This window comes from Pinus tabuliformis, chromosome Q (assembly GCF_031772625.1).
Source record: "Pinus tabuliformis cultivar Carrire ecotype Pingquan chromosome Q, CPIR1, whole genome shotgun sequence".
NCBI classification, from domain to species: Eukaryota; Viridiplantae; Streptophyta; class Pinopsida; order Pinales; family Pinaceae; genus Pinus; species Pinus tabuliformis.
The window spans coordinates 1,344,268,556-1,344,340,644 of record NC_142296.1 but is presented as its reverse complement, the minus strand read 5'-3'; positions in this window follow the sequence as shown (position 1 = coordinate 1,344,340,644).

Sequence of the window (72,089 nt, the reverse complement as noted above, 5' to 3'; positions counted from 1 at the left end):
TAACACCCTAAAACAATTGAAGTAATGTACACTCATAATAATATGCCCAAATAGATCATAGATGTTCCCGATGGACATAATAATAAAATATGGAAGATGTTCCTCGTTGATGTGTGGCTTTCAGTAAGATATATCTACCATCTAATTATATATGATCCATTACCAATTTATAAAAACAAACTCACTTCTATTTGGATTGCCGACATGCTTTCACACATAGTACGATATATTCATTTCATAAACCTTTTTCTTATCCCAATGACTATTGAAAAATAGTCTCTCGTAATGTATTTTAAATGAAAATCTTTTCTCTTCTTCGAAGGAATATTAAAATAGCAATATATTCTAGATTTCATTTATAACACATTGACATTTCTGCCTATCTTCGATTGGGAAGATTAACCTTCACCTTTTTGCCCGACATATAAGCACAACAAATGTCATTAAAACAAGGTCGCATAACTAGCATTGCCTACAGCTTAGTTTAATTATTGAAATTTGAAAGGTATAAACCAACTCCCACATTTAAACACAGACTACAGAAGCTATAGATGGCGTTTTTTGCAACTTAGTTTAATTATTTAACTTTGAAAGGTATGAACTAGCTCCCACAATTGAACAAGGGCTACAAACGTTATGGATGGTAAATATGGTCAATTCACTTTATAGAATATATGCTAACAAAGTTCAACCAGTCGATGACAACTATATTTGTCTAATTTAACTAATAAATGAAATGATAATTTTATGGCATCTTTTCCCACGTATTTTGTCAAAAATATTGAAGAAGAATTTAACAATTAAAATTTTAAGATATTTAATATGTAAAATAAAAAACTGAAGATATTTAAGATTTATCTCCAAATAGTTATGACAAATTTTCCCTTTTAATTTAATTAATTATATAAATGTCCTATGAAACGAGTTATAGGTTTCTTAAGCTTGTGGTATTGAAAATGTAGTTAAACACTTTTTTCCTTTTTTAATTAAATTGGTAAATTAAAAAAACATATATGATATGAACACGAGTTAAGGATTATGGAGCATGCATTATTAGAAAACCATGGTATTGTACCAAACTCTATATATAGGTTAGGAATCTTCATGCCTAGTGGGATTAATCTACATCATTAAATATCTCATTACATGTATGTTAAAATGTACATAGATAGGTTTAAATCATATATTAATCATTTTTAAAACCAATAATAATAGTACTAATAATAATGAAGTTATAATTGAGTTAAGTTATTTTTATTTTTATTTAAATTTGGCAATGTTAGATATATTATAAAATAAGTATTTTGATGTCTATATGTGTTTTCCAGCCATTTAATTTATATGGTTACTCCTAATAATCAAAGATAAAATGTTATGGCTAATGTTAATGAAGCCTCTCACCTGAAAAGTAGAACCCTTAATTTTCCTTCTCCCCAATTCCTTAATTATTTTTTAGAATAAATAAACCAAAGTGATGCATGCCACTAACTAACTAAGCCAAATAACATGTCAAATTGAAGTCAAGAGGATAAAAACTAAAGTTCATTATATCCTCTATACCACTGCACACTTCATATTTAATGGAGTGACCCTTTGAGTTTGGTTTTATTAAGGCCCTGGGTGTATATGGGATGATGTATTCTATCTTCATTCTAGGTGGTTGGTCTTTTATAGGCTTCTATTGGCTCAACATTTTATAAGAATCATGTCTCCTTACCTTTTGTCTAGTATTTACTTGGAGGCATCTCTAATTATCCTTGGAAACATATGATGTTAGTTTCTCCATTAATTATATAGTTACATCCTATTTCGTTGCATTTTTTGTATTAAGTTGGTGGTTGAATTATAGTGGCTATCAACATGAATAGAGGATTTTGGAAAGAGTATTGGAATTGATGGCTTTTGAATAATTCTCTTCAGATTTTGAAATGCATGGCAAATCACAATCATCTAGGGTATTTCCCCTTGTGTACGAAATTATACGCATTTGATGTGTAGTTAAAAGACAAGAGACATATATTGTAGATAATAAGACTTCCATTTTCTTTACAATAGGAATAGTTTATGCTCTAGAGGAAACTCATAACAATGGGCTAGTGGTGACAACAGACACTATGTTGCAACAAAATAGACAAATTAAAAATTTATAGCCTAAGTGCAACACATTGGGCATCAAGCTTAAGTTTGGTTAAGAGTCATTAGTAATCAAGCTCTAACTTTAGAATGTCTATTGACTCAAGCGTTTAAAAGAACAATGAGGAGACCCTTCCCCAAATACTCAACAATGTATACATAGGTATATCTAAATTATTATACAAAATAAATCAATGAAACGACACACAAAGTCAATCAAATCTAAAAAGAATTAACTATATCATGCATGTTTCAAAATACAAAAGAACCAACATACATACATAAGGTTAATTAATTAAAAGTGAAAACTTCTTCACTTTAAAAAAATGAATTATAACAATATACTACTAATATACACACCCCTTTCAAATTAATTATGTTGAGAGACACTATGGGGGAGATGTTGTAGTGATTGCAAATGAATATAAACATGGAGATGCCAACATAATATTGGAAAAATGTTATAGTATCATTAAAATGAAGTATTATAATAATAATAATAAAGCATGATGTTGACTTAACAAAAAATATTAATAAATTAATAAAAATAAGAAATCAAATTAATTCTATTTGCCATATTATAATTTTTTTTTTATTAATTAAATTAAAAACAAATTTTCAAATAAAAAATCATAACATAATATATTTATCACATTAAAATAAATTAAAATAATATATATATATACATTTCACTATTCAAATGTAAATAATGATTCATATTACTAGTGAGGCTTATAATATATGGTGATGGGGTGTATTGTTAAGTCATTCCATGATGTGAAGGTCACCAGTTCAAAAATCTGTGGGAAAAAATCTTGTCATGTTAAGGGCTAGCGTGGCTCATGTCAAGTGCATTCCTCAAGGGATTTTATTTTTTGATGGTTTAGATGCCCCTAGCTTATGGTTTCTTAAGCCAAAAGTTAAACATGTAGTCATGTGTAGAGGTCACAAACAACTTGACACAAAAAAAATGATTCATATTCATAAGTATCATATTTCGGGACCTTCAATTTAAATTTAATTAATAGACATATAAAAATTTAATATTTATAATTAACACACATATCACATTAAAAAAATAAATTAAAGAAATTATAAAACATCTAATTATATGTTATATATATATATATATATATATATATATATATATATGCATGTGAATTTTGTATAAATATAAATAATAGTATTAAGAATAATAATATGAATTTGTTGCGTAAGTTTGCTAAAAATTCGATATCTCTACATTTAATAAATTCGAAATTAAAATAAATCTATTTTGATTTTTAATATTAATCTATTTTTATTTTAATATTTGAAAATAAACATCAAATTAATGAAAACTAATTTTCAAATATACATACTAAAATTAATATAAATCTATTTTTATGAAATCAAAAGATAGTTAAATACAATTTCTTTTCAATAAAAATTCTTAAGGTGTCATCACAAAATTATTATTATTAGTATTTAAGGTCTCGACCAAGCCAGACACCATATTGGTGTATGAGTCCTCCTTGTTTGTGGGACAAGGGACCCACCTCACTGCTAAGTCTATGAAAACATACATACTTTACCCCCTTTGGTTTTGAACCTATGACTTCTTAGGAAAAAACCCGCTCTTAACCATTAAACCTACTCAAGTTGTATATATGATTAAATAACCAAAAAATTATTTCTAAAAAACCTTATTAGTAAATATATATTACCATTAACACAATATTTTCTACACATTAATATAATACCATTAACACTATAGTTTTTATATATTAAAATACATTTAATATAATAAATATTAAAATATTTATTATTATATTATAAATTTAAAACACTTTAAAAACACATAGAAAAATTAAGGAACGCATTCTTCTATAGCGTTTTTTTTAATGATATGTATTCATGGATTCCCAGAATCTCACGAGAAAATCCAAGATACTCTCGTGACCATTCACCAATTAAAACTCTAAAATCCAATAAATATATATATATATATATATATATATATATATATATTTATAATTATAATTATAATTATAATTATAATTATAATGATAACGATAACGATAACGATATGCATGTGAGTTTGGAATATATTTGAGGGTAATCATGCTTGGCTCACAATGGAGATGGATAAGGGGTACTTGTATTAGTATTATTAAAACGAGTTTTCAATTTAAAAAAAACCACACAAATTAGAATTCCAATTTTATGAATGAGAAATGTTTCTAACATGTTTCTTTTTATGATTTTTTCCTAATTTTAATACAACCCAAATTCTATGTTTTTTTTGAATGACTAAAAAATAGGATATTCAAGGAGATAATTCGAGTGACCCCTAACCTATGCCTCCATGGTATATTACTAAAAATATGTTATTAGTTGAACCCTTTTGTTACTTGTGGATTACTTGTTTCCCATTCATTATGGTTAGGAATGAATAATTCAAGATAATTTTTTTTTGAATATACTCCTTGATCTTATTACTCATAACTAGACATATAATGATATTGCTTATGATGATTGTTAGGAGATGGGGTATGCTACTCCTCATCCACTTGCATGGTCTTTAGTTTGCTATTTAATAGTAGTGGAACATATGTGTGAATTAATGGTTTATCCTTAATGTTTATGTTTACTTATTTGTGACGAATATTGATAATTGTTCGTTGATAATTAAAGCAGAATAAAATATTTTAGTTGGTGACTATGAATTAATGGAAGTATTTAATGATTAATTAGTGTCAATAGTCTCTAATAATATGGTTAATTATTCATATATATCTATATATAAATATATATCTTATTTTTATGTTTTTCTTTTAAAGATATGATTATTTTTAGATTATTAAATTATTGCTTAATGGTTAGAGAAGTGAGAATTGGAATTAATTAATATGTAATCAAATTTTATATGATAATTAAATGATTTCATTTCGGAAATAGTTTTTGTTATTTTAGAAAAAAATGTTAAGTGGTCAAGTTTATATAATGGATCTTCACAAATTTTCTCCTAAAAATCTTAAGAGAAAAATGAAAATTCAAAAAGAGCATAATGGGAGAGAGATTATGTTAAGAATTTAGTTAGAGAGAATTGATAAGTTGGGTGAAAATAATGTTGACACCTAATCCTTATGATTGGGTGAATTTATGTAAATAGATAAATAGGAAATATGAACAGTCATCGGGAGACGAACTGAACAGTCTCTCCCTCATGTATATAATGAAGACGTACTTGATGGAATAGAACAGTCGAATCACTTTTGCCTTATGGAGTTACTGCCTGGCTTGACATGGTATCAGAGCCAGCTCCTTTTTAGCTCTTATGTCCCTTGTAACTCCCTTGTCTGCTCTCCATATAGCTGAGCTGCTCCTCCATATAATTAGCTGCTCCTGACATGGTAGCTGCCCCCTCCACTATCGCTGCCAGGTCTAAACACTGCTTTACCAGCACTGTCCTGACTGTCCATAAACGTTTCACAAAAAAAGCTTTGTCCACCACTGTCCAGGGTTGTCCATACTGCCCCACTATCCAATGTTGTTCATGCTGTCCTGACATGGTTTCATAAATATTTCATAAACGAAGTGTTGTGCATTAATTTTTTTTTGAAAGGCCCACGAGCTGGTACCTGCGACTTATTCCTCCAACCAATGGTTTTTTTTCTCCATTTGCCTTGCTGTGGCGGTCTGCACTGATTCACATCGAGCATTTCAAAACCAATTCAGACCACAACCTTTCATTGCCTCTCAGTCCTATCTCCCAGTTGCCTCATCAATTCCGATTTTTGACAGCTCCATGCTGTAGAGAAAGTGTTGTTTTCTGTTGGGTATCTGTTAAATTTAGAATTTTGGAATAAAACCGTGCATTCAGAGCAGAGTTCTGTGAAAAGATCAGATCAATTGAGGTGCAGGAATGGAGCCGGTGAGCCGGTGAAAACATATGAAGCTCGGCCCCTCGCGTGACCGCCAAGGGCATTCGATCAGCGGCGATGGTCGATATTGAAGAAACCAGCCACTGAAAGCGGCCTTCTGCCATGGTGATGGTAACAGAGGTCGTATTTTTTTAACTCTGTCTAGTTCTGTATTAAGTAATGGTTCTGACAGCATTATACATTCGAAGCCCATATTGTTGTGCACCTAAGGAGCATGAGAAGTTTGAAAAAAAAACGTTAATAGACTAGTTTTAGCACAGTCAACAATTGAAAGTCGACTAGTAAAGTCTTATTTGAAAACCAACATTTTTTTGGTTAATTTTTGGTATAACCGCATGGATATGGACAAAGGGATGACTTCATATATTTCTAAGAGGGTTTGTAACTTGTGATATTGAGAGTCCAAATACGTCTGGACTACGTTCTTCGGCCTTTTAGTGGACGCAGTGCTTTATGCTGTTGAGGGTATTTTTTTGGACTTAGTATACTACCATATTCTACAATGTAATGTTGTGCAGATGAATGTGAATTGACATTTGAGTTTTCTATCCAGTTACATAAGAAGTATATTTTTTTCCATTAAGAGTAAAAGTTTTGCAATAGAAGTTTTTTTTTTTTTTTGCTACAGTATGCATTCAATCATATCCATGGTGGGAATAGTTCTCACTAGCAAGGAGAACTATCCTGAATGGTCCCGAATGATAAAACACACCCTCATTTTCAGTGAGCTGTGGAAAGGAGTGTGTGTCGGAGACGGAGACAATGAACTAGTTCAGCCTACCTCGACAAAGAGCTCGTCATTTGGGAAAACAAGAACAACAAAGCTTATGCATTAATCACAACATCTGTAAATGAAGAGGTGAGTCGCCATATTTCGTCATATTCGACTACCTTTGAAGCCTTCCAAAAGCTGAAAGAACTCTATCACTCACATTCTGCACTTGAAGTTGTTCAACTCATGATTAAACTCTTCACTCTTGAACTGCAAAATAACGATCCTCTTGCTCTTGCATCTGAAGTAAATTCTATAATGCATGATATAAAATCCACTAAGGTTGAATTGGATATTCCTCTTATCGCTTTTCTCAAGGCACTTTATCCTACTTACTCCAATTATCTTGAGTCATTGCAAGCAAATGGAAATCTCAAAGATATAACCTTTGACTCTCTTGTGAAAAATTTTGTTGAAAGAGAGAAAGATTTTGGAAAGAAGACAGCCCCTGAATCTTCTAAAGACGTTGTGTGCCTTGCTCATAAAGAAAAGCATCATGCTCAAGATTCTACAAGAGGAAGATGTGGTCGAAGAGGAAGAGGAAGATATTTCAGAGGCAGGGGGGGCAGACCTTCTCAAGGAGAAAAGGAAAATTTTCACTACATTCGCTGCAAAAGAAATGGATCACATGATGCCTCTACATGCAAGCTGCCATGGGACAAAATTGAGCAGAAAAGAAACCAACAGAAAGGTAAAACTGATGATACAGACAAAGGTAAAGCACCTGAATCCGCTCACTATGTTGTGGCACAATGTAACATTGGAGCAAATGAAGATTTATTTAATGCTTCACTTGCTTCTTGGAAAAATGATTGGTTGCTTGATTCAGGAGCAACCTGCCACATGACTCATAGAAAAGATTTTTTTGAAGATTTCACTGACAATGTTGATGGAGAAGTATACTTTGCAGATCAATAAAAAATCAAGCCATCAGGGCTTGGCACAATTAGGCTTAAACTGCTTGGTCTTCTAGACTTTCTTTTGCATCATGTTCTATATCTCCCACAGCTCAAGAGAAACTTGCTATCCTTGGTCCACATCCGCCAGCAAGGTCAATCCATTCATATTTTTGATGGCAAGATTGAGGTAAGAAAAGCATCCGACCACTCACTTGTCATGAGGGGAATAGAAGAAGAAAGGCTTATCAAGCTGCAAGGAACCTTTGCTCATGCACAACATTTTTCATACAATTATCATCATGAAGAAGGTACAGTTCCATCAAGTTTATTATGGTATGCTAGATTCGGACATTTAAACTATGACAGTCTCCGCTTGTTGAAGAAAAATGGTGTTGTTGGTTTACCTACAATTCCTAGGAGACTTAAGAAATGTGATGCTTGCATTCTAGGAAAGCACAACAAACAATCTTTTCATGATTCACATTCAAGAGCACATAGAAAACTTGAACTCATTCATTCAGATTTATGTGGTACAATGCCTATTCCTTCTGCAAATGGAAATAAATATATCATGACATTTATTGATGACTACACCAGAATGTGTTGGGTTTATTTATTGAAGAACAAATCTGATGCTTTTCAAACATTCAAGAATTTTCATAAATGGATTGAAAATGATGCACAATCTCATATTGGGTCTATTCGCACTGATAATGGAAAAGAATACACATTAAATGAATTTGAAAAATATATTCGCCAACATGGGATCCAACATCAAACAATTGTGCCTTATAATCCCCAACAGAATGGTGTAGCTGAAAGAATGAATAGGACAATCTTAAATATGGTATGATCCATGCTCTTCTTCAAAAATGTAAAGATAATGTTTTGGGTTGATGCTGTTCTATGTGCTGCATATATAAAGAATAGATGTCCATCTAATGCTATAAGAAACAAGACCCCATATGAAATGTGGTATGGACATGTTCCTTCGGTAAAGAACCTCAGGGTCTTTGGTTCCACCTGTTATGCCTTGATACCAACGGTACATAGAAACAAACTTGGTGCTATAAGTTGTAAGTTTATCTTTCTGGGATATTCAAACACCTCCAAAGCATACTGCCTCTATAATGAAGTACATAAGAAGTTTGTTGTATCTAGAGATGTAATTTTCCTTGAATCATCCAAAACTGACAATGTTGTTGAGCGGCAACTTGATCGCTTGGATAGATTCGCAAAGAAAAATCATTTCAAGAATTTGATAATCAGATTCCACATCTTGAAGGGGGGATTCCTATTCTAGATCAACATGTGGAATCTTCTTCTGAAGAACACTCTCCCCCACATGAAACTCCAACAACAAATGATGCTTTAAGTGATGTGATTGATAGAATTGGGAGACTCAATCTTGATTCAGTCCCAACTCAATCAACGGAGCAGCCTGGACCAAAAAAAGGTCCCCTAAAGTGGGTGACAAAGACACTTGAAAGTGTTCATCCTAATAAAGTTGGAAAGACAGGAAACAGAAATTCAAACCGGAAAAATGGAGGTGATGTAGATGACTCTAATTCACCTGTTGATATGGATGTTTCTTATGATTGTGAATTGAAATTGTCTACAGATTTTGAACCAAATTCCTTCAAAGAAGCTGCTTCTCATGATGAGTGGAAAGAATCGATGCAAAAGGAGTATGATTCCCTCATAAAGAATGACACTTGGAAGTTGGTTGATCCTCCATTAGGAACCAAACCAATTGGCTGCAAGTGGGTCTACAAGAACAAGTATAAAGCTGATGGCTCACTTGACAAGCACAAAGCTAGGCTTGTGGCAAAAGGTTTTTCATAGAAGGAAGGGGTTGATTATGAGGAGAATTTTTCCCCCACAGCAAAATGGGCTACCATTCGGACAGTCTTTGCATTAGCAGCTCAGAACTGTTGGAAAGTCCATTAAATGGATGTAAAAACGGCTTTCTTGAATGGAGATCTAAAAGAGAATGTTTTATGTCCAAACCTGAAGGATTTGCTGTGAAAGGACATGAACATAAAGTATGCAAACTTGTGAAGTCCTTGTATGGCCTCAAACAAGTGCCACGAGCCTGGTATGAAAAACTAACTGAGCATATTCTGAAACTCAATTTCAAACATTTTGATCTTGATGATGCAACTTTATTTGTCAAGAAAGTTGGCAAAACAGTTGTATATCTTGTGGTATATGTAGATGATCTTTTGATGACAGGGAACAATGAAAGCTACATTGCATCCATAAAGAAGGAATTGGGGAAAAGTTTTGAAATGACTGATTTGGGTTATGTTCATTACTATATTGGCATTGAAGTAACCCAACATCCAAAGTCCATATTTCTTTCTCACAAGGAATACATTGGAGATCTGTTGAACACGTTTTTCATGACAGAGTGAAATCCTCTTACTACTCCAATGGAACAAAACTTAAAGCTCATATATATTGAAGGAAAAGAATTTGAGGATGCAACAAATTATAGACAGCGTGTAACTACCTAACTACTACCAGACTAGACATTTCGTTTGTTGTTGGAATCTCTCCAGGTTTATGGAAAAGCCTTGTGAGGGACATTGGTCTGCTGCAAAAAGAGTTCTAAGGTACTTGAAGGGAACTCAAGACTTTGGAATCAAGTATACACAGGTGGACGGCTTCAATTTGATTGGATACTCTGATTTAGACTTCGATGGAGACAAAGAAACTGGGGTATCAACTTTAGGATATGCTATGAGTCTTGGATCAGGAGTTGTCTCCTGGAGATCACACAAACAGTCAGTTCTAGCAGATTCCACAATAGAAGCAGAATACGTGGCAGAAGCTGAAGCAACAAAAGAAATTGTGTGGCTCAGGAAAATTCTTGAAGATTTGCAGGTAAAACAAGTACAATCAACTCCACTCATGATTGACAACACCTCTGCAATAAAGTTGGCCAAGAACCCAAAGTTCCATAATCGAACGAAGTGCATCAATACTAAATATCATTTGATTTGACATCATGTTGAGGCCAAAACAATCCATCTCCGTCATTGTTCCACAAATGAGCAAATTGCAGACATCTTCACCAAGTGCTTAGAAGAGAAAAGCTTGAACGATTCAGAATGATGCTTGGACTCACCAACATCCCTTCAGATTAAGGGGGGGAACGTTGACACCTAATCCTTATGATTGGGTGAATTTATGTAAATAGATAAATAGGAAATATGAACAGTCATCGGGAGGCAAACTGAACAGTCTCTCCCTCATGTATATAATGAAGACTTTGATGGAATAGAACAATCGAATCATTTTTTCCTTATGGAGTTACTGCCTGGCCTGACAAATACAAAGGAAAACAAAGTGCTAGAGAAAGGCGTGCCTTAAAGGAAAAGGTCAGACTTTTTCCTATTTAACATAAAAATCATATATAATTAAAGGGTGCAGACCCTAAAAGCAAGTTGTTGCCAAGGAAAAAATTATTGGAGAGAATTATAAAAATACCACTAAGGAATACATAAGAAGTTTTTATTCCTAGAGGAAATAAAGCTGAGCTCCAGGGGAATTGTTGGTTTAAATTCATTGGTTGCGAGAATCATTTTCTCTACCTAAGTTTTCCCAGCTATTATTTACAGTCAAATGATTGAGATTTTCTTATTGTGTGTTGAGTTACATTTATGAATGTTATTTAATATTGTGAATTTCTGCGTTATATTTATTTATGTTAATCATTATTGTAGCATAAGTCTAGTTATAATTTATGGATTTATACTGGAATGGTAAACAATACATGAGCAAATTAGTTTGGGTATGTTTGGGTGTGTACAAGTAATATCTTATATATTTCAAATGTTTAATTATAGGATAGTTCCCTCGATTGTTATGATGTAAAGGGTATATATATATAAAGAACCAATTGATTAATTCTAAAGGTTAGAAGAGTAAAGTCTCACCTTTTATAATAAGGAATTAGAAATTAGTTCTTGTGGGGAGAATCAAAATAAATTAAATTGTAGAACTTTATCCTTGGACAAGAAATCAAGGGTAAAGTTAAAACACAATGGATATGCAGGAAGTATGAGATTAAACTTAAACTAGAAAACAATTAGGTAAGACCTCTTGCTATAATAAATTGGAACAAAATAGAATAAGAACTATAGTATGTTCTTGTAGCTAAACGTGGTCAAGAGAAATAATGCAAGAGAGAAAACATGGAATATGTAAAGTATGCCTAGAAACTATTAAATACTTAAATATTTTTGTGAGTCTCATTAAGGCCTATTTTTAAGTGGTGGAAAAGTATTTCCATTTTTCATATTAAGACTATTCCCATAGGATATGAAATCCCCTCTAGGTAGATTATACATTCACCAAAAGAGTTACTACTAAGATAGAGTTAGTGTGGGCTAATCTATGGATATAATCATGTGTATATATCCTTTATAGGACATGAAATCCCCTTTAGATAGATTATACATTCACCAAAAGAGTTACTAGGATAAAGTTAGTGTGGGCCAATCTATGGATATTGATATTATAGAGAAGATGTTCATATAAGTACAGTAAATTACAAGGATGATTTAAGTCTACTTATAAAGGAAAATTCAATTAAGTAAAGAGAATTGAAAGTAGACTACAGGGAATTAATTTTTTTTCAAGGGTGATAGATAGAAGTTAATAGTTTAACTAAGAAAAGTGAAATGACCCTGATAAGCGTATAAATTATTAACAATTTATGAAGGAAATTTGGTACAGGCTAATGTATAGTAACTATATAGTATAATGAACATGAACATAAAATTACACCATGATTATATAGTATACATGTCTCAAAAGAAAGAGAGTATAAGTATACATTATGAACAAAAAAAATAGATGGAATTTGTATATTAGTTCGAAAACAATATTGATACAATTAGAAGGCCTACAAGGACTTACTCAATTCAGAATTCTAATAAGTGAATGTGATCTCAACCTTACATATAGTCTGCATTAAAAAAAAAGACATATCGACCATAAATCCTAAAAAAAATTGAGGGTAGAACAATGCATTTTTCAAAATACATAACCCAGTCAAACATACACATTGTGTCTATGCTAAGTAACCATACATAAATACTTCTCAAGTAAAGACATGACAGTTAGTCATAAAGCGAGTGTGAGTGACCTGTGAGGAGAAAGAGTGATTTAGCCTCTGTCGACGAAGGTAATTTTCCAAAGATAAATGTAACAATTTGATTGCACTCCATTAAACAAAATACATGCAACATGGTTAAAACAAAAACAAAAAATCCTAGAGAAGGGTTATGGATTCGATTGTAAAATTATTAATTTACTCATGTATGAATAGAGGAATAAAATGTATGACTAAGAGCTGAAATAATTTCTTCCTGTGTCAGCCACCTAACAGTTACCATAAAAATTCACGATCAATATAAATCCATAAAAGGGTGAATACATTATAATGTAAGAATAAAAACAAAAAATCAACTAATAAATTCTGTAGAAGAGACTTTTGAGCCATAACAAGACTTTCTATGGGCAATTTGAATGCTAGAGAACAACAATAAAAGTGTTAGGGTTTAATGCTCAAAAGTATATGTGTGGAGGTGCCAAACCTTAAAGTATAAATGATAAATTAATTGCAAAAAGGAAAGGAGCTAAATTACCTGAACAAAAAAAAGGATTTAAATTAAAATGTATTTCAAGCCTAAATGTACGTAACCATAACCTTTACATATACCAGAGTATGGTGGAAAAAATCTTAGGGCTATAGTCGGAAAACCCTAGGTTGAAGTATGACTAAATATTGAAGGGAAAATGAAGAGATACATGTAAAATTAAAGGGAATGTAGTGATCCTACCAAAACAAAATGAATCCATATTAAAGGAACAATGTATTGAGAACATTTATGCATTAGGTCCATCTACATTACGAAGGATATGGGTTAATTAAAGACCCTAACTCATATATAAAAACCAATAAAATAAAAATATTGGAGAATATTACCTACGTTGAGGTGTGAATGATGGTAAATGGGGTTTGGGATGAGGTTTCATTGGGAAATTCCCGACCTCGTCCTAAGAGTTCCCTTCTCTAACCTACAATTTCCAACAAACAAACGAAAAATATACAGATGGAAATGCAAGCACAAAGCAAACTAAAATAATTACTCTTACCATTCGGTTATTAAATCAATAGGTGCCCCTCCTATCTTGGACAAGTGAATGCATGGAGAGAATTGGAATAACAAATATAATATTAGAAGCAATGTCGTGACACTAGTAGAAAATGAGAAATTAGTAACTAGGTGACTAAAAACGTTATTCACCACAACTTTTCCAAGTGAAATACTACCAAATATGAGAAATCTTAGGTGACCGAACTAAAAATGAACATAAATCACTAATTTAGTTGACGGTTAAAATATGTGACTAGCTAATAAGTAATACAAATAAAAATGACTAACGTGAATGACTAATTTAGTCTAAGAACAAAAATACAACTACCTAACAAGTACTACAATAATATGAATCGGTTTTTTATGTCAGTCATCTTAACTGTGTCAAGCAATCTAAACTTACAAGTGATAGGGGATTGAAAGGCTATTAAAGATTGGTTGAAAGGTTATCCTTCCTTAAACACTTCTTCATCCTCACACAGTGTATAGGTGAGACAACTTTGCATTATTTATCTCTAACAATTTGTAATTTTAAAAATATATTTTTAATAAAGAAAAATATTTACGTATTTTTAAAAAAATTGTTCATTGAATCTAATTGGATCTAATTCTAATTTGAAATAAATTTGAAGAGAATTTTTTATTTTTAAGACTATTATATGAAATGAATACTACTTTAATTTCATATTAACTGACCTATATCCATCTTAACCCCGAATCTATCAAGCGCCAAGACGGATCAAATCTCTCAAGGTCATTTTTTTTTTTCTAGTTCAAAACATGAGGAATGTTTGCACCTCGAGAGATTGGATCCCTCTCGGCACTTGATAGTCATAAGGTTAATATGGATCTAGGTTGCTTATATAATACTATATAATATCTATATTTATATTTGTGTCTCTTTTTTATTCCCTCTCCCTATCTCATCCCCCAAACATACACACTCTCTCTCTCCTTCTCTTCCCCTTCTCTGTCTATCTATCTCTTCCGCTTCTCTCCCTCTCTATCTATATCCTTCTCTCTATTCCCTCTAGCTCTCCTCTCTCCCTCACTCTCTCTCCATGACCCTTGTCACCCCCTCTCTCTCTCCATATTTCTCCCTCTATATTTGTCTTGTTCACTCCATCTCCTACCCCCTCCAATTCCATCTCTCTCTCCCCATCTCTCTCTCCCTTCCTCTCTATCACTTATCTCCCACCTCCCTCTATCTCTCCCCGTCTCTCTCTCTCTCTTATGTCCAACTCTATTACTATCTCCCCCCTTATCCTTGTCCATCTCTATGTCTTCATCTCTCTCCCTTCCCCTTCTCTCCCTATCTCTATCCTCTCCTCTTCTTTCTCTTCCCTCCTCTCCTCTCTCCCTCACTCTCTCTCCATCTCTCCCTTCTCACTCCTCTCTCTCCATATCTATCTCTCTATGTCTTTGTTCTTTCCTCCCTCTCTCTTCCACTTCAACTCTCTCTCTCTCTCTCTCTTCCTTCCTCTTGCTCCCTCTCTCCCACCTTACTCTCTCTGTCCTCCAACTTTTTCACTATCTCCCTCCCTCTCTCTGCCCCCACACCAACTCTCTCTTAAATTTGATCACATTGTATTGTGTTTAAGAAATGATCTAAATTCAAAAAAAATGTAATTGGTTGTAAAATATTAAAACTATATTTTGGATCAATCATGTCAAAGATAATAAAATAATGAAAAACTTTAAAAAATCATGCACTATATTTAATATATTATAATTATTCAATTTTCTTACTCTCATCCCTTGTATCCTTAGCTAAGATGGATCTTCTCTCTCTCTCTCTCTCTCTCTCTCTCTCTCTCTCTCTCTCTCTCTCTCTCGGGTTTAGATATATCTAAAATTGTAACATTTTCCCTTTTAGATTCAATTAAAAAAATGATGTAAAAATAAATTAAAATAAAATATTTTTAATATGAAAAAAATTATGTTTTCTTGGCATGTGGTATTGATCAGCCATGGTATTGGCCCATGGTATTGTAACAAAGTCATTTACAAGTTAATATCCATGGTAAAGTGACGGGTGAATATCCATGGTTAACAATCTTGTCATATTGTTATATAATATTTTGATTGTGAAATAATTTATGTTTTTTGGGCATGTGGTATTGATAATCCATTGTATTGACCCAAGGTATTGTAATAAATGTTATTTTTTTACAAGTTAATAATATCTACCATAATGTGGGGATGAATATTGTCGGTTAAGAATCTTGTCATATTGTTATAAAATATTTTGGTTGTGAAATAAGTTATGTTTTTCGACTTGTAGTATTGATAAGCCATGGTATTGGCCCATGGTATTGTAACAAAGCCTGTTCACAAGTTAATAAAAAACTAAAAAATATAACAAACTGAATTTGATTTTTTTATTAATTTAACTTTTTATTATTAATTGAGGCATATTTAAATATTTACATTCATCCCAATATCATTTTTAACTTCTTCTTCTTCTTCTTAATTTAGTGTCTTACTCAAAAATAACAAATTCTTATTAAAAATAAATCATTTAACCCAATTTCAATTTATATATTTTATTTTATATTATAAATATTTCTTTTATTTTTTCCATTATAAATATTTCTTTTCTTTTTCATTGCTGGGTTCAAATAAAATATTCACAGATTACAACATCACATTGTAGCACTACATTTTTCCTTGGCTTGTTGATATCTGCGTAGAAATACCAGAAGAAGGAAGACCATCAACGTGATCTATGGAGTTCATGGGATGTTGATATCTGCATGGAAATTCCAGAAGAAGGAAGACCATCAATGTGATCTATGGATTTCATGGGATTCAAAACTCAGATGGAGTTTCATGGGAAACACCTTAGGAGAGCATCAACTATTAGATGGAGGAAGGGAAAGGTCATTGGGCGTTGATATTTTGGCCATTTGTACATGGGTATGAATTTGGACTTGGGAGAGTTCTTCCTTTTTACAAAAGATTATTTGTGTTCTTATGGGTAAAAAAATTCGAGGGTTTATATGATCAAAGCATAAATTTCATCTAGAGTTGATCTTTTAATGATTCTGATAATGCATATCTTGATTGTGGCCAAAAATTCATCAAAAGACAATGCACAAGTAGCCATTTTTCATATCCTTATTGTAAAAAGGGTTTAATGGTTATGATAATGGAGATCTTGATTATGGCAAACAATTCATCAAAAGAAAATGGAAAATTAAGCATTTTTCATGTCCTTATTGTATAGATCAGTTCGCTTCACCCTAACTTTTCTAGGGTCATAATGCATGGAATTTTATTTTTTATTTTCACTTTATTTTTAGTGGTTGATTGTTTGTGTAATGGACTCTACCATGCCCAAATTAAAAGGGCTTGAGTGATGCAAGAAAATTTTCTGGTACGATGCAAATACTAGACCTTCCTTAAACATTGTTACATGAAATTAAAATTCCTTGTAATCATGAACATAAAATATTCTATGTTGCATCCTTAGATTCTGATATCAATGCCTACAATTTTAAACCATGTTACTATATTTTAAGTAGAATATACTTAGATCCATTAAACCTTACAACTCCCCAAAGCTTAGGTTAATTTCACCTAAAAAGAAGGAACTTGAATGGCTTTTTCATTTTAGAGTCAATGCTTACAGACAATGATTAAAAATGGAAGAACCCAAATGGTCTGATAACTTTTACCCACCTATCAATTTCAAAGACCTTTGCTATTATTCTGAACCTAAACAGAGAGAGTAGAAGAAGAAGAGGAGCCTGGATGAGGTGGACCCTGACCTGCTTGATACTTTTCAAAATTTGGGCATGCCCATGGCTAGAAGAAGAGATTGACTGACATTGTTGTAGATGTTGTTTTTTACAGTGTTTTCATTGCTACCATGCATAGGTAGACTCTATAGGCAGTTGAGGTTATCTTTTGTTCATTATAAGAGGTAATTCAGGAGTATCTTGATCTAGTTAGGAAGTAGCTTGGCAGGTTTGTTCCTCCTGCTGATAACTATTATGCTACATTGTATTTTTTTTAGTGATAGCTCCTTCTATTAAATCCCCAAGCACACTTTGTCACCCATGGAATATCCACCTACTTCACAATGAATGAGATGGAGACCAGGAATTTTGAGAGGAATCTTATTATTGTAGATGAGAAGAGCTATGTGAGGTGAGAGGAATTCTGTGACATATATTGAAGGATGCACTGCACCATTTTATGACACCAATCATCTCCATGCCACAGTAGTGGATCTCTATTGCACCGAGGGAGAAACGATAAAGTATTCCACTGTAAAGAATTGGTATGTCGGGGACGAGGAATGCAGACGTGGGATTTATAATTTTATTATGAAAAGAGGTTTGTGTGATGGAGACAAATCAAGGATTTCATGGACCTAAGTAGAGACTAGTTCAACAATCACCTAGAAATACTCAAGCATTGTTTTGAAAGGCAACGATGCAATTAGAGAGTTCTATTATGTTGCCTTGAAAAATAACTATCAATAGGGGGGACAAAGATGATCCATATAGGGAAGAATTGCAGGAGTAGGATTGTTTCTAAAATTATATATATATATATATATATATATATATATATATATATATATATATATATATATTCATATTCAAGTCAAGGAACTACTACAGAAGATTTGTGCCACTGCAACCAAATTCTCATAATGCAAGGAAATTTTCACACTGTGATTCGATGCTCATCGGTGACTAGGTAGCTGAAAATAATTATCATTATATTCAAGTACAATTTGAGTTGCATTCTAAAGTTTGTAATTTCATTTATTGATAGTCCTTCTTATGTCCTTGTGTCTCTTAATTTGATTGTGGTAGGATTGGAATGGGTTAAAAAATCAAGCATATCATTGAGTAAAATAGACACCCACATGTCACTACATGTCATTGTGCATACTCTTTTTTTTATACAATTAGAAGTGAGAAATATGATGTGTGCACAACTAAAAATCCTAGCAGGCATGATGAATCCAGTCTTAGCATGGAAATCGAAACCAAGAACCATAAAATATCAATAAATTTGTGACACGGAGTAAAAAGACACAATAAAATATTCAATGCAACATTTTCTATTTAGTGCAAGATACTACTAATATTTCATAATATTCAGAGATGGTGGATGTCATGAAGATTCCCTCAAGCAAATTTATTGGCATGAAGATAAGATGGTCGGTGCAATTATTTACTCTAAATAGGCTAAATTTAGGTAATTAAAACAAGTTTGAAAATCACTAGAAACACCACCCCTGTTTATTTTAAATAAGCTAAATTTAGGTAATTAAAACAAGTTTGAAAATCACTAGAAACACCACCCCCGCATCGTTTAATTTCTAGTTGTACAAAATAATATTGAATACAATTATGAGCACTTCCATTTAAATTGACTGTACATAAAATAACAAACAAACTTGATGCTTTTAAAATCTATATTCATCATTAAATATAATATATGACAAGGATGGCTCATAATTTTAAAGACTATAACCATCACCAACTAAAGATAAGAGTTTATGATATGATAAAATTTGTGTCTTGATATAACATGTAAATGTCATATTACTTATAACTCATGAATATTGTACCTTATTGTGCATATGTTAATTGTATAACTTCAATCTCAGTAATTTTTTACATTTAAATTGTCAAATATGTTGAAGTTACATTACACTAGCTTAAATCCACACAAAAATAAAATATCAGAAATATGGCAGGGGAATGAGTAAGAACTTTCACACTGGTTTCAAATTTCCCCTGGGTTAGTGAATAAATATTTAGTGCTATTTTTGGTGGACTATTAAGTTAATAACCGAAGACAAAAAAAAAATGTTAGTCTCTTAAATCACTGAAAAGGGATATTTAGAATGTTATATATAAGTTACATTTCACATAGCTATATCTACCCTGGCGTAACTATAATATTCCAACTCCATTTTCTTATATAGAAGTTACATTTCATGTAGCTATAGAAGTTACATTTACATGTTTCTACCGTGACGTAACTATAATATTCCAACTCCATTTCTTTATATAGAAGTTACATTTCATGTACCTATAGAAGTTACATTTGCGTGTTTTAGATAGAAGATACAGTTTACATAGCTATATATACCATGACATAAATATAATATTCCAATTCCATTTTTTTTATACTTTTCAACATTTTAAATATTTGTCTATTTTAGTTTGATTATGCAATTAAATAGTTGATATCGTTTAAGATATCTCCTATTTGCAACATTTTGAATTATTTAGTGGGATCTTGGGTAGGTTTTTGTTACTACCATATATCATGTTTTAAGTAGATGGTGTTTTATAATTCACCCAAGACAATTGATGAGAAACCTTGAATTGCATGCATGTTTCCATTATAAATCTATTATTTGAAACCTTTTCCACATGAAGATCCCAATAGCAAGGAAGTACCTCAAAAATTCGAGAATATTAGTTATTATATTTCCAGAGGGGAATAGATCCAGAGAAGGAAACGACAACTATCATAAATGCCTTTTGTCGGATTGTATTTAATGAAATCCCACTAGAATTTGCTACTAAAGTAAATCAATTGATGAATTTGAAGCTTGAAGGTAGTTTTGAATAGTTGTTGCAACGTATCTCTATAACACTATCTATCTACATGATTCTAATTCCATGAGATGGTGTCTCAATAACACTATTTTCCAATGATAGGTGCTATATGTAGATAGCTTTCTCGTGTCCTACAGGTAAATCATATCATTATATTTCTATGAAATCTCAGAATGTGTTCAAAGTTTGTCTCAAATAAGGAAATATGTATGTACTCTTGAATTTATCTATGTTGTAATAAGATCAAGAATAAAGTTGTCATTGCAAATAATTGGGATCTACCATGTATGTTTACTTTACTACATGAAATTCTTGATTTTTTAGATCCCAACTAGTTAGGGTTGAATTTATTTTTGTTGTAATGAGATTAAGAATAAATTTGTCATTTTAATCACTGAAATCTACCATGTAATATTTATTCACTACATGAAATTGTTTATTTTTTAGATCCCAACTTATTAAGATAATGAAGAGTCCTCTTTCATGAGAATATATGAATGCTCTATTCTTTCTCAAAGAATTATATATTAGAGAAAGGTGGAAAATAAATTAGATGTAGTTGAATCGTTTCTGTTTTAAAATGTGCAGAGGGAGTATAAAATCATTTTTAGTGGTGTTCAAATATTTTGGATCACCCACAAAAGTGCTTCATTTTCCTCCTAGTTAATTCCATTTCTACTATCCTGATGCTTCTATAAGTCGTTCTCCAAAGTGATCCCTTAACTATCTTGGAGGGAAATTGATTACTTGATTGGAACCCATGGATTACAATTTGATTAGGAGCAAAATATCAAAAAACTTCATATTCTTCAATATATTCCGCAAGTTAATCTTGAGCATATCGAACAATTGCCTTTCTATTTAATTGATACAACAATCACTAGAGCATTTGTTAGGATTTTGAGACCTTTTTCAATGATTTTTTTTCTCTGAAAGTTATGTTCTTAATTAAAGAAATGAAATAAAAGGTGAAAATGATGCAATGGAAGGATTTTCTATTTTAGTGCCTAAGAATGCCTTGCTAATGTGAAGGGCTTGGTATTTTCTTGATTCAAGATTAGTCACATTTTACTTCCTAACATTTATTTTAATTTCATTTTTGTTGCGTTTATATTGCTATCCTTGAATTTGGTGATCTACTGTGTGTGTAATAGGAAGTATTAACTACTAAGCACTCTCAAAGGTGATATTGATGGATGACTGACTTTAAATGTCCCTACATGAAACTTTAGTATTACATGATCATGCAAAGAAATTATTAATCAATATTAAAGGGAATATGATTAACGTGCAGTGTTTCTTGACTTGTCATATAATTACTGCATTTTGGCCCCCAATAATATATTTCAGGCTAATTTTTTGTTGTTACTTATGGAGCTTCCCTTTGGCTCATAAAAACATCGAGGAAAAATGTCCATTGCATTGGCATTGGACATCATCAAAAAGGAATTCACCGAAAGCAGTAGAGGAAATGGGAGTAATTGGTACAATGAGCAGATAACCACTAGAGAAACACCAAGACATCATAATTTCTTGTGTATTTAGATTCACTGAAATTAACTAGTCACAAAAAGTACTTTTTTTTTTCTTTTCCTTTTCATGTATACAGAAATACTAAAAACACAATTTGAGACTAATTATTCAAACTAATAATTATCTGATAGTCATAATTTATAATTAAATAGTATAATATGATTAATATTATAGGACACAACTATAGGGCCTAATTGTGAGGGGCATTGTGACAATATATGTACACTTCTTATTGTATTAAACAATCATGTCTCATAGTGTGATATCCATCCAAAGAAATGTACTCCTAGAGGCCATTATGGGATTGAAATTTTTTGTTTTAGTGGAAAAGTGGTGATATGTTTTCTTAGGCCTTAGTGTTCTGCCTCCCTAAGGTTTTGACACTACTCACAACTAACACATTCATTCAACCAAGTGAGGTGCTCATCTTGGAAAGTTGAATCATTTTGTCTCCACAATCCAATATGACGTTGGATCAATTTCATGATCCTAAAAACATAGGTCGTAATAGCGAGGAATTTTTACTATGGGAAAAATAACATCCAAATTTAAGGAACATTATTCTTTTAGAACAAGCAATAAGGATATTTTTTACATTGATCTTTTTCTTTCCATTTGTTTTCACAGGCTATCTATTGCCTGATATTTTTAACATGTAACTTAATTGGTATGATTGTGCCTATGTTTTTTTCAAGGTTGAATACTAAGTTCCTAAGGTGTTATTTTCTATGGTGATGTTTTATTTGCTTTATTTATACATGTCATCTAGCCGCATAGTGGCCACTATCGAATGTTGAGGTATATGTCACATAAATATTTTATAGTATACTTTATTTTATATTCAAGTATTTGTCGTCTTTCATGTCTTATACTCTGCATTCTATGTTCTTTCATTTTCAGGAGAGGAACTCAATATTGATGGTAAGAAGCAACAATTGAAGAAAGAGGAGAACAATAACACTGGAGTGACAAATGAAAAATGAGAGAGAGAGAAGAGAATTTGTCTAGTGATACCCTTAGAGCCAATATATTTCATAAGGCACACTCATAGAGATTGATGGTCAAGCCTTCAGATTTGGTGAATTCACTTGCAATGCTTTGGAAACACAATGATAATATTTTGAAATGATGAAGAATACTTCATGTGTAAATTGTAGTCCAACCGATGTTATGTTGGAAACTCATATTGTAATACTTGATATTTTATATAATAAAATTTATATGGTTGAAATTATTTTCATTTGCACTTGATATTATTTAGTCTTGTAATTAACATATGTAACTTTGTGTTATCATATTAGGTAAGCATGCACATTGTATGGCATTTTTTAAAAATTCAGTCACAAAATCATACTAATTAATTATGTTGATCAATAATGAACACATAAAATCAATCTAAAACTACTAAATTAGTAGTTTATATTAATTAATGATGAAAAAGAATAAAATGAATATCTGACTAAATTATTCGTTTATATTATGAATATGAAAATACCAAAAAAAGATAAATGACTACCACAAATGATAATTTTTTTATTAAAATGATAACTAAATTTTGCATATATACGACTATTAGTTGCTAATTTAGAGTATCTTATAACAAGACTAAAATTTAGTCATATTTCTTTGGCCATTAATTGGTTTCAAATGATGACTAAAATTTGCATATATATGACTAGTAGTAACTAATTTACAGTATCCTATAACACAAGCAACATTTGGTCATATTTATTTGATCATTAATTATTTTTCTCGAGGATTAATATAGTAATATATTTTGTTGTATATTTGGTCATTAATTGCAACAATTAATGACTAAACTAATGAAAAATTAATAACCAAATTTATGACTAAATATACTACTAGATGGTAAAATTGAGGAAACCAATTAATGACTAAGCTAAAAATGACTAAAAGCTGGTTGCATTATAAGATACTATAAATTAACTACTATTGGTCACAGATTGAAAAATTGTCGTTTATATGAAAATTTTAGTAGTTTTTTTAGTAATTAATTAGTCATTTTGTACTAGTGTGAGGAATAAACTTGGCCATAGAGAAGATTCGAGTGACACTCTGGCCACAAATACAAAGTGAAAAATGCCCAAATGAGATTGAGAATAAGATATCTCTAACGTTAGGCAACACCTTTCAAAATCCCACAGTCGAATTTCTAGATCCAATCCTCACCTTTGCTTCATCAAGGACACATGTAGGGCCATGAGAAGATAGGTTGGTTTTGGACAGTTGGCATTGCCTAGATGGCTAGTGGTTGCAATGGTATTGATGTCAAAAACCATGGGAGAGATATGTTGGAGAGTTGGCATTCTCTAATAGTTGGCAAGTGTTTTGGAATTAATCTCAACCATAATAGCATGTTTTTTTGTGGAATTAAATGTTAGCATTCATGTCCACTAGCCTAGTTGTGATAGTAACTAGGCTAGAATTGATGTGCATGGCGTGTCGAGCTCAGACGGAGTACCATGGTTGCTACAATATCTTGCAGAGAATCATCATAGTAGCAAGATTATTGGAGAAGCCATAAAATAATGACTATGATGGTTGAGATTCTTAGGATTTGAAGGAGATTCTACCTCAAGAGATCAATTTAGATACCCTTGGACATTACACAATTGGATAGTGCTCAAAAAGACATTTCCAACGGCATATTGAAGTTTGCAAATGGCCTTATGGATTACAACTTATTGCTAGACAAAGTTGATGTTCCCCAAAGTTAGAATGCAGCATTAAAAGTGGCCTTGGGTCAAAGTGGTGACCAAGTTTGGCAGTCAGAAAGAGTTGGCAAAGTCTTTTAGTGGAGCCGCTAAAGGAGAGTCAGGCAGACATGGAATGAAAACAGAGAAACAAAATCCTTTTTTATCGGCTCGGGTGGAGCCCACCTGATAGAGCTACCTGAGAACCAGAAAGTGTATTTAAAAAGGGGTTACGAGAATACAATGAGTCAGGTAATGATCCATATTTAAACAGGGACACAAAAAATTATAGAGATAACCATAAATACAAAGATACAACAGAAATAATACTTCATTTCATTAATGTAAAATTCTAAAATATGCTTACAAATAGAAATGGAAATAAACTAGCTCGGGCAATGGTAGCTTATCTCTGAGTAGATATGTGGCATCTACATGCCTCTGAACTATCTTACAATGAGGCTCGAAGGCCTATTTATTGTTGAAAGACAATGGAAAACCCTAAACATCCAAAACCCTAACCCTGGGAGTTGAAGCACCAAACTATGGGTCCCGTTTTGGGTAAATTGGTACATCGACCTCCTCGGGTCGTAACTTTGGCATACGATCTTCGTTTAACGTGCACAATACCTCGTTAGAAAGATCTATCTTAGGATTACAACTTTGGGAAGAGAAACATCAATTCATCGCTCCATGTTGCACCTGAGTTTCCAAAAAAACATCGTTTAGGGCCTCAAAACAGCTCCAGAAGTTCAGGACCCAAAAAAAATGCCAAAAATAGTAAATTGTGCTACAAATAAGGAAACTGAAAAACTGAAAGAAACAATGGTGGGGGTCCAAGTGGAATTGGCAGGTGGCTACCAATATCCACCTAGATCATTCCTCCCACCTTAGGAAGAAATGGTCCCAATTGCGTTGAGTTCCTCAATGAGATGTTGAGACTTCTGCTGAACTTGGTCCCTGGTGAGCCACTTGCCCTGGTGAAGGAGTTGGTCTACTTTGAAAACTCAATACAGTTGGATCTTCTGCTAGTAAGTGTCCTTGATCTATGTGTCCATGATCTGATCAGTTGCATCTTGTTCCATACAATTTTGATTTAACTCTATTGGTTTGAGGTGTTCTGCAATGTCGGATGTGTCTAGTAATGGTCGGAAGTATGACTGAAGGTAGTCCACATTGAAAACTGGGTGCAGGCCAAGGAATGGGGGAATGCTAAGATCAAATGCATTGTCTCCCACAACCTTGGTAATGGTGTAAGGACCATATCGGAGTGGTTTGAGTTTCCAATAGGCTCCGGTAAGGCATTCCTTTTTCAAATGCAACCAGACTTTGTCGCCCACCTGAAACATGTGTGGCACCCGATGTTGATCATGTCACTGCTTGTACTTGGCATTTGAATTCTCCAGAATGTCATGGACTTGCTAGTGGATATGTTGGATGTGCTCAATGAAGTTGTTTGCCTTATCTGTTTTAGACTGGACATGAGCTGAATCTGCCTAAGTAGCTGCAAATGGCATGGCCACATCAATGGGACATAATGGCTGGAATCCCAAGCCCACCTTAAAATGTTTGTGTCGAGTTGAGCTGTGGAGAGCCCTGTTATAAATGTGCTGAGCATAAGGGAGGTTCTCATCCCATGTTCATGGATGCTTTGAGTTGTACATGCGCAGAATGTGTATGATCATCCTGTTGACAACCTCTATCTCGCCATCAGTTTGGGGATGGAAGGCTATGGACTTAGTGAGTTTGGTGTCCAACATCGACCAGAGACTGGACCAAAATGTACTGAGCAACCTGTTGTCCTGATATGAGATGATAGACTGTGGGATCCCAAAGTGTACCCACACTCATTCAAAGAAGAGTTTAGGAGTGGATTCTCCTATGATATTCTTCTTGCAGGCTCCCATAAAGGCCATATTGAGAACCTGTCGACAACCACAAAAACACAATCATTTCCATGCTTGGTAAAAGGAAGGCCCGACATGTAATCCATGGATATGGATTCCCAAGGTCGACTAGGGGTAGGCAGCGAAGTATAGAGGCCTTGCTTCTTGATGGTTGGTTTGTTAATGACGCAGGAAGTGTAGGATCTGATGTACATCCTGACATCTGCTCAAAGATTCGGCCAATAGAAATACTTCTGTAGCACTACCACCATTTTCTCGACCCCGAAATGCCTAGCAGCCCAACTGTAGTGTGCTTCCCAAATCATCTTGGCACACTCACTTGAAGGAACACAAAGGTGACCTGAGTGGTATAACAGGGCATCTTGGAGGTGAAAATCTAGAACATGTTGACCCTCCAAGAGTGTCTGGTATGTGTGGCCGAATTTTGGGTCGCTTTTGTAGAGAAGTGGCCAATCAGAAGTCTCATGCCCATAAGAGTTGAGAATGGTGGTTAATGCCATGATTGGCGGTCGACTGAGGCAATCTGTAACATTATTGGTGTTTCCCTTCTTATACTTGATATTTAAATGGAACTATTGCAAGTATGTGGACCACTTCTAATGGCGATCACTCTGCAACTTCGCTTGCATATGTATGAACTGCAAAATGGAATACATCTCTTTTTCATAAGTGGGATACTTATGGAGTGTGTCTGAACATGTCTCACTGTGATATGTCATTGGATGCCCGTGTTGAGTAAGGACTGCCCCAATAGCATAGTCAGAGGCATTTGTCGCGATCTCAAATGGTTGTTGCAAGTCTGGTAATGCAAGCACTGGTGCCGAGCAGAGGTGATGTTTCAACTCTGTGAATGCCTTCTATTGAGATTCAGACCAAAAGAATTTTTATTTCTCTCCTCCCTTGGTGACTTGACTCAAGGTCCAAGTGATATGAGAAAATCCCAACATGAAACTGTGGTAGAAGTTCGCAAGAACCAGAAAGCTACGGAGCTTTGTCATAGTGGTTGGAGATGACCAATCCCGAATGACTTGGATCTTGGCTGGATCCACATGCACCCTCTATTCATCAATAATGTATCCCAGCTACTGAACTTGGGTCATGCCAAAAGTTCATTTCTCCAAATTGGGACATAACTTGTGTTGTTGTAGTATTTGGAGAACCTATCGGATGTGGTGGAGGTTCTCTTTCCCAACTCCGGATGAAGATCAGGTTGTCATCCATTAGCCTCATGAAGTTTGCAGGGGCATTCGTCAACCCGAAAGGCATAACCAACCATTCGAAAAGACCCTCCTTGGCTTTGAAGGCAGTCTTCCACACATCGAAGGGTTCGATTGGTACTTGATGATATCCTGACTTCAAATCAATCAAGTGTTGAAATATTTTCCCCCTTCAGTTGGTCCAAAAGGTCATCAATCCATGGGATTGGGTACCTATTCTGGAAAGTGATCTTGTTCAGTGCCCAATAGTCAATATAGAGTCTCCAAATCCCATCCTTCTTTTGTACCAACATGATCGGGCTCTCATAGGGCAATGAACTCAGTCAGATGTGACCTTTCTATAGCAGCTCCTAAATCTGCCTCTTGATTTCATCATTCTCCAAAATGGAGCACCGATAGATTGGTCCATTTGGCATCGATGCACATGGGGTCAGATCGATGGAGTGCTTGACCTGACATTGCAGAGGAAGCCCTGCGGGGGAGGTGAAGATGTTCTCATACTCCTCCATGACCTTGTCCATCTGTAGTTGTCATGCGGAGGGGCCTTGTTTAGAGGTTGTGGCCACCTTCTTCTTCTTTCCTTGAGGGCGTATGATTATGAAAAAAATTCCCAGTTTTGGAAATGAGCTTACTACATTTTTTGTCGTAACCAAAGAGATGGCGGTAGGTAGTGCTACCTTCGGTATCCTGTACAACTTATTTCCAAAAGTAAAAATAATAGCACGAGGCCTTGACTCATATACAACATGTCGCTTCCACAAATATGGTTGACCTAATAATACATCACAAACATCAAGGGGAGAAATGTTACACAATACCTCATATGTGAAGGGCTTGATGTTGTGTGGAAGGTGACACTACTGGCTCATGCAAAGATCCCTTCCTTGGTGAAGCCACCCGATGGTGTATAGTTGTGGATGTGTTGTGGTCGATAAGCCCAGTCGCTTCATGACCTCTGCCGAAATGAGGTTCTTTTGGCTCCCACTATCGACAGTGAACTGTAGTGGGAAGCCCTTTACCCACATCTAGGAGTGGAAGAGGCGCTCCTCCTCGTCCGGATCTTTTGGTTCCTCCTTCTATATCTTTGTGGTGGAAATGGTGGCATTGGGCTTCGCATCAATAATCTACTTCCCTTTGTCATTACCCTTATTAGGTTCTGACTCAGAGTATGAACATGCATCTGATTCCGAAGAATTTAGCTCAGCTACTAGTGACTGCTTGGCCCGACACTCACTTGTGTTGTGAGTGGAGCTCTTATGGAACTCACACCATTTTCCTGTATCCTTCTTAGGCTTTGTGGTGTTGTTATTTTCTTGTGTATTTGGCGGGTTGTCCTGGGCCATCCCGCCTTGGCTTTGTCCTTTGTTCAGCAGTTTGGGGACACCTTTCCCTTAATTTCAATTTGCAGATCCAAAGTCTCACTTCTTATGTTTAAACTTCTACTCGATCTTGATAGTGTATTGGTATGTTGTGTCGAGCGAGGAGATGTCTAGGAACTCCATCTCATCTTGGATGTACCTGTGTAGGCAACTGCGGTATTTGAGTACCAAATGCAGCTCAGAATCCTTGATACCCAACTTTGTGTGAAGGGTATGAAAAATATTGTTAAACGCTGGCACGTCTTGGTCCCTTCCTTGGCACAGCGTGGTCCACTTTATGTATTTATCCTCATAGCTTTTGACAGGGTAGTATTGCTCCTTGATGGCATTTCGAAATGAATTCCAAGTGGGTGCGGCTAAAAAAAGTGAGGCCATACTTTCATCCTTCTACTCGCAGTAGGTTTCCCACCAGTCCTTGACGTGGGAGGTGGCTTTGAGAAGAGCGAAAGTAATCCTTTCCCAGGCGGAAAAATCATGAACAGAAAAATACCCTTCTAACAGATTTAACCATTTATCTACAGTGTGTACATCTATCTAACCCTCAAATATGGGAATTCCAAAGTTAACTTGTACCTTAAAGGGTGTGGTGCTTCCAGAGTAGCTGCTAGAAGTAGATGTGTCACCCCTGGGTAGTCGCTGAAGGATCTGGTCAAAGGTGTCCATCATCATGTTCCTTTGTTGCTCGAGGGCCTCTTCAAGAATGATTTTGATAGGATCTCCTGCGCCCTCGTCTTTCTTTTCATCCGCCATGGGAGGCCATCAAGATTTGCGAAGCTGGTCTTGGAAAGGTTCGACTAGTTCCAGCCCTAACTCCTTATATCCTGACCTCGTTGGGGACATGCATAGAGAAACAGAGAAAGAGCAGACCGCTCTAATGCCACTGATCCGGATTTAAACAGGAATGCAAAAAATTATAGAGATAACCGTAAATACAAAGCTACGACAGAAATAATACTTCATTTCATTAATGTAAAACACTGAAATATGCTTACAAACAGAAATGGAAATAAACTAGCTCAGGCGATGGTAGCTTATCTCTGAGGAGAGATGTGGCGGCTACATGCCTCTGAACTATCTTACAATGAGGCTGGAAGGCCTATTTATTGTTGAGAAACAATGGAAAGCCCTAAACATTCAGAACCCTAACCCTAAGAGATGAAGCGCCAAACTATGGGCCTCATTCTAGGTAAATTGGTACATCAACTTCTCGGGGTCGTAACTTTGGCATACGATCTCTGTTTGACACGCACAATACCTTGTTAGAAATATATATCCGAGGAATACCACTTTGGGAAGACAAGAATCATGTTTCTCCCAGTTTTGCCAAAAAACATCGTTTAGGGCCTCAAAGCGGCTCCGAAAGTTCAGGACCCAAAAAACTGCTAAAAATAATAAATTGTGCTTCAAATAACGAAACTAAAAAAATGAAAGAAACAATGGTTGGGGCCCAAGTGGAATTGATGGGTGGCCACCAATATCCACCTGGATTAGGGAAGTGGGAAGATCGGAAGCCTGAAACCCCAGAAGGATGGAAGACAAGAAGCGTATTTAAAAAGGGTTACGCGATTACTTTGAGTCAGGGAAGTAGGAAGCTCGAAACCCCAGAAGTCCCGGAAACCTGGAAGCCCTGAAGGTCAAAACCTTGTAGCTTCTTGTTTAATGAATTCCTTATAGGTGACGAGGTTTCAAGGAGCAGGGAATTATAAAGGAAATCACTTGCAAAACCAAGTATTGAGGTACCCTTTCTCTCTCCTCAGACAGGATAGGTGACAACATGTTATTGATCGAAGATGATCTCAGCATGACATGATGTTGGACAAGTGGAAAGCAGTTTTGGTACTTTTAGGTACTAAAAGGGTCAAATATGGGTGATATGTGTCACCAATCAAGAGGCTCCATGTGGGATTGATGAGAAAAACATGACATCATACTGTAAGGGCTACCCCAAATGGATTAGAAAGGTGCATAGAGAGGATGCACTAGATAAGAGGTGTCAAGAAAATGTGGTAGTTGAGTTAGTCCGGGTATGCTTTAATTGGTGTGAAAGTGCAATAGTGGTCCCACTGGGACACTTATTCCCAAAGGTATGGAGCTCGGATGTTTAATAAGTAAGCTCAAAGTGAATACATCGGGCAATACGTAATGGGACACATAGGTTAGACAACTCATCCTAGAGGGGCCTTTGATTCGCTAATGAAAGAACATGGAACAAAGTTAAAAGGAAAAATCATCACGATTGTGTCACAATAGACAAAGATGAGTGACAGAGTTTCTGCCGAAATTTGGAGTTCCATCAAATGACAAAAGGCATACTCAGGACTTCTTTTTGTGATAGTTTTGAGTGTTTTGGTGACCAAGGGCTTATTAACGGTGTTGGACCCACCAACAAAGGGGATGTCCCCAATGTGAAGTCCCAACTAGACCTCACATCGTTTGATGTAGGACTCCCATCTGGTATGAAGGCTCAGTTTCCATATACGTAGAGATTTGCCTTGGCTCTAGCTGTCAGTACATGACATTGTTATGTTGGTATCTTCAAACATCAAGGTATGTGTGCTTGGCGAGTGCATAATGTAATCGTGCCAATGTTCTCTTACTACAAAGGGGGAGATTAAAGTGAGCCTATAAGTAACCGGTAGTAGTACCACCTAGAAAGAGACACGTGTGAGCCAGAAATGGTTTGTCCAGCACCGAGTGGAATAGTCCACAACGGACGCGATAGTCGTTAAAACCAAAGTACAAGTGAAAGCACATACACCATCTAGCAAAGTAGTCCACATGGATGTGACGGTTGTTATAACTAGTAAACAATATATGTTTGTCTAATGTACTATGGAGTAGTCCACAGGGATGAGATAACAGTGATAAGAAATACAACACAGATTCAACAATGTAAATACTAAAACAACCAAATTAGTTAAACTATCTTAGTATAGGTTAAGCAAACATGAATTTAATTATATTTAAAGAGTAGTATTACAAACATCTATAGAACATGCATGAAAATGTGTTGGCCTTAACAGGCTTGTGAATTAAGAAAAAGTCCCAAGACACATACATCACTAGTCCGATTAGTGGGACATTGAAGCCACTCCTTGCTCCTCAAGGAACAGACTACAGACTCTCAAGACTATGTGGGAGGAGCCAAGGTGAAAATTCCTTGCCCATACAATGGGAGGGGTATATATAACCAAGGGTGATGCTTGACCCTTGTGACTCTTGGACTACCCTCATGAATGTTAAACTTCCCATCACTTTTCAACTGACGTGACTCTTCGACTTCTTGTGTGCATCCATTGGAGTTCATTTTACATTACATTCAATTACAATGGATATGGTCCATAATTTTAATGTGTCAAGACAACTCATGGCACAACTCAACATGACACTGCTAACATGTACTGACTGATCGTTTTGTCCATGTCAAGTTGTTGCACTGTTGAGTGATAGATTTATTCTTGGTGTGCTTTGTCTTCTCCTTCGCATGGCATAATGTTGTGGGGTCTTCAATGGTCTTGTTCTGGCTTGATGGTTAAATGTGTGTGTTCCTTTCACTTGTTGCTTGATATGCTCAATACGTTCTTCCACCTCCAAGCGACACTTCTAGCATGTGCACTCCTTATTCATCCTGTTCGTCATCTCACCATGATCTATCAGTGTACCTATTCCTTCAATTCACTCATGATGGGAGGACATCAAATCCAAAAGCTCCTAGTCTAGCATTATGCATTGTTCTCATGCTCCAGGTGACATGGAGGGAGGAGAACTCACTGAGACAGTGCAGAGTGCAACTTAGGTTGGAATTAGGAATTTCTGGAGGACAGCCTACACTGTTGGGAAAAACTGTGTAGTGACCATTGAGAGGAAGAATTATGCAGAGAAAATCACTAGTGTCAGCTGCAAGCTAGGACCCTGAGAGGGGACACCTCTGCACAATTTCCAGAGGGAAGACCGAGCGGAGGTGTAGAGATACTGTTGGGAAGTTTTGCAAATTTTCTAGAGGAAAGACAAAGCAAGGCTGTAGAGGGACCTGTTGAGCATGACTGTGTAATTTCTAGGAACAGTGTAGGATAGGCAGCAAGTGAACTGTTAGAAATGTTTGTCCAAGTTTTGAAGGAAATGCATAGCTAGGAAACAAGGCTCAACTGGATAGTTCTGTGCAATTTTTGACAACAATGGAGTGCAAGGCTGCAGAGGACTAGCTGGGCATGTATGCACAGTTTTGGAGAATAGTGTAGACCCAAGTCTAAGAGCAGTGTAGGCTTACTATAGGCAAGAAGGAGGCATGATGATTTTTCTTGAGAAAAGCACAATTGAGTTTTGTCATGGAGGCAACCTCTAAGCAATTCTGAGAGGCAGACCAACTCCTCAACTTTGGAATTTCACAATGTAGCTGCCCTGGAGGACAACCTCAAACACTTCATAGTTCCGGGAAGCAGAGCAGGCTCACTGAGTGTTGAGACTACGTAGTGTAGCTCAGTTGGGGTCTTGTGGAAGAGGGTTGTTTGGTCGGTCATATTTTCAGGAAAATAGCTAAGTGTCAAAACCAAGTGAACTTGTGGGGACTGACATTGTGATCATACACTTAGCATACTTGATGATGGGACAACATAGACCACCATGAAAACAAGATAAAGCATTCTCTCGGTGAGACTGTCTTACAGTTTAAAGTGACAAGTGCAACACTTGTGATAGACCTTTAGACAACCGTGAAGACACCTGTGTGACAATTATTACAACTTTGTATGTGAGTATGATTGGTGTTTACATAACGAATACAACCCAAACACACAAAGACAAACCTTCAAACTCACGAGAATAAGATCGCAAGCATGACAAAGCAATCAACATGCCAAAAGATGATCGTCGGTCAAACAAGAAAAAGTTGAAAAAGACTTCACAAGAGCTCATGGGGTGAGCTCGAGTGTTTGCAACCATCAAAGGAAAAACCAAGGAAGGCTCTAAAATTTGGATGCAAGCCAAAATTTTGGAGGGTGTTACAGCCACTAGAAAAATTGGCAATGAACTAGTTGAATACCAACTTCTCTATTTTGGTTCATTTATAGCATAGGGCCTTGGCCTTTCAGAGAGTATTGATTCATTATGCAGATCAATTCGTCTTCCCCACTTACCCCGTGGACAGACACGATTCACCTTGTACTGAATCAGTTGAACACAACACAAAATTTAGCCAAACCACAATGTTTCAAATCAGGAAGGGTAATTTGGCTCGTGAGATTAATATTTTTAGAGTATAAGTTTCATCTATGGTATTTCTCCACTGTAAGAAAGATTGGACAACACCCGATAGAGTCACGCAAGAACACGAACATTTCTCAACTTCTAGCGAGCCTAGATAGTACCCCAGTGGAGTTCCTCGCTTCATCTCTCTGCACAGGAAGCCTTTCTCTTCTTTTGCCTTTGTTATTTTTGAAATAGAATTGTGCATAGGCACATATTTATTTTTTGGGGCAGAAGAGGGATCCTGACTTATTGAGAGAAGAAGAGGTTGTTCCTTTAGAGAAGCATGTTAAGGCATCTGATTTATGTTTTCTCATTTAGATTTTTCCCTTCTCCATTTCTACTAGTTGGATAAGCTTTAATACACTGAGAAAAAAAAAATGAGTACAGGCAAGAGGTTTCCCAGACTGGACATAGGTTCATGGCTTGACCAAAAAATTCCTTACAGATGGATCGTATTTTCCATCAAGACTTCATCATCCAGAAGTTACAACCAAACACAAAGAAGACACACACGATACTAGCCAAGTGATGTGGTGTCACAAAAATCTTTCAACTTTAGCCACATACCCATTCAAAAGAAAAAACACAAGTCCATGCACAACACTTATTCACGTAGTGTAGAAAGAGGAACAACACAACATAAAAGGAAAAACAAGATGAGAGGAAAGGCATGCACGAGAAGGAAACAAAGCAAGAAGATAAGAAAGAAAAATGACTAATGCAAACAAGATGTAAAACCAAAATAAAAAATCCATGATGGACTACGAGTGCAAGGAAGGGAAAACTGATATGAAACTAATCCTACTTGTATCGTAATAGCTAAACAATGTGGGTTACATGAAATAAAATTTCTAGTGAAGCCACCATAGTCGCTCCTGACCTGAATCCAAAAAGATGCAAGTGATTAAAACAAATAAAAAGTAATGTGCAATAGAAAATTAAAAAACTTGAACAAGTTGCAAACAGAAAGGAAGGTCTTTTCTGTGGGAAAAAAGAACTATCACAACCACCCAATACACATACTTATATATATGATGGATATCATTTCTAAACAAACCTCATAATATTCTTGCAAGTGTGTCCTTATCGACATCGAGGTTCTTAGCAAGCACGATGAAGGATTGAATCTTGTTACCTACAACATGTCTTCCCAAGTAAGATTGTTCCAGCCATTCAACCATTGGATAATAAAATTCATGATGGTTGTTCCGAAAGCCTCGTGATATTTGAAAATATGGATTTTCGATTTGACAGATGGGATCATGATTGGAATCTCATAACAAAAACTAAATATGATCATCCTAAAAATTCATGCCAAGATTGTGAGCACCTACCATAACCATCAGCACAAGCTAAATTGCCTCATCTACTTGACGAAAATCTAAAGAGAGAGATGTTAAATGGTGAAGATTAAAGAGCGCAAAGAAATTGTCAGTGGATGTTCTGATAGGGAAATGATAAACTGAGAGATAGTCACCTAAGATAGAGGAATGATCAGATGAGTTGGTTGAGACGTTAGTTTCCCAGTTTAAAATGAACAAAGAAAAATTTGTTTGAACAATCTTGAGAACTCTCTGAACAATGGAACCATGTTTGTTATGAGCTAGACATGACAGACCACCTTCCAACAACTGGTGAAAAATTGCACAGGAACCATGGTCATCACAGGAATTGAAAAACGATGCCAGCACTATGAATGCGTGAAACTAGTTGGGGCATGGTGAATCGAGAGGAACTTTGATTCGTGTGATAGCTTGTGCGCTCATCATCACCTAGGAAGATTTCTGGTGTGATGAGAAGCTAGATTTGTAGTGCAAGGATCAAAAGAAGACCAAGGAGCTGATCATTAGGGGGAAATTCAATAAGTATTATCGCAAGCAAAGACATTCTTTGAGATTGGAATAAGAATGATTTCATGAGAGACGTACATTCCCAAGCTAAGTTTGAATTAAGAGATGCACATGAAGGCAGATGTGTTGTAACAAATTCATGGATTCGTTCATAAGTAAAATTTTGAAAATTTGAAAGATCACACCCGAAATACCAAACATTGTTTTATGTGGGGATCCACACTGAATGAAACCATGCAGATAGACGGATTGTGCATGAGAAACCAGATCTGATTTAGTTCGAGGGGCTTACCAAATTCACGAGGTCCTGACATAACCATCAACAGACATTGAAGTGCCTCGTCTCCCTCGTAAGTCCTGGAACTTTTCGGAATTGCAGAATCATATTTTGAAGCTTGGACCAGATCATGCATGGATTGAGGATAGTTGTTGTTGCTGATTTCAAAACTACTCTCAGGATGGTAACAATCTCTATCATAGGTTGCACCAGATTTTTCAGCTTCAGCACGTTGACTTCAAGACTTGTCTTCATGTAAGAGAAGAGATGACGGGGAATGGGAAGCCCGCTTTGTGATTAGATTGTTTTCAGCTTTGGCATGGGCATACTCACTGCCTTATGTCAATTAAGGAGATAACTCATCAGATGAAGAAACAAGAGAACGTGGAGTATCTCTAACACATGTAGATGCATTGTGAATGGTAGGACACATGGGAAAGTGAGGTGACGAGGAAGTTCCAATATAGACGTCTTCTTTGACCGAAGAACACGCTATATCTGAGTTAGAGTCTTCATGAGAAAATAGATGATCGCATGATGTGCATGGTCATTCATCATAACATATGGAACGTTGAGAGTGATGACTACCCAAGACTGGGGGCTGATTGAACGAATTAATTGTACATGATGTTCCACTGGGATTATCATATTGATAATCATTCAATAATGGAAGATCATTGTTTTGATGCGTACAATTTTGAATCAAAGAGGGAAGATTGATAGTGTCCTCACCTTTTTCCTCCTCTTCCTATGTAATGTGACTATCTTGTCCCTGATCACAATTTGAACTAGTAGCTTGAGAATCAAGAGAATGTGAACAACTGGCTGGTGAAGTGGATTGATCAAGCGAGTCATGGCTTGTAGATGATGGAGGATGGAAAATATGCAGGTCATATATGAGACTTGAGTTAGGAATGGTGACATCCTCTTGCATAATGGAGGAGTGATTCTTCATTATAGGCTTCCAGAGCCATTTTGGAACTTCCTCCATGGAAGCGAGAGATAAATGAGAAGATGGGTTGGGGACATGTTGCGCAGATTTCACAGCTTTGCAATCACTGTAGGGGGCACACACATCGAGACCAGGAAAGGAGGAGGACAAGGAACAAATGGGGTGTTGGGCTCCTCCTCTATAATCTAAGGTGCTTCATGATCCCCAAGATTTGGGGAGGAAGGCAAATCAGGAGGTTCACCCTGTTGAGAAATATGAACCAAGCATTTAAACTCTTCTCTTAAGAAGTCAAAGTTCACAGTATTTTTAGGAATTTCGTAACATAGGTGAAGGAAGTGATCAGAAAAGTCCTCAATTGATTCGTTAGGCTCCATACTTAAATCACATTTTGTTTCACAAAAATCCCGGTGGATATACTCATCGAATGTTCTAATAATTATTTTGGTAGGCTGAACAAATGAATCAATAGAGCCAAAGGGTAATGTCTAATACTGTCGTTAAGAATGGCCTTCAAATGTGAGGGTGAGTAATACAATTTAGACGTATTCATACTCTATCTTGTGGAGTAGGAAAACATTTATAACTTGGCGCACATGCACACAAAAAGATGGTTCACCCCCACCACTGAACTTTAACTTAGACATGTGATAGATAAATTTCATGGGGATGGTACTGTTAGAGTCGGTCTAGTAGCCCTCCATCAGCGATCAAAGCTCTTTGCATTTGCATAAATAGGTGTCTCATCAGTGTCATTCTTTGCATTCCGTTAGGCATGCCATAACCCTGATGGAGGAGCTGGTGTCTTTGTCCCCCTCTTGGCGTTGCTGGATCAAGGTTGTTTCAGTCCTTAGACTCTTTCAAGCTTACTTGTCTTGTCTTGAAGTCAAATTCTAGGTCTAGGGTTTTGGTCAAGTTTGTCTTCAAGGTCATTTTCTCTGAAGGTCAATAAGTGCCCAGCAAGCTAGAGGGATGTTTTTCAAAGTGTTTCTTCGAAAATTTCTATCTTGTGCAGTTAAATTTCACCTTGGATTTAAAAACCCTATTTTGAAAGCCAAGGTCATTTTCAAATTTTTGTAAAAAATGGTAAAATTTCAAAAGGCTTCAAAGGACATCATGTAACCCTGGCTCCCTTGCTAAGATCCCTCAGATGCTATCCCTGCAAAAAGCATCAAAGAAAAGCATCAAATCAGTCAATTTCAGGACAAAGGAAACCAAGAAAAAGTCAAGTTTATAAAGTGTCAAAGAAAAACATTATAAAGTGGGTTTGGGCATGAAATTAATTCAAATCAAAGTTATAAAAGCCCAATCTCCCTCCATCGACCCTCATTGTGTATCCAAGTCGTTGAGCAAGTGCTTGCAAGTGATTTCGAGCTGAGTTTGGGAGCTTGACAGGCGCGCGACCCGTTAGACCAGGCGCGCGACCCGTCAGAGGCACGCGACCCGTCAAGCACCTTCCAGCAGTATTAATTTCTAACGGGCGCGACCCGTCAGTAGCGCGCGACCCGTTGGGTGAGGCGCGCGACCCGTCAGCGCCCTCCTTATAAAATCGCCTGCAAATTCATCCAAGGAGCCAACAAAATCGCCAAATTGCCTAAGGTAGGCCCTCCAACTTACAAATTGCTGCTTGTTATGGTTAAAGACATCATGAATACATTTTTAAAGATCTCATTGTGCAAGAGAAAAAGCTCTGTGTGGCTGTGGTTTAAAATTGTAAAAAATGGCTAGGGTTTTATGTTGTTTAAGGGTATTCCCTTGTAATCATTTTTCCCCATTTCCCATCTCATTTTCCTTGCCTTCCTATGTAAATTTCCCTTTTAAATTTGTGAAGAAAAACTAAACCCTACCCCTCTTCCCTAAAAATAAAAAAAAAATCAAGCCCCAATCCTACCTCTCATAATACCCATGTAAACAAATTTATGTAATGATGCATATGCAATGATTTTGTAATGATTTTTCCCAAAATCCCTGTTTTATATATTTATTCCCATTTTCCCTTTAAAGTGTCCCTCCCCTAACATTTCCCTCATGCTCCTTGTCCCCTTGAAACATCGTTTTAATCAGCATTTTATCAAGTAGAAACAACATCACATTTCAGCCACTTTGCTCCTTAAACAATGTCAGAAACCGAAACCAATTACGAGCAAAGTGATGACCAGGCATCAACTTCAGAGTTTGAGGTACAGAGGAGGCCTCATAAGGGTGGAAAGGGTGGTCATCATAAGAGAGAGGAGCCCACTTCTTTGGAAGATTTATAGGCTTGTCCTATGGCAGTGTCATGTTTCCAGTATATGTCTTGTTATGATTTTTGCAAGAGGATCTCTCGGATTCAGCATCACAGAGAGTTGGCTCGCCTATTTGCTTTACATTTGCATGATGGACATGTCAACCTTGTCGGGGTGGACTTTACATTGACACCCGAGATGATTGCACAGGCCACAGGGATACCTAATGTCTGAGAGGTATGGAATAAGCGCAAGGTGTTGGACAGTGTTCATTTTGAGCCTTTCGTTAGACCCGCACTCATGAGACACTTGACAGGTGTGTTCCCCTTCAGATTTCTCAGGAATGAGTATGCTCCCATGATGAGGCTCATCATGCTCTATTTTACCTGTGAGAGCAGATTTTCACAGCGGAAGAGCCCGGCACAGCAGTATAGGAGCCTTTACCATTATGGTTTGATTCAGCTTGTGGTCTTACATCAGTTGGCTCAGCAGGCCATCTCATGGGAGGAGTTTATCTCTCGTGAGTTCTTTACAACACCACCGCCACATCCTGAGGTTATTCACGAGGAGGGAGGACCATCACAGCAGCATGACATCCCCGTGACTAGACATGTCAGCTCCTCACCATTGGTCACTTATCAGAGAGGCCAAAGGGCCTTATTTGCAGCAGCTCGAAGAGTACTTTCTCCACAGCATGTGGAAGGGGTCTCGCCTTCTTCATCGGCTCAACGAGTGTTATCTCCACATCAGGTGGAAGGGGCCTCGCTTTCTTCAGCAGCACAGGTATCAGAGAGGGGCAAGCAGCCCAGGATTGATGAGGGACCATCAGGTGTTCCAGATATAGAGCTTATTGATCTTGATGTCAGTTCTCCTAGCTGAGAGTCAAAGGAGATCATTCAACACCTTAGAGCTGAAAATGATGCGTTGCAGAGGAGATTAGAGGGGGCACAATGGATAATCTCATATCTAGAGCAGCACAAAAAGTAGTTGGAGGATGAGCAAGCTCTTGATGAGTTGTGGAGGATTCGTAGTGACCGCAACTTGAATCGAAGAAGACCCGGTGATCCATTGCCCGCTGAGCGAGAGTCTATGCTTATCTAGCTCAATGTTCACTTGGAGAGGCTGTTGGCTAAGGCCAACCAAGATAAGAAATTGTTGAGAAACATGAAGAACCATTATTGGGCGCGGATGCACGTGTGCAAGGCAAAGATGAAGATGTTCCAAAGGCGGTTGGCCAAGGCACAAAAAAGGAGAAAAAGGCCCGATCCCCTCCACATTTTGGCCGAAGCTTCCTTGAAGGAGTAAGTCACTAAATAGCTCAGCCACAGCACAAATACCAAGAAATTTTGAACATTTTGGGTCAATTTTGGTTTTTTCAGGCAATTTACAGGTTTTGTCCATTAACGGGTCTCACCCCCGCGTGACCCTTTCTCTTGGCAACTCCATTTTGCAAAAGCTCAGCATTTCCAGATTTTTCATGAAAAGTTACATATGCTCATCCATTTCCAAGAGATTTTATGAAGTTTTGGGCCTCCAGAAGGTCAAAAAACAAGCAAAAAATGACTTTCTGCCACATTTTTGAGACACAGAAAGCAGTCTTGGGAGAGTGCAAATTTGGAGGGGCAAATGACCACCAAATTTAGAAATTCCAGTTGGGTTGGAAAGTAGACTCACATACCTTTCCAACAAGCCTACTCTTGCCCAATTTGGACACCTGTAAGTGCCCCAAAAGTGCCCTCAAAGGCGCGCGACCCATCAGGCAGAGGCGCGCGACCTATCAGGCAATTTTCTCAAAATTTCACTGTACAACTCAGAAAAACGCAGATTTGACCATGTTTGACTTTTTGGAGTGGATTGTTATCCTCCTTGATGTAAATAATGTAATTTTTTGATACTTTTACACTTATGTATCTCTTCTAGAAGATTCATTCATGAAATAGGTGAAAATTAAATGAATGAATTGGTTTCCTAGCTTATAGAGGCAAGTTGTTTTGACTTCCTAGTTTTCAGTGCTTAGTTTAGAAGTGGTTGAAACAGCTCCTAGGATAATGAGCTCGACCCCTAGAGGCAGGGAATGATGTTAGATGACCTATATTATGTATTTTATTAGTCATTTTCAGGGGTTGGAAGGTTGGACTCTTGAGGGAAAAGCTATCATTGTATTATTCACTGTATCTCTGCAATTTTTGGCTAAGGAAGACCAGGGTTTTGCAGTCCTTTTTGGGATTCTTGTGGTCACATGTATTGATGGTGTGTTTCTCTTTGTACTTGTAAGTGTGTTATGTGAATCATTTCCTTACTTTTCCTTCTGCAAATTAGGCAAATGAAGTGTTAAAGTAGAATTCATGACTGTCATGCTCTGCTTTTAAGTTTGCTTAATATCAATGTTTTCAACTGTTTAAGGGGAATTCAAGGTTATTGCTTGCTCTCCTTAACTCCTCACCAGTCATTCTCATCCATCCACCTCTATCAAAGGCATCAATACTGTTTCCTACCTCGCCCCAAAGAACCCCCTGCAGAAACTGTGTCCAATCCCCGCACCCAAAATTGCCATTCCCCAATTTTCCACCAAAAACCTAAAAATCCCAAATTAAACCTCTTGATCAGTTTACTAGCCTAAAATCAGTGTTTCCCTATTGGTCATCTCGCCCATTGAAGATCTTTACTGAGATAGACCGGAGAGAGCCCTCTCCTGCCCCGTAGGGCTAGCTACGAGGCTAAGTGGTTTGATGTTGCCTTGGAGTTTACCTTTCTCAGCCTGAGGTGAAATTCCAAGCGCTAACATACTGGCGACCATACTGGGGAGAACAAACTTGTTTGTTTCCCCCCAAGAACATACTAATTGTATTCAAAACATTTTGACTTATCAAATGCTTCTTTGTTGGGAACTTGAAGTGGATCAACAAGAAGCACATAACTAACCACATGAGCATATGGATTGTACCTCATCAATGTCTTCAAGTTGTGAACAGGCAGATGATGTGGCTTTCTAACTTGATATTGACATTGTCCTTCACTTGTTTTATAGGTTTTCCTGACATTAAGCTGAAATTTGCGACCACCATCAATTAAGTTTCTCTTTGTCAAATTCTCTCGAATGACATTTTGTTTTTTTTGATAATGCCATCTTCTAAATCAGCTCCTGGTGTAATGATTTGTTTGCTTTCTTTTGAAGTTTCACTAGGTTCTTGACTGCTGGTAATGACTGCTTCAAAATCATCAACTTTACTTTTCTTGGTCATAACATTCCCAACAGAGTTATTCTTGGGCATTGTTACTTTTGGATTTTTATGGCTCTTCTCAGTTCCAATGTCATCTTCAGTAATGACAACATATGTTTCATTGTCAATTTCAACTTCATCATTCTCAAAAGTAACTTGTTTACCCTTGCTAGATTTATCCACCAGAGACCTTTTTTTCTGATTCTTTGGATGTAGTTTTGTAGCATTATCAATTACTTCATTTTGCCTATTTTCCATATCTTCTTCTGACACTGAGTAAAAACTGCTGACAACTTTCATGATATCATTCTCAATGAAATGAATGCCTCCCAACCTAATTGAACAACTTTCAATGAAATTCTGCCAAACAAAATATCATATGTCAATAAAAGACAAAGTTAAAAAATATAGCGAGACACTTTCAAAAACGCAAAATACAAATATAAATAACAATACTTACGATGTTTTGTGTCATCTCATTTACGATTTGACTACACAACTTTGTAGATACCTCTCTCGTGTCATACAATGAATATGATAGTTGGTATTTAACCATTTCATGTGACTTGGGAGCTTTTGTAAGTACGTAAGCAACTTCAGTGTCCGGTACTGAACACATATCTACGACTCTTCCCATCACCTCAAAAATTCCATTATCATTCGGTATATCGATATATAGATATATATTCACATTTGTGCTTTCTCTTTCTTTCACATACCACATTCTTGATGGAAATTTCACCTCTTTCGAATTCTTCCAGTCTGAAATCATCTTCTTAGCACTTGAGGCACTTGAAAGATTTGTAGTCATGAGCTCAGGTGGAGTTCGTTCACCAATGTTTCTTTTAGATTCACAAAAATTCTCTTTGATGCCATTTTCCTGAAAAATAGAAACACATAAATCAGTAAATAATAAAAACATATTAACTTAAATTAACAACGAAAATATATCATAAATTTTAATCAACAATCGCCCCACCCACCGCCCCTCATATTCCAAAATGACATGCATTAACATTCCAATGTAAAAAAAGTAAATCGCGAATAAAACATTTTTCTCGGGCGCCCTCACCCAACCCCCCCCGGACGGCACAGGCGCCCTCACCCACCCGCCCCCCCAAGCATCCCAACCCCCCCACCTTGGCGGCCCGGGCGCCCTCACCCGCCCCACCGCCCAGGTGCCCCAGCCCAACCCCCACAACCCTCCCCGGCTCGGGCGCCCTCACCCGCCTGCCCCAACCCTCCCTACTCCCCCCTCCCACCCGCCCGCCCGGCTGGCCCGGGCGCCCTCACCCACCCCACCTCGCCCAGCACCCTCACCCACCCGCTTGCCCACCCGACCTTGCCCGGCGCCCTCACCCACCCGCCCACCCGCCCCACCCCGCCCGGCGCCCTCACCCACCCCCTCGCCGAGTGCCCTAACCTGCCCGCACGCCCCACCCCGCCCGGCGCCCTCCCCCGCCCCCCCCCCCCCCCCCCTCCCGGCACCCTCACCCGCCCGCCCCAACCCTCCGGGCACCCTCCCTACCTCTCCCCCAACCCGCCCGACCCCCACCCCCTCACCTGCCCGCCCCAACCCTCCCGGTGCCCTCACTCGCCCGCCCCACCCCTCCGGGCGCCCTCCTTACCTCTCCCCCACCCGCCCGCCTGCCGGGCCCGGGCGCCTCACCCGCCACCCCTCCGGGCGCCCTCGCCCACCACACCCCTCCGGGTGCCCTCACCCACCCCCCCGCCCGGTGCCCTCACCCACCCGCCCTCCTCACCTGAACCCCCCTCCACCCGAGTGCCCACCCACCCCCCCTCCGCCCTCAGCCCCACCCACCCTCTCTTGGCCCCACGAGCGGGGCTCGTGTAGGGACCACCCGGGCCGCCCACGGCCCCGCCCGACAAGTGCAGGGCGAATCCCAGAATCGCCCTGCGCCTGCCAAGCGGGGGCGCGGGCAGCCCGGGTGACGCCTACACGATGGCAGCCCTCGTGTAGGCGCCACCCGGGCCGCCCGCGCCCCCGCCTGGTAGGCACAGGGCAATTCCAGGAATCGCCCTGCCTGCTGGGCAGGGGCGCGAGCGGCCCGGGTGGCACTTGCACGAGGCATCCTTGTGCAGGCGCCACCCGGGCTGCCCGCGCCCCTGCCCGGCAGGCGTAGGGTAATTCCAGGAATCGCCCTGCCTACCGGGCGGGGGCGCGGGCGGCCCAGGTGGGCGCCTACACGAACCCCTCGTGCAGGTGCCCACCCAGGCTGCCTGCGCCCCCACCCGGTAGGAGCAGGGTGATTCCCGGAATCGCCCTGCGCTTGCCTGTCGGGGGCGCGGGCGGCCCGGGTGGCTCCTACCGAGGGCAGCCCTCGGTCGGCGCCACCTGGGCCGGCAGGCGCGGGCGGCTCGGGTGGCGGGGCGAGGGCGAGCGAGGCGGGCAGGTGGGCGAGGGCGAGGGCAGGCTGAGGGGTGGCGGGTGAGGGCGCCTGGGCTGGGTGAGCGGGTGAGGGGAGGGTAGGTAGGGCGCCCGGAGGGGTGGGGCGACTAGGTGAGGGCGCTGGGAGGGGTGGCGGGTGAGGGCACTCGGGCCGGGCGGGCGGGTGAGGGGGGGTGGGTGGGTCGCCTGGAGGGGTGGGGTGGGTGGGTGAGGGCGCCCGGGCCGGGCGGGCAGGTGAGGGGGAGGTGGGTGGGGCACCCGGAGGGGTGGGGCGGGCGGGTGAGGTCGCCCGGGCCGGGCTGGCAGGTGAGGGGGCGGGGGGTAGGTACGGCGCCCGGAGGGGCCGGGTGGGCGGGTGAGGGGGCAGGGGGTAGGTACGGCGCCCGGAGGGGCCGGGTGGGCGGGTGAGGGGGGGGGGGGGGGGCTGGTAGGGTGCCCGGAGGGGTGGGGCGGGCGGGTGAGGGCACCCGGTGGGGTGAGCGGGCAGGCGGGCGGGTGAGGGGGATGGGGTGCACCCATGGGTATTAAGAAAATGAGGCTGACCGGGCCCACCATTCTCACGATGGATGTAATTTTTATTTTGACTCACGAAAATTATTAATTTAAAATATATATATATTTTTCATTAAACTAATTTAATATAAAAGTTTTCAAGGAAAAAAATTTAACTTACCTTCTAATTGCGAGAATTCTTCGTTGAATATGTTGTTGATAGCGATTTAGATGAAATTTTAATATATAATTGAAGTTATGGAGATGTTTTACTGTACGGTTAATATGGGATAATTTGTTTTACAATATTATAAAGTGAATATTATAGATTTGTTTTACAACGGGTTGAATGTGGGATAATTTGTTTTAAAATATTATAAATTGAATATTGTAGTATTGGAAAACAAATATTATATGGTTTAACTATTATAATAATTAATGTAGAAGTTGTAGTGTACAATTTTAATTATGATTTCATAAAAAAAATTAGTTTACATTTTTTAGATAATCTTCGGCAAAATCACATAACCAATCTTTTGTCGACGCGTTTCGAACCAACCAGTGTGGTTCATCGTCAGGACAAGTTGAAGAACCAATCCGGTTTAGCTGATTAAATAGAGTGTGCAGAGACTCCAACGGCTATATTCCAACGGCTAATTTGACCTAATGATCCTGGTCAAACCATTAATTCAATTATTAATATTTCTATAAATAGCTAAAACAGGTAAATTTGTTAATTATATTTAAGATCATTTAATAATATGAGTATTGAATATAATATCCATGTATATTATTTAAATATAATGGTCATATGTTTATTAAATAATCTATAATTATTCTTATTCTAATATTATTTAAGTATAAATAATTGTCACTCTTAGAATTTTGTTATCTTAGGTAAAAATAAACCATTTTATTATTTATTAATTAAAATATAATGGTCAATCGAGAATAATATGTTTATTAATATATAGCTGTAATTCAAACCTATATAATAGTTGAACCATATAAATAGTTGTAATTCAAACCTCTAAATAGCTAAAACCGGTAAATTTGTTAATTATATCTTAAGATTAAAATCATTGGGTAATATAATATCCATGCTTATTATTTAAGTATAATAATCTATAATTGTTATTATTCTAATAATATTTAAATATAAATAAATGTTACCATTTTATTACTTATTATTTAAGTATAATGGCCATTCGAAAATAATAATATATGTTTAATAAATCCATATTTATTTAAAAATTCAAAATTCCAATATTAATAAAACCAAACAAATAGAATTCTTAATAAATATTATTATTATTAGAATAAAGTAATGTTCATGTTTATTAATACTAGAATAACCAATATTATTGTTATATCATATATATATCTATTTATACTCCTATCTAATTATCTTTTAAGCCTAATGGTCATTTGGTAAACCAGGTCTCCTTTAATATTTAAATTACTGATTTATATTTATTAATACTCAATATATACTCAATAATCTGTTATTCCATTATTAAAGTTAATTATGTCATTAGGTAAATATAATATTACTATAAGGTACAAAAGGGGTTTTTTAGACATTAGTAAAGGAAGCATATTTAATCCAAATAAAGGAACCTAAAAATCTAATCCAATAATAATATATCCCATAGTATCATAAGCGGGACAAGGTTAATACCCTGAAACTCACTAGGACTAATCCGCCAAAAACGAAACATAAGGAGGAGGAAGACGGAAACCCTAAGACTAAACACAAGGGGAATGAGGAGGCTAGGAAGACAAGGCTGGGACCCAACAGCTGCTAATCTTCCAGCCATCATCCCTATTAAGATTATTCGGCCTTTTTTCAATCTCCAGGGCCTCTCTAAATTTGCGATGGTGAAACTGCGTAACTTTGGCAATGACTTGAGCCTCCTCTATACATATATGATGCATAGTCTTCCCCGCATGTTCAGCCAGGGCGGAGGACTTGGTCCTACCATGTCTCAAGTCAGCCGAATGCTCACTAATTTGTTGATTGATAGAGCGACCAGTCTCACCAATATAAGGGGTCCCACAGGAACAGGGAATGACATAGACGCCCTTCATGTCCTTAGGGTCAATCGGGTCTTTCACAGACCTGAGGGAGCCACGAATAGTGTTGAGAGGTCTAAAACTAGCGGGTACATCGTACTTCCTCAGAATTCTCGCAATCCTGTCTGTGGTCCCTTGGATGTAAGGAAGGTTTACACCCATGATATGATCTTTAGGAACCTTTCGGATTGAAGGCTCCTTCTTGGCCCTGAGGAAGGCTCTATGACCGAGGTGCCTACTGTAACCATTCTTCTCAAAGACATCTAGGAGATGAGCCTAGTTTACATTTTTCAATAAATTATAGAACAAAGTAATGAAGGTAAATAAATTTAACAGACTTTTTGGAGGGAAATATTTTCGCAAAACTTTTTGGAGGGAAATATTTTCGCGAAATTTTTTGGAGGGAAAATTTCATTCTTTAAGCTATATAATATCTTTAGGAGACTCTCCATTTGTATCATTCAACATATTCTATTTGAAAGGGATGGATTTTTCTGATAGTGAAGTTTCGATTTATACACCATCAACTTCTTCATCGCGTAACAACTCTATTCATATTGATGAATATAGCGAGAATTCTTCCACTATGAATAGAAAGTCAATTCTTCCACTTAGTCCTAATTCTAAGGACTATGAGAGCAGCACTGACGAAAGAGGGGATGGAGAATTTCAAATAAATAAAGAGTCACATATTCCACTTAGTCCTACTTCTAAGGACTATGAAAGCCGCAGTGATGAAGAGCATGATGGTGAAGTTCAAAAGAACAGAGTGCCACGATGTCCACTTAGTCCTAATTCTGAGGACTATGAGAGCAGCAGTTTTGAAGAGCATGATGGTGAAGTTCAAAAGAATGGAGGGTCACGGTGTCCACTTAGTCCTAATTCTGAGGACTATGAGAGCAGCAGTTTTGAAGAGCATGATGGTGAAGTTCAAAATAATGGAGTGTCGCGGTGTCCACTTAGTCCTAATTCTGAGGACTATGAGAGCAGCAGTTTTGAAGAGCATGATGGTGAAATTCAAAAGAAGGGAGTGTCACGGTGTCCACTTAGTCCTAATTCTGAGGACTATGAGAGCAGCAGTTTTGAAGAGCATCATGGTGAAGTTCAAAAGAATGGAGTGTCACAGTGTCCACTTAGTCCTAATTTTGAGGACTATGAGAGCAGCAGTTTTGAAGCGCATGATGGCAAATTTCAAAAGAATGGAGTGTCACGGTGTCCACTTAGTCCTAATTCTGAATACTATGAGAGAAGCAGTGATGAAAAGCATGATGTTGATTTTAAAAAGTATGGAGTGTTAAAGTGTCCACTTAGTCCTAATTCTAAGGAATATGAGAGCAGTAGTGATGAAAAGCATGATGTTGATTTTCAAAAGTATGGAGTGTCACGGTGTCCAGTTAGTCCTAATTCTAAGGACTATGAGAGCAGCAGTGATGAAGAGTGGGATGATGAATTTCAAAAGATTGGAGTACCACAGTGTCCACTTAGTCCTAATTCTGCGGACTATGAGAGCAATAGTTATGAAGAGCATGATGATGTATTTCAAAAGAATGGAGTGTCACTGTGTCCTCTTAGTCCTAATTCTAAGGACTATGAGAGAAGCAGTGATGAAGGACAGGATGATGCACTTAGTCCTAATTCTAATGAGTATAAAGGTAGCAGTGACAAAGGACGGGATGTAGCATCTTCAATAAGTAAACAGTCACATTTTCAACGTAGTCCTAATTCTATGGACTAAGAGAGTAGCACTGGCAATGCATATGAGGAAGAATATCCATTAAACATCGAGTCAGATTTTCCATTCAGTCCGAATTCTAAGGACTACGATAGTAGCACTGAAGAAGCGAAAGATGAAGAATATCCTCCAAGTCAATATTTGAAAATCAAAGCTGATCATAGTGTGGATAACATTCCTCTTAATGATGATGAAAAGCCTTATACAAATGATGATCAAATGATGGAGATGTTGCCAAGAAATATTGTATCAAGGAGTAGGAGCAGACCTTTTCGTATCAATGCAATTTGTTCTAGTTATACAAGGGGTAGAGCAGAATATCTGACAAGAAGAAGTTCTATCAGTGCTCTCATTTCAAGTGAATGTTGCCAAAAAGATTGCTTGAAACATATGGATTTCAAATTTGCATTAGAAAGTAGGAAGAGATATTTGTCAATGAATAAAAGCATGCAAAATTCATATTTAGTTGGGTGCATGTAATCTACATTGTCAGGTTATGATTATCATATTGGGACTTTTTTTATCTGTAGAAAATGTTTCATTCGATTGGGAATTTTTGTCTCTCGAGGATTCAAGAAAATTTGGAAAAGGATCCCTCATTTTATTCAGAAGTACGTCATAAAAGACAGTTTGGTCCATTATCAAATACCGCAATGTCATGGATGAAAGATTTCTTTTCAAAGCATGGAGAGTGTATGCCAAATAGAGAGACAATACATATTCCAGATAATTTTTCAAGACGAGAAATCTACAACTTATACAAAGAATATGCAGAAGGTGTTGAGGGACATGGCCAGTTTATTACATATCAATATTTTGTGAAGGTATGGAAGAACGAATTCAACAATGTCCGTATTCCTAAGAAGGCAAGGATGGGGATTTGCAGTACATGTGCTTCTCTTAAATAAAAAAGGGACAAATGTGAAGGCTGAGAAAGAGGTAAGCTTTCATAACTTTAACTTTTAAAATTGTATAGTCATCAACTATGAAAACATATTTCTTAATGAATCTCTTTTATGTTGTGTAGATTTAATTGTCAAACAACATCAGGAGCATCGCGAACAACAAACAAACGAAAGGAAGAAGTTGTACAATCATCGAAAGAAGTGTTATGATAATCTGAATAAATATTTGGGTTTGATAATTGATGGTATGGACTAGAAGAAAACACTTTTACCACATTTTGTTCGCACACCCAAAAATTTACAGGAGGAAAACTTTATTCAATTTCACTTGGTCGGTTGTATGGTCTTCAATGGGAAAATGTTGCCAAGGGTGTACTTCACAGCTCCAAATATTCATAATGATGCAAATCTGACCATAACCATAATTCATGATGTGATTTCTCATTGGTCTGGTAATCTTCCTGAAGTTTTGTATCTACAATTGTACAACACTTGTCGTGAAAACAAAAATCAGGTTGTTTTTGGATATCTATACATGCTTGTTCAATTGGGAATTTTTCAAAAGGTAAAGGTTGGTTTCCTTCTTGTTGGGCACACTCATGACCATATTGATCAAATGTTCAGTCGTTTTTCAGTCACATTGAGGAGGAAGGAAGTTGGGAGCTTGCCATCACTAATTGAATGTATTAAGAAATCATACATGCCAAAGCCTACTTTTGATGTGTTGGAAGAAACTGTTGACATGCGAAGGTTTATTCTGGGATAATATGGTGAGTGGAAATGCATTGAAAAACTTAATGACATTAGCTTCCAACATCAATTTCGTATCAAAAAAATTGATGGGAAAACACTAATATGGGGCAAGAAGTATTCAACTACTACAGAATGGGCACCGTCATCAGGATTGCAATTTTTGAAGTTCATTCCAGACCATCCAATATTTGCATCAAAAATATTGATATTACAATCAGTTGGTGAAGTTCAGAATGCACGCAGATAGAACAAGGCTATAAATTATTCTGATTGCCTGGAAGAAATTAAAAAATGTATTAGATATACATATGAGTACTTTGACATTGTTGATTTAGTTTGGTGGGAGTCATTTTTCAATAATCAAAGTGATACCATTTCGACAACAACAAACGAAGATATACCTTTGAAAAATCCATTTATTTGGCCACAAAATGTGTCGAATGAACATGGGGAAGTAAACATTGTTGAACAGCAACAATCTCAAGGTATTATTAATTCTTCACAGGCAACGGAAAGAGAGATGTATATTGGTTCCAGAAGATCTCGTGCACAACGTGAAGCCACAGAAGACCTTTATAGGGATTCAGTACAGGATATTAAGGAGGGTTGCATGATTGCATGATTGCGTATTTTCTGTAATTCAACGGAAAGAGAGATGTATATTGGTTCCAGAAGATCCCAATGACTATCCATTTTGGGTTGCTAAAGTTATAAAGGTCTTTATAGAAAATGAGGATGTTACGAGTGTTGAATTACATTGGTATGCCACAAATACGCACCCATTCAATGGTGTGTATAAGCCAAAGATGGTAGTTGACAAAAAAATGGCGGAAAAAGAAAAAGAAAGGGTACAAATGTAAATCGCCACATCACAAACCTATTAAAATTGGAGGATGTAGACATACTTGTTTATGACTTCAATTTAACAAAGAGAGGAACTCTTCAATTGAAGACGATAGAGATTCTGAAAAGGATGTTACCAGAAGGAACAGTGTTGACATGGGAATCACTTGAAACCAGTCGTAGATCTAGAAGAATTTTGAAACCTGAAATGTTGGGCATGCATGTGGACTCAGATGGGGCACTAGTTGATGAAAGAGAAGAATATGGAACATTTTCGTCAGCATCCAGTCACTCATCTGAAGATGTGAATTCTGTTGGTGTGCCAGAAAACATGAGTGATTTTGAATAATTGTTTAAGACAGTTTATATAACTAATGTATCCATCGTATCTTCAAATAAAATTAATGTTTTCCATACGGTGTTAAATGAGAAGTTATGAGGCATTTTTATGTTGTTGGATTATATGTCTTAATTATGATAAATTTTATTGTTTAAAATATCTACAATGAAATATTAAATTAGAGATATAAAATATGTTTTATTCAATATAAAAATAATGACTTTTGAATGCATTTAGTGATGTAATTTGTTCATAATGTCATGGTTTTTTAATTTTATAGTTGAAAAAATTTCAATTTTTTTGTATCTAGAATGTTATGGTTGAAAACATGTTAAATTTACACTTAGGAAAGAAAAATGATATTCTACCAAAAACATTAGTGTGTTTTTTCCCACATAAACAACTTTGTTTGACACATAAAAATTTGGTTTTATTAGCATTTTTTTTTTAAATTTGAAAATTGACCCTAAAAAAAAATCATTGTTCCAGTGTCATCACTTTCATTTTGAAGCTATATTTTGCACGAAAATTTCATAGTAAATTTTTTAGTCACTGCCAATTTTAAAACATGTTCAAAATTGATGCCTAAAAAATAAAAACATCATTCCAGTATACACACTTTTCGTTTTGAGCACTGTTTTTGATGTTTTTTTGGGGTTTTTTGGCCACAGTTCCTGTTTTGAGTTTATAGTTCCCGTTTCAAAGTTTACATTGTTATATCTCTACGCAGTTTCTAGAGGGAAGATATAGTGGAGCTTCAAAGGGATTGTTGGGCAATTCTATGTGATTTCCAGATGGAAGACAAAGTAGGGTTGCAGAGGGACTTGCTAAGAATGATTGCGCAATTTTTCGGAATAGTGTAGGACATGAAGCAGGGGAACTGCTAGACATGTCTGTGTAATTTCTGAAGGTAATGCATAGCAAGACAGTAAGGGTCAACTTGGTAGTTCTGTGCAATTTCTAAGAACAATGCAGAGAAAGGCAACAAAGGACCAACTGGGCATGTCTATGTAGTTTTGGAGAATAGTGCAGACCCACGTCTCATAGCAGTGCATGCTTCCAATAGGAAACAAGGAGGCATGATGACTGTGCTTGAGAAAAGCATAGTTGAGTTTGGTCATGTGAGCAGTCTTTGCATAATTATGGGAGGCAGATCGGCTGCTCACTTCTAGTATTTCAAAATGGAGATTCCCTGGAGGACAACCTCAAACACTGCGTAGTTTAGGGCAGCAGAGTAGGGTCAGTAAGGGTTGATACTACGCAGTGCTGGTCAATCAGGGTTCAGTGGAAGAGGGTTGTTCGGGCGGTCAGATTTTCAGGGAAATAGCTAAGTTTCGAAAGCAAGTGAACTTGTGCAGACTGACATTGTGACCATACACTTAGCATACTTGAAAAAAAGATAGCATATACCACCATGACAGCAAGACAAAACATGCCCTCAATGAGACTATCTTAGAGTTGAAAGTGACAAACGCGAAACTTGTGATAGACCTTCAGACAACCATGATCACACTTGCACGATAGTTCTTAAAAATTTGTGTGTAAGTACGATGGGAGTTTACATAGCGAAGATAACTAAAACACACAAAGACAAACCTTCAAACTCACCAGAATAAGATCACAAGCATGACAAAGCAATCAACATGCCAAAAGACGATCATTTGTCAAACAAGCAAAAGTTGAAAAATACTTCACAAGAGATCATGGGGTGAGCTCGAGTGTTTGCAACCATCAAATAAAAAACCAAGGAAGACTATGAAATTTGGATGCAAGCCAAAATTTTGGAGGGTGTTGCAGTCGCTAGAATAGGGCATTATGAAAATAACAAAGAGATTTTAGCCCCCATGGGCTGACAGAGATATCTAACACGCAGAGGCCCAGCCATAGGTCATAACACATGGTCCTATGAAGGAGAATAGTTAAAGGTTCCAAGAGAAGGATATTAAGGCTAGGTGGTCCAAGCTTGGAATCCCGCGAACCCATATGTCCCAAGGAACACTATTTATAAAAGTTACAAGGATGCGGGGATCCTAGATTTCAACTAGTGGTGGCATATATCAACTATATCCATGTGAACATGGTTATGTGGTAGTTCTACACCCTTTTGTTATCATAGGCCTTTGGGGATTTTTACACTACAAAAAGGCATTGTGGGCAAGTGTTGGGCATATGTTTCATCGCTAGAATGAGTCGACAGCTCTTGGAGACTGTGTGCCAAATTTGGAAGATATGTTAATTGATTTGTTCGCTAGAAAGTCATAATGACATCATGGGTGAGTCGACAACTATTGGGAACTGTGTGTCAAATTTGGCATATATGCCAATTTGGCTATTCACGATAAAGTGATCATTCGTCATGGATGATTCGACAGCTAAGACCATGAATACATAGACTGAGCTAATGAAGTCAATAACGACTAAATAAATCACTAGATTAAGGTAACGAGGTCCACGATTTGTAGAAATAATTAATGGAGATCAGACAAATATTAGAGAATCCATGTTGAAGTACATTTCAAACTCTTTGAGAAATTAATAATCATGGATAGTCTCCTTGAGTTTGGAGGTTTATTTACAATTAATTCTCATTATGGACAATAACACATGTGCACATTCTCTGAATTTATTGTGTTGCAACAACAGTTTTTGAGTAGTTGAGTGGAGAAAATGCTCAGGATCCCATGCTCAACTTTTAATATGGTTGTAGTGGCAAGTAGCTAGATGTTGAAGCAGTATGGATATCCATTCACATATTACACAATTGAGAAGCATGAATGGCAGGTTGATGGTTAACAGGGACTTCATAGTTCATTGTGTAACAGTGGAACAAAACATAGGATTGTCATTGAGAAATTTTTGGGGATAGTAGTTTGGTTGAGATAAGGAAGTGGAGAGCTCTGTGTGCAAGTGAACTTATTAGGAGAGTCCAACTGTGCCTACACTGAAGAAGAGGGCCAAAAGAAGAAATATCTATGCGAGGGTTGTTGAGAAGAGGCTCACTGGGCTTATGCTGCAAAGAAGAGTTTGAGAGTGCTTATGTAGAGGAAAGAGGCCAAGAATATTGGTGCTGCTATGTGAGGCTAAGATATCATGTGGAATAGAAGAGAGTCAAGAGCATAAGTATATTGTTGCAGAGTGGAGAGAGTGCAGAGAGGGTTGTGTATGAGTGACTACTGCTGAGAAGAACAGAGGGCCAAAGGCACAAGAGAACAAAGAGTTGATATCACGAAAAGTGGTTGCCATGTATAGTGAATATTAGTTCCTTATTGAGTGTGGGTTGGATTATGTATATAGAGATTTGGTGCTTCCATTTGAGTGGGCTTCTAAAGAAAGCTTGGAGGATGGTTCCTCCTGCAAGTTGATGCTTGCATAATTCCAAGGAGTTGCAAGTTGGTGCTTGCAACAAATCCGTGAAGTTGTTGCTTCTGGTAAGCTAATCAGGTTCCTAAAAAAGGAGGGAGTTGGTGCTTGCTGCTAATGGGTGGTAGAAAATAATCAAAGGGAGTTGGTGCTTCTTGTGGGTGGTGCCTCATAAAAAAAATTGATGTAATAGAGTAGGTGCTATTATTTTACATCAATAAAAAAATAAGATTCTGTGGTTTTTCTCCCATAAGGGTCTCCACGTTAAAGCCTTTGTTTCATATATGTTTTTCTCATTATGTGTTTAATTGTGTTGATTCATATGGCTGCTATTATGGTATGTTAATGGTTGCTCTCATATAATGGATGCCAATTTTGAATGTGTAAATATAGATTGACATTAGATTTCAAATTATCCTTAATACTGATTCACCCCCCTCAGTATTAACATTGTTTCCAATAGTTTTGGGGTTATTATGTGGCCTCATTTTATATAAATATGTGTGTAATGGATGATACCCACAACCCAAATCATACGACACCTAAGTTCTAGGTGAATACATAAACATAAACACCTTGGAACATTGAAATGAGAGTTATGTTTATAGTCAAATGTACAACAATTTATTTATAAAAGGTGAAATATGAGTAAAGTGGTGGAGTTTGTAACTCAATTATATACATATGTATAAGGGCCAATGAAATTTGTACAAACCTAGTATTACACATATGGGGTAATACTCATTTAAATGAATATTGTTGCAAGGAACTAGGGGTGTTAACATGACTATATAAGTCATGAATCTAATTCATACCCTAATAGAATTTGTGAGTGTTTCAAATTAACTCAAAGCATAATAATATAGTGTATGTGTGATTTGATAGTTTTAGAAAGGAATTGTTGTCAATTATAAGTAAACAAGTCGGTGAGAATGTAAGCTTCATCTACAAATTAGTATTTCCAGTGAGTCTTGTGGACATGGTAGTAATGTGTATTATTATATTATGGACTTGAAATTGCTAAATATACCAGCAAAACAATTTATTTAGGGTGTTAAAGAGATATGTTACACATTCTCTTTGATGTGTTGATTCTTTGGAAGGTAGTATTTATGACCCTTAATGATGTTTTATTGTGACTTGTCCTTTCCTATTATGATTAGTCCCACACACATGTTGGATGCCTTTCATGGATGCACACAACTAATTGATATGATGGCTCACGATATATGGTACATGATGTATGTCTTTTTGTGTTACATTATTGGATAACTTTTGCTTAAGATGGGTCATGATATATATGCACATGATGGATTGCTTGATGAATACATATATTGGGAACATTTTATTTCATATGGTGTGGGATGTATGCACATGTTGGATGAGTTGATATGATGTGTACATGTATTAGGTACCTTCTCTAGTTAATGTGGTTCATAACATGAATTATAATCTATTATTAGTTAATGAGATGCCTAATATGATTATTTATGATGTTGATGTTATCTTTATACATTGGTATCTTAGATCCAGACTACCCCACTACATGTTAGGATCTTGGTGGGAATTGGAGAAATGCTCTAAACGGAAGGGTTGTTACCTCAATCAGGAGGATTATTTCATCCTAGTGCCTAGGAAGATTGAGAAATGATAAAGAGACATCCAAAGTTAAATTGTGTAAAAGGGTAGAAGGGGAAGGGGAAGGGTCTATGAGACATATATAGATGTTCTAGATATTTGAAATTCAACCTCAAACCCAAGTTATCGTTAGAATAAGGAAAATGCCAAAGACATTCCTAATAATGTGTGATATTGAGATGAATTATAAGAGAAATTGTCCATGTCATTCTTTGGGTTAGCTTTCTAATGGGGAAATTATTTTTGGAGTTAACTATGATTGTTGCACTAGGTTATGAGATTTATTGGTTTGGTAGCACTATGTGTATACCAACTAGGCCTATGTGGACAAATGGATTGGGAGTGTGCTTACAATATGAAGGATACTAAAGATATAAATGAATTTTTACTTTTACTCTTTATTCAAGTCCAAATTGTAGGGCACCGGTGTCGTGTATTTGAGATCACTAGATGAAGGTGGTGGTAACATTATTTGTTAAATGGGACTCCATTACTAGGTTGTTATCATCACCAACTAATGGTTGTAGTACCTACATATTATAATCCCACAATATTTGGAGGTGCTATGACTTCGTCAGCCTATCCACCAAAAATTGGCTAAACTAATTATAAGCCTATTGATTTAGACTTGATTAGTTGGGTGAGATTCTTAAGTTCAAAGTCAATTTAGGGTTTCTATACTCATAAATATGATCAATTGAAAACAAGTTTGAAGGATTTTGCAATGGTTGGGTGCAAAATCAATCCTTTGGTGTATTTCCCTCTCTATTATTGAACACTAATTCATGGAATCTTGTTGGAGATTGCTTGTGGGAGCCAGAGTGTAGTTGTCTTAGATTTAGAATCTTGGGAACTACAAGTTATAGATATTTTTTGTATTTAAGTATTCAAATTTTACGAGTTTTACCTTTTTTTATAGATGATTTAGTTACATGTTCATTGTGGGAATTGAACTGACCCTTCTCTAATGTAGTTGTTGAAATCGTAGTTGAACCTGCACAAATTAGATCTAGCTATAAAACAATGAACAAACTTGCAAGGAAAGAAGAAAAAAAAATCACAGAGAAAATATTTAATGAATTCTATTCATTTACAAAAAGGAAAACTATGATAGAATACAATTTAATTCAATATATTCCACACAATTGAATTAATATAGTAGTGAGCCTAGTAGTGAATCTAGAGAGATGTGAACATGCAGTGAAGAAAATTGACATCGAGTCCTATTTAACTGTCCATGCAATAATATATTAATTTTCTTATGCAAGTAGATATAGCCCTAGTTAATTGGCCATGTAGCCTTTAGTTAATTGTCTCTTGCAAGTGGAGATTAGTAGAACTAATGCATGCACCTGTGCAGTTCACTCTTGCTAATAATAATTAGGTTTCCATGCATGAATCTACTCACTAGTATATCTAAAGTACACTTACGTATATGTTATCACCAATACTCCCCCTGAAGCACTAATAAAGAGAACATAATGAATGGGTCCCAACAAGAAGCCATGTAAGGTGACCATCTTAGAATTCATCTCAGTAACTTAAAATAATTGTAAGAAGAGGAAATAGAGAAAAACACATGAGAATAAACCCCCCTAAAATGTAGTATTGAAAAAGAAATATAATCACCATGCAATTGTTTCCTTCATCACAAAGCAATTTCATAGAAAGTGAAACTTTCACTAAGTGAAAGTATTCATGAAGACGTCGATAGTCTATTTATAAGTTGGAAAACATTGTAAATTTAAGACTCCGTCATGTACCAATTCCTAGAAGTAGTGCATATGGATCTTGGTGTGTTTTTCTCGTTGTTGCTACATTAGATCTTTGTAAAACTTTAGTATTCTTATATTGTCACACCATACGATAGTTGGATAATGAAATATGATAAGAATATTAGTGAGGAAGTTCTACAAAAATATGGCTTGAATGGAAATGTTGACTGCATCTCTACATTCAACCTATTCCCATTATAAGAAAACTACAAATTTTTTTTGTTGGACCAACAAATGGGGGTAGAACCAAAATTGAGAACATATCCTAAAGTGGATTTGTGATCAATGTTACCACCAATCCAATCTTAGTCAGTGTGTCCAATGAAATCCAAAATACATCTTACTAAATAATGAATCCCATTGTTGATGGTTCTGTGAACATATTTGCATTTGTGCTTGGTAGCTTTCTAATGCAGCTCATGCATATCCTACATGTATCCGGAAATTGTACCTACTACATATGCAATATTTCTATGAGACTGATTGATATAGAGGAGACCTGCCACAAGTTTTTTTTGCATCATGCAATCAACCAATGATGTATCCTTTCCATCCTCAAGGTGTAGCCATGATAAGAAAAATGTGGTTTCTTGCTTGAAATCAGTCATGTGAAAGTGAATTAAGAGATCTCTCGCATGCTCAAAATCAGAAATTTTCATCCCTAAATAATTTTGGTTGATATATACTCTAAGGAATAAGTGTAAAATACCCTTATTTGGCATTGTAAGCTTTTCATGCAAAGTGGTTTGGACTATAACAATGACTGAAGTTGAACTACATGTGATTAATAGATCATCTACATAGAGAAATATGAGCAAGAAAGAGTCAAATTTTCTTGGTGTATAATTTTTTTTATCATATTTACATCGAATGAAATTTTGAGAGAGTAATTAGGAATCCAGTTTTCCATACCATTGTCTAGGTTCTTGTTTAAGGCCATATAGAGACTTCTTGAGTCGGAAAACTAAGATGAGTTCTTTATATGCCCTTGTCACTGCTCGAAGTAAATTTCCTCTTTGATATCACTGTGAAGAAATGAATTCTTCACATACATGTGGTGAACGTCCCACCTTCTTTCTACAAGAATGGAAACGGATAATCAAATTGAAGCCATTTTGGAAATTGGAGAAAAGGTTTCATCAGAATTTATTTCATGAACTTGTTTGAAGCCTTTGGCCACTACCCATGCTTTGTATATTCTCACAAGTCAAATTGTTGTTTTATTTTTCATATAGAGCCATTTTTATTTGAGATTCTTATGATATAAATTAAGTGGAGCCATGTCCCAAGTTTATTTCTTAATGAGGAATTTGTACTCCTTGTATACAATTTCCTCCTAGAAATGATTACTAGAAGCTTTTGTATAAGTTTGAGGGTCAAATGCTAGAATCCTATATCTACTACAAAAGGAAGCATAGAATTTTCTACATGTTGAGACTGAGATGCATGTAGGGGACTCTCATCAAAGTAGACACTCCTCTCAATGAAGAGATTTTATATTGAAACATCTAGCAACATGTATCCTTTTGCACCATTTGGTTATCCAAAAATGATGCACTCTTTTCTTTGAGGCTTCAAATCCTTCCTATTTTTTGCAACAATATAGGCCTATGCGCAAGATCCAAAAATGTGAAAAATGTGTAACTTCTAGATGCATTCCACTCCACACTTCAAAAGGCGTTTTTCTTGTAACATATTTGTGAGGAGATATTTTTGGTTTGTATGAAGAATAGTTGATTGATTCAACCCAAAATTTGGAAGGAAGGGACCTTACATGCAACATACAAAATGAAATTGACCATCTCTTTCAGTGACATGTTCTTCCTTGAAACTACCTCATTTTGCTATGGAGTGTAACAAATTACATGTTGCAACTATATTTCCTCTTAATTAAAAAAAATGTTGAACATCCTTGTTGACATATTCCCCCCCATAAAATATACAAAGTATATTTATCATCCTTATAGATTATATTTCATCATGTTCTTTGAAAATATTCAGATGCTCAAACACTTCAAACTTTAGTTTGAGAAAATGCACCCATGTGTATCTCATGCAATCATCTATGAATGTGATCATATATCTAGCTTTGCCCATGAAAGTACATAGAAATGGTCCGTTAAGATACTTGTGAGAAATATCCAAGGGAGAGTATTCCCTTTATGCATTCCCCTTTGCAAACTTTTTTATGGATGCTTTCTAAGAGCACATCCTTCACAAACTTCATTAGAGATTTCTAAGGAAAACAAGCCTTCAACCATCCCCTATTTGCTAAGATGTTGCATGTATTTAAAATTTAAGTGTCCAAACCTTTCATGCCAAATTCTACTTTCATCATTTGCATGTGTCAGTAGTAAAGTGGAATGAGATTGAGGAACAAATTCAGAAAAAAATGTACAGATGTGACTGATGATTTACCTTACCAACTACAATTTCGAAGTTATCTTGCATGTCATATATGATCACTAAATATGAGGTGAATTTAAGTCTCCTTCTAGTTCCAGTATGTGTCATTTGATACACATAGACAAGATTTATTGAATGCTTTGTAATATGCAAGACATTCTCAAAACTTCCATATCTAAGATGTATCCTCCCTTGTCTAGTTGTTTCTACTTGAGAATCATCTCCCATGATAATAAGAGGAACGACATATGGTTTGAATGATGGGAGAGAATATTTTGTTGTTTCCATGTGATGTGAAGCTCCATAATTATGATAAATTCCTCAAGAGAAGAATGAATAGTAATTTATGCATGTGTATCCGCTCTTGTTTTAGCTTCTCTTTGTCCCTACTTATTTCTGGTAATCTATGGAATATAGTCACAAAGATTGTTTTGTTAAAGAGTCTACACCATGAGATAAATTTCGTTCTTCATGAATGAGGATTTCAAATGTAACCATAGTTGCAATAGTTGCATCTTTTTCCCCTTCTTTCCCCTCTTTTCCTTCGAGTTGGTAGATTCATCTTGAGGTTTGGGATTGACTCCCTTTCTTCGATGTGGTTCTTTTGTATTTTCCTTTGGATTGGTGATTAGATTTCAATTTTTCCTTGCCCCTTTCACTCACAACAAGTGCATGGGATTTTTATCTTTTCAATATGTCCATATTCTTGAGCTTATCTTGCTCATGTATTTGGGACTGAATAAAGCATCAAGTTTGGGAATCCTCTAGGTTTCTCCTATTGCAAACCTGACTATGTGAAAAGTGGAGACAAATATACTATATCCTAGACCTAATTTTGAAAATGTGGTAAGAATTGATTGGATTTCTTTCTTCTACTTCTCAATTCCACGTTATTTAAATAGAGCAATAAGGCTTTGAACCTTGTGAAGAAATCTTGATTTTTTTTTTTTTTTAACTTCTTGAATCTAATGATTTGAGCTCATTTTCAAGAATGTGACCCTTCATCTCATCCTACTTCCCAAAATTTGTCTCCAAATCAATCCAAACTTGATTTGGAGTGGGGCATGCTTCAACATGAAATAGTAATTATGGAGAAATTGATAAGCATAGAAGTTTAAAGGCTGTGTCCATGTAATTGGAATGTTTGTATTTTTCAACTATAGAATTTTTTTCAACATATGTTTCCATGGATATAATATACAAGTCTATACTTTTCAGTTGTAGGATCTTTAGCTTCCATTCAAAATGGTTATATGGCATGCAAATTTTGGAAGGTGGAAGCTCCATTCTTTTCGGTAGCTCCAATATTCAGTAACTACAAATATATTGTTTATGCTCATTTTTCCTAACTCCCATGAGCTATACTAACATGCGAAATTTTAGTTAAATGTGCACAAATTGGATCTATCTAGAAAACATTGAACAAGACATGCAAGGATAGAAGAAATGAAATTGATAGAGAAAATAATAAATGAATTCTATTCATGCATAAAAAAATAATTATGAGAGAATACAATTCAATGCAATATATTCTACATGTGTAAACCAATATAGTAGGGAGTATATTAGTGAATATAGAGAGATGTGAACATGCACTAAAGAAAATTGGTACCTAGTCATAGTTAATTGGCCATGGAGTCATCAATTAACTCTCTCATGAAAATGGAAATAGTATGAGTTAGTTAGCCACACAATCATCCATTAACCATCTCATCTAAGTGGAGATTAGTAGAATTCATCGATGCACTTGTGGAGTCTTCTCTTAGTGATAATAACAAGGTTTTGATGCCTGAATCCACTCACTAGTCTAATGAAATTACAATTAAGTGTGTGTCATTTCCAATAATATACATTATGCTCAATGATTTTAATTGTAGCTTGGTTGATGTAATAGTTCTAAAATAAAATATTCACCTTTTAGATATAATAACCATGCGCTATTACAAAGTTATATTAAATCCACACATGCTGTATATTGAGCCCTCTAAAGAATATTAAGTATTATTAAAACCTCATGTTATCTAGTCTAACTAAAATACAATTAAGTGTATGTTATCTCCAATACTATACACTATTCGTAATGCTTTTAGTTTTTCCTTCGTCAATGTAATAATTTTAAAATAAAAATTTGACCTTGTAGAAATAACATTCTTGGTGTGCTATTACATGGTGCTATTAATGCCTAATATGACCTATGTTGGGCCCTCTAAAGAAGATTTGTTTTAATTATATTAAAATTACTATTAAAACCCTATATTATCTATAATTTTGTTGAGCTTGAAATATTCTAATCATTTAGAGTGTTTTAATGTAAAATTCAACATAACATTATTTATGTACATCACTCAAAAGCAAAACAAATAACACTATTTTCATTAATGAATATTAAAAGAACTATATATAAACAAATGTGATCTAATTAACCAACCATTCCTTTATATCAATAGATGCTATAAACCCCATTTGTTTTTTATCTAACACTGGTAATTTAATTAAATCACCTAGAATGGCTGCAAATATGTTGGCCATCTCTATATAGTGGCTTGATGACATTCATAGATGTAGGGTTGTCCATTCAAAGGTATTTTTTGATGTTTTTTACAACTTATTTTATTGCACAATAAAAAAATGCTAATAGAAGCAATGGTAGCTCATGAAAAGTTGCATCATCCATTCATGTAGATGCCAACTAATAGCAGGTAGGAATACCAACATATTGGAAACATATTATATTATATATTCTTTGTTGTAATCTAGACCACATAGTACATCTAAAATCTATGTTATGCTAGACTATGACTTATAGTAGAAACTATTGGAGATAATGTACACCTAACTTTACTTCAATTAGACTAGTGAGTGGAATCATGCATGGAAACCTCATTATTAGCACTAAGAGGGAACTCCATGACTGGATGTGTGTTATTAATATCCACTTAAATGAGATAGTTAATTGATGACTGCATGGCTACATAACGAGGACTAGGTGTCATTTTTCTTTAGTGCATGCTCACATCTCTCTAGATTCAATACTAGACTCACTACTATATTAGTTCATCCATGTTGAATATATTGGATTGAATTGTATATTCTCATTTTTTTTTTGGTGCGTGAATAGATTTCATTAATTCATTTCTCTTTCAATTTTCTTTGTTCTTTCCTTTCAAGTTTTTTTCATTGCTTTCTAGCTAGATTCAACCTATGAAGGTTCAACTACAATTTCACATGGTGTTCGATTGCACGGGAGGGAAGAAGACGGAGCATGAAAAATATATTTGCAAATACTGAATATTGGAGATATTGGAATTAATGGTGTCCACCTAGTTTGGATTACCAATTCTATCTGGTTTAACCAACATAATCAAAACCATTTAAATGATGAATTATAACCAATAACCCCCAAAAAATAAGTCAAACTAGTGTCAAATTAAATTCGTCCAACTCTAATAATTCTCATGCCACTCTATGTTCCTTGCTACATATCTATGCACTCAGCTCTCAAACCGAAATCAAAATTTGAAAGGCTTTTCTGAATTATTATCAAACAAAAAGAAAAGAAAAATGAATTTTCACAACAAATAAAAGGCCATTTTCTATAGAGAAAGAAATCAAATCGAGAATTTAAATCATTTGATATGTCATCTCCAACACATATAGATATTCTCTTGATTAAAATTTTAACTTGTAATACAACTCTAAATTTCATTTCATGGGATCAATACACTTCAACCCCAAGGATTCACATAGATTCATCCACATGCTAATTCTCATTTGCAAGTCAATTCTCATTTAATCCATTGCACCATAAATTACACCATGCACTATGCTCCACAAGGTCCCCACTCAACTCAACTCACGATATAATTATTACTTCAAAATTATTCAACAAGAAAAAAATCCTGGCCATAGTTCCAAAATTACTTACACACAATGGAATGAAATAGTTTGTTTGCAATTCACAACAATAGTTTGTATGCTTTCCCAACATCCAATCCACTAATAGTTCCCTGTATTTATTCAGCACTCAGTTGCATCCATCCACTATTTTTTGCTTCACATAATTCCACATAGCATAACTCCACAACACAAAGTAACTCCGAAATATTCCCATGCAATAACTTAGTTCCAGCAACTCCAAGAACATTGCACCATGCAGGTTTGTCAACATATATTTTATAAGTAGAACCATTAATGAAGCAAGGGACACAAGAAATCCCCGAAGGGGAAATTAGATTGTAAAACCATAATCTCACTTTTTCTTTAAAAAAAAACAAAAACCTTCATTAACATTGGTGACCATAACAAATACATCAATTTAGAGAAATTTGTTAAAACCACCACCATAACTATCTCCTCAAATCTTTCCATTAATCTCTCATTAATCTACATCATTATTTTCACTCATTCCTTTCAATCCATCAATCATGCATATACTTCTATGCTTGGTCTATTTCATTACATTTCTCCTTATATAATTTAGATATTAAATATTATACATAAGTAGGAGATCTTTCATTAGCCATCAGAAAGTGGGTCATTTCAATACCTTCCCATTTATTCATACCAAAGGGGAACATGGATTAAAAGATAAAAGACCTAGTAATTAATACTTGTGGTTATAGCGTAGCTAAGAAAGCATGCTTGGTCCAAAGGGGCCTCTGGAGTGATTTTGAAAACTCAAGCATAATCAACAATTGTGTACTCACTGAATGTGGAAGTGGACACCAAACGATAAATGGGATTTTCCCTAATTGAGAAATGAGTATTTCCATCAATTATCATCACAATATTTATGGGATTGATTTTAAATTTATCACACTTATTAGTCCTAGTAGATTTGCAGCGTACACAATCTCCACACTCTCCTGGGAGCAAGGGAATCACATGATCTCCCTCCTTAATATATGTCATGCCTTCTCCTACACTCTCCACTATCCTATAAGCATAATTGTCATTCATTATAGCAGTTTGAAAAGCATATAATGGTGAAAAAAGGAGCCGTACATATTTACCCAACACCCTCGTGTCCCAATATCAGAGGAAATGCTTCCATTTTTTCGTCCTGCAAATATTATGTCAGTTGGAATTAAAGAAATCAAGAGCATCAAGCAATGACAAGAAATGAGAAGATATTGATAGATGGAAAAAGAGGGAAACAAAAAATTTGCACACTTAGATATGAGTGGTTTTCTCACTAAATTGCTTGAAGCTACATGATTAAATGGACTCAAACTTATTAAGAGATATGCCATAGAGGGAAGTCTAAAAACATAGAAACGTGATTGCCTTTCTAGTCCAGTATAAATTATCAGTGTGGAAAATAGAGGTGTGGGTGGTTTTGATGTAGACTCTGTTAGGTCCCTATACTACTATTGTAACCCCTTATTGTTATTAGTGCAACCCCCTTACTATATTGTTGTGCCCATGTAGTACCCACATTTTTATTATTGTGCCCCATAGAAGCCCACTATTGTTATTATTGTGCCCTTACATTATTATTTTTATGTCGGCTCTGATTATATTATGACCACTTAGACTCCTATATATATAAAGGAGGCCTTGTGATTTGTATTATCCAAGAATTTTTCATTTATGTAATGTGAAAGAGGTTTCCCCCTTGAAGAGGTTGATTTCGAGGGCATTGATCTATATTTTCTATCTTTTTGTAAGTTAGTTTCATAACATTTGGTATCAGAGCTTTCGATTCTAGGGTTTCGCTGCTCTAAACAGGTCATTGTGGAATTGTCGCTATAACATTTTTTTCTGTGATGTTTCAAAAGCTAAAAAAAACCCATTTGAGACAAAATCTAGTTGAACCTTGGGTATGCATTAAAGATCTTGTCTCACTATATTTTGGAGATCTGATATGAGGAAATTAGGGTTTTTGCAAGCTCTAGAATTCCATCTCAAACAGGTCATCATGGAATTTTCGCTATAATTGTTTTTATATGAAGTTTCAGACTCTGAAATTAAAACCCATTTGAGCAGAAAACTCAATACAATTATGTCCCAAATTTCAGATCTTGTTTCACTATATTTTTGGAGATACAGTCCAAGACATTTAGGGTTTTTGCATGCTCCTGAATTACATCCCAAACAAGTGATATTGGGAAAATCATCATAGCTTTCTCTTTGAGGATCAGATTAAAATTTCGTAAGATTTGATAGAAAGCAGATGGACTTTAGTTTTCTGGGCATCATGTTTCGAACCTAAGATTGAAACCGTGATATGTGGCACTTCGTACAAGTTTGGTCTACTGAACCATTGTATAATTAAGTCATCGTGGTAGATTTGGCATAACTCTTTATTCGAGAATCCAATTGTGATCAGACTTGTGGTGTTAGAAAGAGGACTTGTAGGGCTATAACATGCCAAAATTATAGAACTTAAAGATCTGAAATTACAGAGTCACAATCGTTCCAGATTGAGCTCCTAAAATCAAGAAAAAATGATATGAGGAAGTTTGATGGCAAGGATCCTATAAATTGGATACTACAAATGGAGCAATATTTTGATCTACATGAGGTGAAGCTATTAAAAAAGGTATAAAGGGCTTTGTTCTCATAAATTACTTATCACTTGGTCAATTTTGACGGAAGAAATGATAGCACATTAAAAGGATACAAAGAGTAGCACCTTCTTTAGCCAATTGATAACTCTCAAACAAAAGTGTTCAATGGCAGAACACATTGAGGACTTCCAAAAATTGAATATAAGGGTAAATGATATTGTAGAGAAGAAAAGGATTGATGTCTTCATAGGGACTTTAAAGGATAACATTTAACATGAGGTTCGTCTTTGGGAACCTAATTCATTGGAGAAGGCATTTAGGTTGGCAAGAAAAATTGAAAGCAGAATTATGGAAACAAGGAATCCTACCACTCACAACTACAAATATCGAGGTATTTTTTCTCCTAGCCTTCCACAACCTACAAGGTTTACACGACAACAATAGGAAGAAAAAAGAGAAAAAGGGCTTTGTTAGAGTTGTGATTGCAAACACACTAAAGATCATAAGTGTGTTGAGAAGAAATTATTTTACATAGATTGTGAAGAGGAGGAAGAAAAGGATCAAGAAATGTCAAAAGAAGAGGATATACACTAAGAACCAACCCCATACAAAGAATAAATGAATTAGACCATATCTTGTAAAACATTGGCAAGAATTACCACTCCTCAAACTCTCAATATAGAAGGACATATCAAGAAGAAAAAGGTTCAAGAAGCGAAAGATGACATTGAGCATCAAGAAATGAATTTGAAAATATCTTGTAATGCATTGGCTGAAATTACCACTCCTCAAGCTATCAAGATAGAAGGACATATCAAGAAGAAAAAGGTAATAGTGTTGATTGATTCAGGCAGTACCCATAATTTTATTCATTGTAAGATAGCCAAGGAATTGAATTGCTTCCTATATCTAGCACCAGAGTGTCAAGTGATGGTTGCAAGTGGAGGAACCATAAATTGCTCTGGAAAGTGCCATAATATCAAGATATCCATGGGAGAATATGTATTGAATAGCCCAATGCTTTCCATTCCAATGGTTGGTGTTGATGTTGTACTACGAGTCCAATGGCTACAATCCTTGGGTACAATAGCTTTTAATTTTCAATAACTTTTCATGAAATTTTCTTCAGAAGGAATTGAAGTTGAATTAAGGGCCATCACAGGGAAACCAGGAAATATAATCATCTCTAATAGAATGACAAAGCTTCAAAAGAAAGAACAAAGAGATGTAATTGCGCAATTATGTTCGCTATAGGTTCCCACATCGAAATCATCTATTTCTCCAGATCTCGAAAAAGTCTTAGATAATCATTCCAAGGTATTTGAGACTCCCAAATGCCTCCCACCTATTCCTTATCATGATCATGCCATTCATTTGATTCCAAGAAGTTTTCCTCCAAAAATCAGGCCTTACAGATATCCACATGCCCAAAGGAGTGAAATTAAACGTATGGTTGCCGAAATGCTATAGGTTGGTATAATTATCCAACCAAATTCGATAAGTGAAGCAAGGGATGAATGGAATAATGACGAAGCAGGGTGGGAACTCATTCAAAAGTTGCAGAAGATCCCAGTTCAAACAATATTTCGAGAACTTGACAAGGAAGGGAAAATGATATTGGAACCTGAAGTAGTCATAGAATCGAGAAATCGATAGCTACGAAATCGATCAATTTCAAAGTTTCTCATCAAGTGGAAGAACTTACCCGCTGAAGATTCCACATGGAAGGATGATAATTTTATACAGAAGCATCTAGAACTAATCATGCCTAGGACAACACTTTTTGAAGGAGAGGGGCATGTTAGGTCCCTATACTACTATTGTAACCCCTTATTATTATTAGTGCAAACCCCTTATTATATTGTTGTTCCCATGTAGTACCCATATTGTTATTATTGTGCCCCATAGAAACCCATTATTGTTATTGTTGTGCCCTTACATTATTATTGTTATGTCGGCTCTGATTATATTATGACCTGTTAGACTAAATATATAGAAAGGAGGTCTTATCATTTGTATCATCCAAGAATTTTTCATTTGTGTAATATAAAGTAGGTTGCCCCCTCAAAGAGGTTGATTTCTAGGGCATTGATCTATCTTTTCTATCTTTTTGTGAGATGGTTGCATAACAGACTCCCATAGCCTATGCTGGATTGATCCAGATCTTTGGTGGAGGCCCCCCAAGGTATAAAAAAATGAAATTCCAGAAGAAAAGAGGAGAACACAGTAAAAAAACCACAAAGAAACGTTTTATTAAAAAGAGGGATACTGTAAAAACTACATTGTGGTAGACAAACTATCCTTTTGCAAAATGTGACTTGTTACTGATAGCCTTTTATACTTACAATACCATGGGTAAATTCCGTGGGTGGGTAAATACCATGGGAGAATGAATACCATGGGTAATTACCATGGATGGATGAATACCATGGGTGGATAAATACCATGGGTGAATGAATATCATGGATAGATGCCAATTACAATATCATGGGAAAATAAATACCTTGGGTCGATGAATACCATGGGTAGATGCCACTTTCCATTCAGAGCATTCCTCCCCAATTAAGAAGTAATAGTCCCCATTGCATGAAGTTCAGCCTGAAAATCCTTTGCTGAATATGAAGAGCCACTGATGAGAAGGGTTTTGTGAGGTTAACCCATAACCATGATGAACAAAGATCCTAGGATAAAGATACCTGGTAATGATTGTGACCAACTATGATATTGATAGTGTGTATCCTAGAAAATGGACTTCAATGAAGTGTGGGTTTGTGGATGACTCATAACTATAAAAAAAATGAAGATTAGACGATAGAGATACCTTGTAATGCTTATGACGAACTGTGATACTAACAGTGTGTGGCCTAGCAAATGGACTTTGATGGCAAGGGTTTTGTGTGGTTGACCCATAACCTTGGGTTTTTTGGAGACCCATAAACGTGATGCTTCTCATTGTGCTTGGTAAAAGCATGGTTCCTTTTCTGGTAGATTCTCCTATCCAATGAGATGTTCTAAAGGCTTCTTTTACATTATAGACCTCTTGTTACAACTTTGATCATAACTTCAACTACAGGTGATGAAATTCAATTCTGTCAGAGACCCATTTGAGGTATTTAAGAGATATTTCCATTGATATAAGACACTTGAACTTTGACAACCTATGGAGTGAGAAAATGATTCCATAAACTCATGGTATGCATGACTGAAAAACATTCCAAACATGTATAACTTCAATTGCTCATATCTCTCAAACTAGGAAACATAATCAAGTTCCATGAAAAAATTATTTGAGCTAATAGAAAATAATTTCAAATGACATATTTTGTACATTCTGAAATTCTCTATGGATGTCTTAGTAGTTGCCTGATTTTTTCTAACTATTGCTACAAAACTTTGAAACTGAAATAATTTCAAACCCTCATTCCCATGGAGCCATAACCTAAATCTGATACCACTGATCTGGATCTTGTGGGGAGGCTCCCAAGATCTAAAAAAGTAAAATTCTAAAAGAAAAGAGGAGAACACACAGTAAAGAAAACCACAAAGAATTTTTTTATTAAAAAAGAGAGTAACTATAAAAGCTATATTATGGTGGACAATTTTTTCTTTTCAAAATGCAACTTGTTACTTATAGCCTTTTTTACTTACAATACCATGGGTAAATTCCATGGGTGGGTAAATACTATCGGCGAATGAATACCATTTGTAGGTGTCACTTACAATACCATGGATTAATAAATACCATGGGTGGATGCCACTTACAATACCATGGGTAAATTTGAAGTGTGGATGAATACCATAGGTGGATAAATACCATGGGTGAATGAAT